We start from the raw sequence: 72,089 nt of genomic DNA on the forward strand, positions 1-72,089 counted from the left end.
GATATGTTCAAGCATGTTTTGAAACTGCAAGTCACAGAATGCAATGCTCTTAACACATCCTTTCATTGACAATTTTGTCTTGCACATGAACCAGAAATAGCCCATTTTTACCACTGAATACCAAAAAAGTTAGGTTTTTTTGTTGTTGTTGTCATAGACTAACAAAAAAAGCCCCATATTATTAAGTTGCAGACAACATAAAACACAACACAGCTTCACATGTCATGGAATGATGATCATAAGTTGTGTGGGAAAACTGTCAAAGCAATTTACTGAAATTACTGAAAATTTTAGTACAGTTTATACTAAATTTCAAACTTCAAGCAATTTATTTAGATATTTAAAAGATACATTAATATGGAAATAATTCATTAGATCAAATCAAAGACAAAATTATAGAGTTTTCACTGAATAATGACTTTGGGTGGTTTTCTCTAACTTGTAGATTTTTTTTTATCTTTCTTAAAAATATATTGAAATAAAAATTAAAATCCCCTCAAATATCTCTGAAATCCAGTACCTAAAAATATTTATATACCTGCGCTCTTCCACACAAAAAAAGATGTTCAAATTCACTTGCTACTATAATGAAGTTACATCATGCTTCATAAAATGTTATGATTGCTTCAATAACTTTTTCATTTTATTTTAGAAGCATTGAAACAGAATCCCTATTGTACAAAAATTTGGGTTTAGCTTTCATGCAGAGGATCCAATACAAAGATTGAAATTAGAAAATTAGCATATTAACAAATTAGCTACTTTGCAGAGTGATTCCACAAAGCACTAGAGGATCAAGTTCCATTCAAAAATTCATTTCCAGTTTGGTGACAAATAATGATATACAACTATATATCACATTTTAATTTCAATCTACCTGCATGCACAGAGAAATAGTTTTGCTAGAAATATGTAGGATCAAGGTTTAGATGTGCATATTGGTACAAGAATAATTTGATACATATCTTTATTAGAGGAAAAAATGCATATGTTTGCAGTAGTGATGGCAAACAATGTGCTTTTGTGGAAAATTCTTGCTATATGCAAGGGTGCTAAATGAACTCTCTGTCAGGCTATTGTTTTGTTGTAGCCAGAACACTTATTTTCTATCTTTGGCATTTATTATTCTTTGCAAATTGCTTTGCTCAGCCACTCTAACAATAGAATTTAAGACTACTTAAATATATTCTCACCTGTGATTGGAAAACATGACAAAAAAAAAAATTAATCATCACAAATGCCCCAATGTCATTAGATTCAAATTTAGTATTCTATATCAGGGTTCAGTTGCCTGCTAGAAATACAGCAAGAAAAATTTAGCACAAACAACTTTAAATGTTTATATTTTGCTTAATAATCATCTTCAGGACAGATGACACACTGTTAATGTGGTAAGTGGGCCATTGTATTGATTACAAAATAAAGCACAGAAAATTATATACACTTACATAGATTTGACCTGTGTTTACATTCACTGTTAAAAGTTTTCCATAGAAAAGAAGACACTCTTAGGGGAAAAGAATCCTATTAAGGAAAAATTAATACATTAAATAAAAACCAAGCTATGCTAGGTGGCACACAAAGATTTTCACATAGGCACAGTTCAGATCTGATTGTGAGCTTTGACCCAGCACAGCTTGGTAGAACACCAGGCCAAATTTGGTATCTCAAGCCAGAAAAAAAACAGGTATACTTTTATTCTTTATTTTCTGTACAGAGTGCACAAACTATGCTGTTTTACAATTTTCCCTCATGGATAATCATGCTTATTTAGCTCTTTGTGGAATGACACAACTTCAACAGCAGCACCTTACCCAAGCACTTAATTTTAAAGCACGCCATTAATCTAATTGGAACCAAATGAATATCAGCACAATTCAGCTTAAATGTTTTAATAAATCCTTTTTCACTAAGCAGAGAGGTTCTGCAATTAAGTGGACTACCAGGAAAGGAACAAAATAAATTTACATCCATTTACCTGTAGATTTGGTCCAACATAAGTTGCAAGAGCTGCATTTCATTTTTCACCCCTCCTGTTACGTTTTCAGCTCAATTATGCAAGGAGTTCTGACGTCTTAAATCTTAGTGTAATAAATGAGATTTGCAGTTTGATTACAGTAAATGGCTTCAAATATAATAAATTACTTCACAATTAACAGAGTTAATGAAACTTGGTGTGTATTTCACCTAAATTTATCCATCCATGCATAGGCATTCTCATCTCAGGGATTCACAATAACATTATACTCATGATATAACTAGTTCACATATAGTTCTTTGTTTTATTAAGTTAGATTAAAAACATATGTACCATTTACAGTTGCAGCTTCTGTACATTTAGGATTTAGAAAAAATTACTTCAATAACAAGTAATCATTTTCTAATCCTGTTTCCTACTCTAAAATGAAAAAGCTGCAAAATACAACCAATAAAACCCAAAGATACAGTACTACTGAATGTTTCCAGGTGAAGAGAAGCATATGCAATATCAGCAGTAAAAATATCTATAATTCTATGTCATACTATTATATGCATAACAGTATATAAATACATGATGGCCTACTTATCACTTTAAAATAAGACAAAAATGTTGGATGTTCTAAAAAAATACTTCCACACCGCCAAAATTTATAAAGTTTTATAATTAAAAATTAGGTTTTATGAAATTATTTCATGTAGATTTTAATTATATTCTGAAATGGTATAGCACTTACTTTGAGAAGAAGTATAATCTGCAATAGAGCTATAGTAATTTTATATCTGTCACTAGATACAAGATGAACTATTGAAATCCGTGTGGGAAAAAAAATCCTTTTTGGCAAAGTTCTCACTGCTCTATTCCTACTCATGCTGTGAAATATATGAGGAAGTAGAATAAGGCAAGAAATTAAAAAATAAACCACACAACATTTTATTTTGAAGTTCTTGGTCACAGTTGTATCTGTACAATTAGTACCTTGAATTTATCAAAAGTCTACACTCAAAATACTTTCAACAAAGATTAAGTCAAATAAATGATCACCTACTTCCCTGAAATAAATTATGGAATACTTTGGGGGGGGGCGGGGAAAGATTATAAATTCTTAAAATTTTCTTGATTTAAACTACTCACAAGCATGAGCTTGAAGAGCTTAAAAATGGGTCTATAAACAGCCTGTAAATTTTTAACATAAAATATCTTTGGGGTTACAGAGCTTTCCTCTAAAAGATTAACATGCCCAAATCTTATTACTATTAGAAATATATTTCTCATATCAGTAAATATTAACTCTATTGAATGTTTTCTGCCCCATGATAATAAACTCTGAGTAACCAATACTGCTTGGGATACTCAATTTTTCTCCTTTCTTTAAAGCACGTAAAGCAGTTTTCAGTCTTCTGTGTTTCCAAGTTGAGTATTGAACATTCAGCCTGGCCATATAAAAAATGGAGCATATTTTAATCCATGAGAAAATCACTCTGGCTGTTCTAAAAGGAAAGGAAAATTGTATTTTCAGCAAGGACTGAGAAAGAGGGCAGCCTGCACATATGCAGAAGAATGGAGGACACGTTTTCAAGTCACTGTCGTGAATTACCAGTCCAGAAATTCAAATCTGTTTGAAGCATCCCAAGATAAACACACATCATCATCTTACAGTTACCTGATTTTCTATAAACCTCATCTATTTTGGACCAGGAATTTGATGTCATGAATTTGCATGAGAGAATGAACATTTTCTGTTAAAGCTGTAGAGTAAATCCATTGCAGGACAATTTCACTAACTCTTAAAACTGAAACCAGATTTTAAGTTAATTTAGCTTGAAAATCAGGTATGAGCTTAGCAACCAAGGAGCCAGATTTTGCCTAGATTCCCAGTAAATCAGCACCAATGCAAGGTTCCAACTTTTCTATGTTAATTCAAGGCAGTTACATGTCTATTCTAATATTTTGTGAGTTAGCAGAAGTGACCAGTGCAATAGGGATGTGCTAGAGATTCACACATTTGAGTTGCAGAAACAAAAAACCTTTCTCTTTTAAAGCAAAGACTGTCAAATTTTCATGTCCTGTTAGAAACAAACTTTTCGGCTGTAAAAATCAGTGACAAAAGTTTTATTTAAATTAGGCAACTGAAGAATTGGGAGTTACTTCCCTATCTTTCACTGTGCCTGATACCACAGGCTCCAGATACCTGATGACAATTTGTCTGTATAGTTTTGTTTTCATTCAGTTGTTTAAACTTCAGTGACAATGGGATTTATTTCCTCAGGGATTATAATAACTTCTTCATGACAGAGGTATGAAAAAAATCTAGTCACTCTTTCCAGTTAGGATTTTCTTACATCTGTTAAGAGTGAATTACATTACCTGTCCAGCTGCCTATTCATCTAACCTTGTTATTACTTCAGAATGTTTTCAGGCTTCATTATACTTGACTCCTCTCAACAATTTAGTGTCAACTCTAAATTTTTTCTTATCTGAAGTCCTTTCTTTGATTTTCACATGTCATATAATTATCTAGAAAAAATTTGACATGGGAAAAATCCTAATAACTGTTAGCCTTTAGATAAACTAAGATGTGATTTACACTCACATTTTCTGGTGTCTGCTTTCCATTTCTCATTTTTAACCATTATCATTAATTTACTTTCACTATTTGACAGCCTTCCCCAAATTAACCCATAGAAAGATTTAGCTCTGAAACTGTTAAATTTTTCATTTTTTTAAAGACAATTACATGGTCATTCTGAAAGAGTTTTAAAGAGTATATCTGTATCTAAACACAAATACAAGGCATATTTGTTATGTTTTAAAAATGATAGCTTTATCTCTCCTTCTTTGGAAGCTGCTCACCATTCATGTACGAGTATCCACTGGAACACACATACAAAAATTCAGCTTTGCATACTTTAATCAAGGTCACACAATGCTTCCAAGATGAAGCATGCAAGTATCATCCTCCGCAAATTTTTTAAGATGAACCAAAATCATGCTGCCCAGTGGGAACCCCTGACCACCTCCAATTTAATGTAATATTTTACTTACTTATATCAATATGGACTCAAATGTGCCTGACCAACAATAAACAAGGCAGATTTAATTATTATGGCCATATAGTGGACTGAAACATGAATTATTAATTATCATTGAATGCTTTGGTATGTACTGAACTTCTGAAGGTAGTTATTTAATCACCTTGTGAGACAAGGTTTTTTTACTTTTTATCTATCCAGTCTCAATTTTCTTGATTTTTCCCTTCATCCAGTGTACCATAGCATGCTAAAATTTTGTTATTTCTGAATATTTCCTACTTACGTTTTCCTGTAACAGAAATACAATTCCTTCACAACCCTTTGCTAGATATTATTTATACAATACTTCTGAAGGAAATTATCTTTTGAAATTTGTCATTTAACCATTTATTCTTTCTCAAGATTTAATCAAATCTGTATACTTTTGCTGATGATAGACTTAACCTTGCCAAATCTGAGGATTTCTAGTTTTATAGCTCACTTTGAAGCTTATTTATTAAGGGCTAGACTTAACCTATTATTTACTCATTTTTTAATTCTTGACCATCCAATATTTTATTTCTATGTTGTTTTTATAAGTGCACAGTTTAATCACCAGTAAGATAAACTTAATTCTCTTGTGGCTATCTCAACTGTTACAAGCAAGTGTTGTTTGAACTTTCATGAGCATCTCTTTATAATGTTATAAAAATTAAGGAGTTTTCTTATATAACTTGATAAGAAAATAATTATCAATTTCATTTTATCTGAGCCTTTTAGGAATGATCATCAAGTGACATTTGAGGCATTTTTAATGTTTTTTTCCAAGATCCCTATTGATATTAACCTGTATTTTCTTGAGTAAAGCTCAAGATAGACAAGACCCTCTGTACTTTGGAAGCTACTCAATATGCAATACACAGATGGAAATACTAAAAAATTTGACATGCAATGCTCTGGACTGAAGGATTTAAGCTGTGCACTCTTCAGATTGCAGTGGAAAAAGCAAAACCTGGAACACCTAATTTGGTTTATACTGCTGTTACAATGGCCAAAGCAATGAAGTCCTTTCTTTGTTTACAATCACTTTAAGCCTAGAAAAAATTGGTGATTTTATAAATTTTATAACCTTGTTAAATGAAATTTGTTATTAGTATGTGAAGAGCCTTGTAGGCCATCCTACACTCAGATCTTGAGAAGTATAAGTAGTTCCACACATACTAAACTCTGATGGAAGTCTAAGCTCACCCAATGTAATATACTCACAATTACCCCCACATTTACAGTGCAGGATATGTTACACAAATATCTATAGGTGCCACATATCCTGTTCTCATTACAAGAAGTTCTTTGGATTATTTTACTACGGCTGCACTAAGGGAGCACTCCAGAGAAAATTTGAAAATAGCAGAGGTCACAGTACATTAACAAAGATAAGCCCCATGAGGTTATTATCTTTTTTTGAACTGCAGCCTAACAGGACATACACGAAGCTTAGATCCCATTTCATAATGAAATAACAAGGTTGTGTTATAGCTGCTCAGAGGGAACACTTGAAATGTGACCAAACTGCTAATTCTGCTATAACTGTCCAAAGTGCCGAAAGGGCCATTTATTAAAAATAAAAAATAAATTGCTTCTGCCACTGAATAAATCCCCAAATGTACAAGGTCTGAGGGCAGCATTTTGAAGGAGAAATATTTAAATGTTAGAAGCAAAATTTGCTTAATAAGAGACATTGGATTTTCATTTGTTTATAACTGAGCTACACGTGCCCAACTCAAATTATGATATTATGCAGTTTAAGTCAAAAATTAGTATCATAAAATATAAAGTCCACAGTACATCAAAACACAGTACATAGACACACTCCATTTGGAAATCACTTTATTTATTACAGCTAGTGATAATCCAGTTGCCAGAGGAGAAAAGGCGCTTTCTACTGAAAAATTTCATTCTCTCAGTTCCACACTGCAGCTAAATTTTGAGCTAATAAGAATAATTTCTTGGAAATTTAAACAATGAATTCAAGTTGGTTCACTTTTTTTAATTGAAGACTGGAAAACTACAAAACATTCTAGTCATCATTCCACTGCTGTCATGTGACATACTTTCTTACATTGTAAAAGGCTACTTAGTGCAGGACAAGTGTAGGCCAGACTCTGCTTTGTTTTCAAGTTAATGCAATTTTAAAGTACTAATTAAACTTCTGTGCTAAAAATTGCAGAAGTTTATAAATTAATCCCTGTCTTTCTCTGTAGCTGCATTAACATTTATCAAAACCAGTAGTACTAATATATTAAAGACAACCTGGTGATAAACATCTTGGAAGTGTCTATAAAGTAGTAAATAAAAACAACATTTTAAACACAGAAGAGTATCATCACAATTCTCATGAAATACACACAGATGTGTTCAGCCCTTCCTCTTATTTGCAGTGTCATAAATACTATGCAGTATTATTTTATTATGTTATATTAGCACTTCTGCTTTTGACAAAAGACATTATGTGTTGTGAATACATGTGAAAAGACAGCATCCACTCCAAAATAACCTTATATATTAAAAGCCAAGGCTGAAAACTTATTATCCACTGATTCTTAAATCCCCGACCAGTCCTCCAGCCAGCCGAAGTGTTTGCCTTTTTTTCCCCTTAGACTGTTTTAATTATAAAGTTGTTACAAATACACTCACAAAAAATAGTCACAGTTATGTTCCCTTCCAAAATAAAAGGAAATGTGATTAATATGGGAACAAAAAGAAGAGGAAAGCACAAACTAAAGCCTCTTTTCTGTAGCAGTCCTAGGGTCTGTACACTGCATGCTGAAGAGCTCTTAAATTCAAATAAAGGAAGAAATACCATTCTATTTCTCAAAGATTTCTATAAACCACATTTTGCCCTCTCTCAGTTCCTTCCCTTTTACTGCTTCTTCCTACAGAAAAACATTATGCTGGATTTGTGACACAATTTTCATGACTGCAATGCCACACATAGGATTATGACTTAACCAAAGGATCAGGCAGAAAATAAGCTGTGAGGAGAGGCTGTGAGCTTTTCTGCTGGCTTAAAGCACAAATCTCCAGCAGTAGTGCAAAGAACATCGACACTGCTAACCAAGAACATGGATTTTACTATGAACATTCTCACTCAGACCTGCTCCACTATGACAGCTCACTTGATCACCATCCAGGCAGATAAAATTGGAAATGCCACAGACAGCCTGACTACACCTATGGGGTTTTTTCCTTGCTACATCTTTTTGACCCATCTGACAAAGGATAGTTCCTGCTCTACAGGACAGAGAGACTCCTTCACCTGCCAGTGAAGAAGTCACTTTACCTTGATCTTCAGGCACCTCCCAACCTTGTACTTCACTGCAGATTAAAATCTGGAGTTCAACATTGGATAACTAATAAAGAAACCATAGCAAATGGCCTGTCTGCCTGTATCATTTGTCAAAAGGTAGCAGTCACAGAGATTTAAATATTTACCTCAGTCTTTTTTTAAGAAAAGAAAAACCTGAAGTCTTCATTTGAAAGTGAAAGCAACCTGTGCTCACAGATAAGGATGTTCTATATTATGAATACCTGTGCAAGTGGTTAGAGTAACTTTACATACCTATTATTCTCTTTCACAGGATCAAGAACAGAGGATCTGTGGGTCAACAGACAATTTCTAAGGCTGTTACAAGTAAGAATAGATGCTCTCATTGAAAACTAGTTCTTCATAAGCTACAGCATTTAGGTGTAGTATGAGTTCCAAGAACCTGCTTTGTCAGTGTGTCAAGCGGAAAGGACAGCACAGCTCCACTTCTACTGGTATAATCTTCATGGGCAAACAGCTGCTTATCACACTGTGAAAAAGTCTGCATACTGAGAATTTAAAAGGAGGTGTCCAATAACAAGCTAAGGTTTTTTTGCCATGAAGGATTACAGGTGCATTGGGATAAAAGAGGCTGAGCAGGGTGATAAAAAGGAGAATTTACACAGAAAAATGAAGATAAAATGCAATGTTAGATTTCATAATGCGTATCCTGAAGGCTTTACGGTGATCCAATTCCAAAACATTTCTGCAGTGTCAAGTCAACAACTGGAGGGCATTTGTTTGGGTTTGGGGGATTTTTTATTAGAATTAAGAGGGGAAATTTGAGGTAGACACTGGGTAAATTTTTAAGACTCCAAACCACCCAAAGAAGGTAATATCAATATGACACAAAACTGTCTGTTTTTCACTTAACAGCACTAAACTACTATGGGAAGCTTATTTTGTAAAGTCACCATCACTAGGCAGAGCAACATTACTGTAAACTAACAACTTTATTGTTAAATTCATGTTTGGAAGAAATTCCAAAGGTGAGGTAATAGAGTCACTTGGAAGCCATCAAAAACTGTGAATTGCTGTAAAGGAGAAGAGTTTTTTTTCTACCCCTTACCCAGTACCAAGGCCTCCCCAAAGAGATATTCATAGATTAATGCTGTGAAATTAGTCTTATTTGCAAGGAGGTAAACTACTGTTAGTGCTCCTAGGGCTATTCTAAAAACCCCAGACAAAAAACTCACAGTCAGTTTTAAAAGAACCACCAGTAGAAATACCAAACTCATTTTAAACATCATGCAGTGCATGGGTAAGTAGGAAGGAAAAATTGAGAAAGAGTAAATTATTACCCCTTGAAAATTATAGTGAACAAGAGGCACAAGGTGACCTCCTCTAAAAAGACACATGCTCTATATAAGTTCTCAGTTTTAGTTTAAAGGATTTGACTTACTCCCAAATGAAGAGTCCACAGCAGCTTTCATCCAGAAAGAATTTCCAAGTTATCCTTGTAAACATTTAACCACAAGGGGTTCCAAAAGTCCAGCTACAGTAGCTCAAAACAGCAGCTAATTTGCTCTAACCATGACCTTTTCCATCTTATTGTACACAGATATAACATAAATGCACAGCCTAAAGTCTTTTACTGCATCTTCCCCTTCCCAAAGGTTTTAGCTGTCCCAGCTCAGGACTGAATGAGAAAAAGCATAACAGAAAGGAGCTGAACATTGGCAAACTCCACATCCCTTCCCTGGGGCCTGCTTTTAAACTGAGGCTCTCAAGATTGGCTTCAGCTGTAGATAAATACACTACATCTGTGTTGCAGACTTACCACACTCCACCCACCCACCCACCCACCCATCCACCCATCCATCCATCCATCCATCCATCCATCCATCCATCCATCCATCCATCCATCCATCCATCCACTCTGCCCCTGACACACAGAGTGGCTTGTGTTTGGATCTGTCTTGTCACTCTAACCTGTCCCTCACCCTGGAAATGTGTCTGACCATTCCCTCCCTGATGCTGTCCCAGCCCAGGGGCTGCTCTTGGGGCTGAGCTCAGGGCCATCAGCAGCCCAGTCCAGCCCATCCCAGATCCCCTCCCTTCACTGCCTGCTGTTTGGGGAGGGTGGGCACTGCGCTGTCCCCAGGCTTGGCACAGCAGCCCATGATGTGGACCCTGGCACAATGGGTCAAAATCTGAGCACTGTTCATCCTCAAATCATCTTCTGTCATGGTCATAAAGTGCACCCACATAACAAAATAAAAATTGAAAATAAGAATCTGGCAAAGATTTCTGATTAATTCCTTGCAATGAGGAAAGGTCTAATGTCCCAAAACTATTGCTCCTGAAATCCCTGTGGATACATATCTGCCTCATTCAGCAGCATCTGGACTGACAGGAAACCATTTTTCCACTTTCTTCGGCACAGAAAGAGTGTTGCTGTAATAGAACTGATAAACCAGGAATTCTTTTATTTTATACTGAACCAGTATTGCAGCCCTAATAAAAGACACACAGATGTACTTGACAGGATGATAGTGAGTTAGAGCACCATTCTCCTACCTCCAGAAACTTGAGGGAATGCCACAAGCTTAAACTGCAAGTTAAATGAGGACAGTGAATTCATCCTTGCCTACTCCAACTCACATGATGCATTTCTCCTTGTACAGCTATTTAAACTCATGTACCTCCATTGACTTCAGCAGATTTCCTCCAGAACCACAGTGGAGAAAGGCATATCTGGGCTGTAGGATTAAATAGAAATGTCAACAAATGCAGTCACTGTAGCCAGAAAGAGTTCCAAGGACAGTGTTCAAAATGGGCTGCAATGGTTCATTTCATTGTAGTGTAAACTAGAGGGCATTCAGCTTGCATTAAGGTTGAATTTGTCTGTCAGATTTAGAAAATTATTCAAAGAAAGATGACATGCAATTGCTGAAAGACATTGCTTGTAACTCCCGAGAAACTGAGTGATGCTGATCACACAACAATCTATCTGAAAGAAGAATTTGATCTGTAACTTCCACAGATAATAAGAAAAGCATTACCAGCACCTATTATATTGTAGCATTTGTTCCCATTAATTTGATGAAACAATTTATTATAGCACATCAAATAAAAAATATATCCAAAAGCTCATATATTAAAGCTTAAATACTTTTAAATAGACTTACAATTTAATTCATGGGAAGAAATTGTAGGCAGATTTGATGTGCTAGTTAAAGGCAAATCCATACAAACAGCCTTTTGGTGCTAATATGCCATTTAAAACACATGGTCTCTAAGCTTCAGTAAGACTGAGTTCTGGGCTCTGGGTTTTGAAACAGAGCACAGGCATTTTGTTTTTCTTCCAATTAACCTTTTATATAGGTATTTGGTTGCAAAGCTCAATATGTTAGTAGAGTTTTGTGTCTAGAACAGGATAAAATAAAATGGCAGCAATGTATATTTATATATTTAGAGATCATTTTGGGCGAATTCTACATCAAATCAGTTGAGGAAAGTATTGTATTGCTTTTGGGGGTAATAAGATCGATTCCAGGCAATTGTGTCTTATGTTTCATTGTAGAATGAGTTGTTTTGCCATGCTGAGTCTTTGCTCAAAGTGTGTTAGATGCTGACACAATCAATAGTCTGATCCCTACAAAAAATAGTTCAAAGGCTCTATGTGAATAAAATTATCCTATTTTCTCAAAATCCTTCCTAACATCAAGTAGTATGGCTGCAGAAAGGGATTCCAGCTGCTTTTTGACATTAAAAAAAAAAAAAATTTATGAGGGCTCAGCAGACCAGAAGGTAGCAGAGAAATTACACATTCTTTCCTGAAAATAAATTGATTAAAGTCAATAATCTCAGATAATTTAGTGTAACTAAGCCTTAACTTCTTAGCAATAATTCTTGAAGAGGTCTTCACTCCTAAAAGACCAAGTAACATCTGTCATCACCGATAAAATGAGAAGTTTCTTTTTGTTAGTTTTATTGTAGATTTACTGGGTATTGTTTGTTTGTTTTCTGATGACAAAATAAGCCATAAAAAAATCATAAATGTATGGTCATTTTTTTTTAATGTATGCACCTTTTTTGTCAATACTTTATAACTTTTTATTTTGCTGTAGGTTTTTTTTTTAATTACTGTTTTGCTATATTTTTTAATTAGACATGTTTTAGAACAACTTTTGATTCTGAAGTAAATAAGTGCTTCCTTTATTCCCCTGTGTGTATCTGGACTTAAATGCTTTGTGAATGTATATGGACTGATATTCCGAGTTAAATAGGCCAATATTTAGTCTAAGTCTAAAACTATATGCTCCTTTTAATGAAAATGTTTGCCATATTCATTACCAAATCATGACACTATTTGTCTAATGAAATTTTTTATTGATTTAATTTAAAAAAGATGGTAAATAATAATCTAAAGAAAGTTTCAAAGCTATTTATAATATAATACAGTTATTTAGAAACATAAGGAAAGAAGGATATTTCTACCCATGGAAGATTTTGTTTTGAAATGTTTTATTTGCCTCCAAAATGAATTTGTCACATTTTCAGTTCAACAGAAACATAAAATTAGATATAAAAGTTAATTTATAGACATAGAAATTATACAACTTTTCACTGTACATAGTGATGATTGTCAGTAACAAATGGTGATTATGTCTACAGCTGAAACTATTTTAATGACCATGGGATGGATACTGTATTTGGGAGTTTAATTTTGTGCATAGGTATGGCTTCTCCTTCTATATTCTTTATTTTTTCTAAATAAATAGCAAGACAACCTGGACAGAGCTGCTCAGGGGCAGAATATTGCAGAGACCAAATGGTTGAGCAGGCTCACATTAGGATGCTTGCACTAACAGGGCCATGAGTGGGACATAAAGAGCTTCTTAGGAATAAAAGGGAATTGGGAATTCTTTGTTGAAGCTTGAAAATCATTGTTTTCCTGAAAGTAAGGATTCATTGGGCAGGGGAAAATTGTACATAAACCATTATTACTCCAGTTTGCTCTTCCCTAATACATGAACATTCTGTCATTGAAAGGCTAAATAGGCAACTTCATTTTCTAGTAAAAATTTATAATGTATTTAGCAAGCCTTTGATCACCAGTAATTAATTTTCCAGGGGACTGGAGACAGAACTAGACATACCCTTCTCAAAGATTTGACCAACTTAAGTATTGCAGGAGTTGCAAAATCACATTAGAGAAAAAATCATTAACATTTTAGTAGCTCTTTTCAAATTAATTCCAAGGCCCCAAACAAATTCCAAGGTCCCAGGATAGTGTCAAACCTAAAGTAAGCTTTCTCAATACGTGATATCACGGTTTAGCACCAACCAGCTGCTCCTTCACTCCTCCCTGGTGGAAAGAATCAGAAGAGTTAAAATGAGAAAACTTGTGTGTTTAGATAAAGATAGCTCAATTGGGAGAGCAAAACCCATGCATGCAAGTAAAGGAAAGCAGGGAATTCATTCACCACTTCCCATGGGCAGGCAGGTGTTCAGCCATTCCCATCACTGGGAAGACAGATGTCATCACTCTGAGCCTCTCACCTGCTTTCCTCTTGTTTTCCCAGCTGTATGCCCTAAGCACAAGGCCATTATGGTCTGGGACATCCAGCTGGGGTCATCTGTCCCTTCTGTGTCCCCTCCCACCTCCTTGTGCCCCCACAGCCCACTCCCTGGTATGGTAGAGTAAGAGGCAGAGAGGGTCTTGGCTCTGTGTAAGTGCTCCTCAGCAGAAACAAAAATATCCCTGAATTATCCGTGCTGTTTCCATTAAAAATCCAAAGCACAACCCCATACTAGCCACTGTGAAGAAAATGAATTCTATCCCAGCAAAACCAGATGCTAAGTACTAGAACCAACATGCAGTTAAAAAAAAAAAAAAAAATCCACCGAAACTCAAACAAACAAAAAAAAGACCAAACAGAGCTAACACTACTTTTCATATCCAAGCTACAAAAGCTGTGTCACTTCACTTTCAAAAACAAAATTACACAAGACAGCTTGAGCCAATCTAACACCTTGTCACTGCTCCCTACTGCATGCTGTCTCTGTTTACCTTGCTTTAGCTGCAACATATATCAGGCCTCGCCATGAGGCAATTTCAGATGGTTTTCTGCTGGGATAGTGCAATCAGTCTTTTGAGCAATGATCTTGGGTAGAGCCTAAAAAGGAGCAGAATGACACCATGTGAGGGAGGGAGGAAGAGCTGCTCCTGCAGCCACAGAAGAGGAAACCTCCCCATCTGGCAGTGGCAAGTTGTGGGACTGACACGGGGTCTCACATGATTCCAGCTGGAGAGGAATCAGGTTTTAATGGTTTTGGCAACTCTAGTGCTTGGGATTTACAAGCCTGAGAGAGACCTAAATAGATATAATGATGTTGATATAAATAGTGATGTAATGATATAGATATAATGGATATATTGTTCATTCTGATGACTAAATTATGTAGGATTTATCATTTTACTTGTTGAACCTAGCACACAGAAAGACCATCAGATACCAGGTTTCATTTCCAAAATTTCAGGAACTCCTGAAGACTGCTGTTGGTTTGGAGTAATATGGCACTGATAATCTCAGAAGTGTAAAAAGTGAATTATTATAAGACCACAGAAATTGTACTGCCTCTTCCATCAGCAGCTTTCAAAGACCAGGAGCCTCCTCTGTTTTGCAAACAGACTGTCTCAGGTGCACAAACACTAGGTTGAATTGCACTCTTGCAATGCCACAATATGCAACCTCTGCTATATTCCTACAGTTTCTATACAGAGATTCAGCAGTGGAGAAATCATGGAAGGAATTAAATTAAAAATTGTCCTAGCAGAAAGAAAAAAAATATTGAAGAAAGGAGTATCCAGCTGTATATATTTATGTCTAGATATGTCTTTAATTGCTAAATTACCAACATTATTTTTTAAGATTATCTATTTTTTTTTTGTAAATGAAAACAAAAATAATTTATAAGATATTATGCAAATGCTGTATTTATTATTGGTGAAATCACAGTTTTATTAAAGTTCTATTGGTACAGGGAAGGTGAACTCACTAAATTCATATGACGTTATTTAAAAGCTCTTAAAAGCTACATGATGGATTTCAGAGGAGTTTAGCTTCAGAATTTTAAACTGTTCTTATAGAAAAGCTGCAAGAAGCAAAGATAGAAGATTATACTGAAATGGATTTCACTGAAGAGGTTAAATCACAGGTTCCCATATTAATTTATTTACCTCATATCAGCACAGCTGAGAGTCTACCTCTTTAGATTATGTCAGATCATGCATATCTCAAGAGCAAAGCCTCTCTCATAGACCAGAGATAGGATCTTTTCAAAAATGCAAAATAAAGTAATGTGAATATGTCTGGGCATACAGTAGGATAAAGAAGGCCAGTAACTTATGATAGAAAAAGTAATTGTAATGATGCATTTTTTCACTTTCTCAATGACTCCCTATTAAGATATTTGCATACTGAATAGAAAGTAATGGAAATCAAGACACTGAAATACAGCCAGATCCTTTAATACGTCCTCCTTTTCTGAATCTCATTTTTATCAGGATACATACACAACATTCTAAAAAGAAAAAACAACAGCCCAAATATTTGATTTATAGAAAAAAAATCTAATTTTCACCATGCGTAATGGTCTTGGTCCCATATAAATCCAAATAATGTCCCCTGGAGTATAGTGCAGAAATATTTCAGAGGGAAGTTCACCTTTCATATGCGACTCTTGGAGGTATACATAAGAAAAGACACAAAGAAATCTCAAAATCCACTGCTTAATCAACCCTTTTCCTTCACAGGAACAATCATATCTGAAAATCACCGTGTTTATTCCAGTCACCAGGTGAATGTGGCAGTAAGCAGAGGCAGAGCCAGCCCTCTGTCCCTCCATGGAACTCCATAACGTGCAGCACAGTTTCCTGGTATAAAACTCCAGAACACTGTGACACAGACCTGTGAGAACCCCGGCCTTGCTTTGGGGCCTCATGTGGTGGTGAAATTCCTCCTCCAACCCGTGCTTCCAAAGAAAAACTCCGCAGGCTTAGCTGTTCGGTCTCAAGGCAGTTTATTGCTAGTTATCTAACAGATTATGTTCTTGGACTGCAGCTGTTTGATCAGCGGCCTGGGTAGAGGCACACACACACCCTGACATCCTCTCTATCTGCTGTCTTCTTCGTCTCTCTCCCCGCCCAGGGCTGCTGCTATCTTTTATAAGATATATTACGTATAACATGTTTACAATTATTCCCCAGTACCTACTACCTACGTTGCCAAGTGTTTTTCTACTCTAAACCAATCTGTGAGTGCCAACATCACCAAGAACATGGAGTTAAGGAAGAAGAAGGAAGAAGGATGGGTTCAGCCCACTTTCCTCCATCTTAGAACTTCTGACCCCCATGTACAAAGTGAAAACCCCCCTGTACATGTGCTAAAACCCCCCTGTACAATACTAAAAAAATTTCCCCTCTACTTTGTAACTACTTTTACTATACTATCTAACCTTTTGTGATTGCTTGTTCCACCTCCAAAGTTGGCAATTCATTCCATGGCTCAAACTCAAAATCACAGCTGTTTTTCAGTTGTCTGCCAGGGTCTAGAATGCTTCTGATCAAGGCCTGGAACCTCTAAAAATGTCTGAGAGACATTTTGAGTTCCCACACAGACCTATTTGTAAAAATGAAGTAAACCCCACTTCCCAGCTGGGAAAAAACAATTTCCACGTTTTCAGAATTCTACAAAGGCTTTTTTTCTCATTTAAAGCTGTAAATAACTAAGTACACATCCATCTTGGCAAGTGGAGGCTTTTGTGGTTTTTTAACCACACCTGCAAAATGAAAGAGAACAATGACAAACTAAAGTATGTGTGGGTTGATCACATGTTAGAGGAATGGTTTTACATCCACTGTATGATTTTTAAGAAATGAATTCATTTTGATTTAAAGTGATAAAAATTTCTTTCAAAGAAAACTTTGACAGAAATATTGTTTAGATTACCATGTTCTCAAGTTATTTTACTCTGAACCACTCCTCTGCAAAGTTATTGAAAACAGCAGTTTACAGTAACCTAAGCTAAAATATTTCTTATATGCAACTGATAGTTTGTGACCTATTTCTATATAGGTCTTCACTTTGTTCACCTATCACCTTAAAGTATATCAAGAATTTTTTCCTTTTATCTTTCACTGAACATGTCCTAAACCAAAAGGCACTTATATAAATTAGAATGATCAAGAAATGTGTTTGAACATTTTTGGCATCTCTGACATAGTTTGTCCATATTAATATTAAAATGAAACAATCTCAGTGAACTACTATTCAATTAATGGAATAATTTAACTCTATAAATATTTTAGCAAACACGTTATTAGGTCCCATATGTAGCTTATGTACTTGTGTGATCAAAATAATTCTAATGCTCTGGAAAAATGTTTCCTCCTGAATTGAATGATTGGTCCTGCTTAATGATATACTGTATGTTATGGAATTATAATCGTGTTATTTTCTCCCTTAAAAACAAGGTAAGAATTCACTGCCAATTTGCAATTGCTTTGCTATGTCAGTAACCTAAATCTGAAATATAAATTGTTCCAGATGTTTATCCCACAAAGCTGCTCTAAATCTAGAGCATGGAGTATTAAATATTCAGATGGAAAATTTCTGATGTACTAGACTGGGAGTCGAGAGATTCAGATTCTGCCTGTTTCAATGTCACTTCAGATGCTTCCCTGATTTTTTTTATATTGCTTGCCTGACATGTCCTCTAAACATATATGGTGAGTCATGCTAGCTCATCAGAAGGAACCCTAATGTGATTTATTATTGTTTATTCCAGAATGGGCTCCATACCTGAGTGTTATACAAGCATCTCAGATATGAAAAAAAAACCAAAAAAAAAACCAAAACCAAACACCCAAACATTCCAAAAAACGATCCTGCAAATCTAAATCAAAATGTGATATCTGTTCAGATATCACATTCTATTTTACATTGTCATATTTACCTTTCTTCCATAACCCAGCATGCAATCAATAATTAAAGAGATATATAAAACAGTGTTTTCTTGTAAGTGAAGCATTAGCCCATTACCCTTTCTTTAACTTAATTTTATTTACCACCACTTGGCAGACCTGTTTCTTTCTTTCACTAACTTCAGGCTCCTGAAAGTGATGTTTCTTTCATTTGCTGATATATGAACAAATAGATACTGTGATAATTGCCAGGATGCTCCAAGCAAAGAGCATGAATTCCAGAACAAAACAGCAGTGTAAGAACTCCTAAGTGTCTGTCCTGCTTAATGTCTTTGGCAATAAAAGAAAGAACAAGCCAGAAAATGTTGATATGGGATTTGCTGGGTTTTTTGCAATGCTTTTGGTTTTACTTGCATTCTACATCCTTTCCTAAAGCTATCCTCAACTATTGAACACTTAGAAGTGCCACAGTCTAGTTCCATACAGCCTGTAGAGTCATAGGAACATATAATGGTTTGGGTTGGGAAGAACATTAGAGATCATTCACTCCCAACCCCACTGCCATGGGCAGGGACACCTTCCACTAGACCAGGTTGCTCAGAGCCCCTCCAACCTGTCTGTGAGCACTTCCAGGGATGGAACAGCCACAGCTTCCCTGGAGAACCTGCTCAGTGCCTCACTGCCCTCACTGCAACTACCTTTTTCCTAATATCTAATCTACACCAACCCTCTTTCTGTTTAAAACCATTCCCCCCTTCCCCTACCACTGCAGGACCCCATAAAAAGTCCATGTCTAGCCCCTTTTAAGCCCACTTCAGATAATGGAATTCTGCCATAAGCTCTCCTCTGAGCTTTCTCTTCTCAGGATGAACAGCCCTAAGTGTCTGAACCTTTCCTCACAGGAGAGGTTCTTGAGCTGTCTGATCATCTCTGTGGCTTCCTCTGGACTCACTCCAACAGGCCCACATCCTTCCCATGCCAAGGATCTCAGAGTTGGATGCAGTATTTTAGCTGGGCTACTCATGAGAGCAGAGTAGAGGGACAAAGAACTGTTGGTCACACTTCTTTCAGTGCCATAAAAAAGTCTGGAAAACCTTCAACAGTGACAACCATCAGAAATAACTCGTCTTCAGATGAAACCTCAAGGGCAGAAGGGAGGGACTGTTGAAGTTCTACCATTCCTTCAATAATTGTGGAAGATTCTTCTCACCTAATTTATAGTCATTCCAAATCTCCCTTGACTTATTATCTCTGTGGGGTTTTTCTCAGGGGCTGCCTAAGAAAGGTCAGTTCCTGCATCTGACAACCAGCTGTCCAGCAACAGAGAACAAATGAGATAGGCTTAGTTGGCTGTTGAATGAGTTATCCTGGAAGTAAACTAGAAGGGAAGAAAAACGGCTGTAATTGGTGTGCATGAGCCACTTTTACCCATCCATCCTGAGAGGTGGAAAAAGAGGGAGGAAAACTCTGTCCCTCGTGCAAGGTTCAATTGTCCCCCCACCTCCTTTGCCCAGCTGAGGAGCATCTCAGTTCTGCCAGTGCTGCACTGCAGATGGCAAAGGGAATAATAAAGCTGCCCACTTCTCCTCCACACATTGGATAGTGAGCTTAAGCCTAGACAACCTCAATGTACCTCAGCAAGGCTGTGTGTTACACCCATTGCTGTAGCATCCCTCAGTATGGATTTTAGTAAAAAATGCTGTAGTCCCTGCTGCACTGTCACCGTGGAAGATGCACCCTGGATCTGTGGTACTGGGAGGCTTCCCATAAGCTCTAACAATAGTTTTCTTTATGTACAGCAGCTGATGGCTCACCTAATCAATTCCCTGTCAAACACAGCTCTATGAATGGGTTCTTACTTCTAGAGTCACCAGGAAAAATGTCTCTCACTTGCTTTACAGTTTCTCTGACGGTGAAGGCTTTTCTCTGCATAGTATCTGCAGCACTTGTTACACAAACAGAAAGTCATTGATTGATAAGACCTGACTTATTAATTGTGCAAAGGGACCAATTATAATAGATTATTAGGATGAACCTTCTTCCCTGAAGATGTTGAGACTAGAATCACAGGAAGTCAAATATTATTACAACTATCCTTTTGGGTTTGGATAGGAGCTTGGAAGTTATTGAAATGAAATATCAATGGTTAGACATTCATATAATATAATAAGGTGTATTAAAATAATGCAGAAGTTCCCAAAATATGACTCACACTTCTGAGCTATCAACAAAGGAAAAGAACTGCTGCTGCTGGATGGAGCAGTTGGCAAAAAGAGTTGGTATACTAAAGCAACCCAAATAAACAGATAATCTTCTCAAATAAGAAAGCATGCAGCTGGATTCTTCTATTACTTTATGACTAAGCAGCATAATAGGGATGAGGAATGCTATACAGAATTCTTTGGTTTATAATTCAAAATCTTAGGAAGGATTTCAAATACTGAAGTGATGTTGCTGAGATGAAAGAAGCCCATGTTTGTCATAATGCAACAAATAAAAAAGTTATAAGTTATTACATGTCATAATTAAAGTCAAAACCAATCCCACAGCTCACCTGGCACCTTGTAATTAGATAAAATATCACTAATATAAACTGATTTCTCTACATGTAAATCTTAAGTGCATAGAATCACAAACCAGTGTGGTTCCAGAAGGCATTTTCAGTCTGTAATACCATGACCACCTAATGTCAAGCAATATACAAAACACTGCTCACAGTACAGTGCTGTTTTGATGCAGAGTGTGCATTCATGTATTTTTTAAATTAATGAAATAATTTTAGTACATAGGCTTTGCCAATGCCTGTGTTTCAATAGCTCAATATGAATATTTCTTCCTTTGTGGCTGCATTGCTTCTATTTAGATGACACTTCATGGGTACACAAGTCGAGAAAGTAAAGGTTTTTATGCACAACTCTGTGATGGGCAACCAAAAATATATTATTTCTAAGGTAAAATAGAAAATGAAAGCTAGAAAGATGGAAATATAGTCACAATGTGGCATAAATGTATTGTACCTTGACATGTAATTCCTGTCAACAATTTGAACATACATTATAATGGCATAAATGGTCCAGTAGCAGCATCTGCTTTTAACTGTTTTACTCAATAGGCACGTAAATGCATTTCTGAATAGAAAACTAGGAATTTTTTCTAATTATTGTTTCTCATATGCAAATAGCTTGGAGAAACAGGTTGTGTTCTGAAAATAAAATTTATTTAGTACATGGTAAAAATTCTCTATAAAATGCAAAGGAAGAGTCTGATTAATCTTAAGCGGATTTATGAATATTTTCTTAATTTTTTTTCTTTCTAATTGCTAACTGTAAGCTTTAGTGACCATCAACCATTCATCTAAAGGAAAAGCCTTAAGGTTGCATATCCCCAGTTTTACTCTGACTTACAATTTTATCAAACTTGAATTTGAAGATTTCTGAAGAAACTGCATGGACAAATATAGCACAATCTTTTATTAGAAAATGATAATGGATAGAGCATAACCTTATCTCATTCATCTTGACGTTCTTGTACCTTTTTTTCTGTTCCCATGTATGCAACACTTACCTTTGGTTATTGCTTTGCTGTGAGTAAGACAATAGAGGTCACTGCTGATGGTGCAAGTTGAGAGTTGGGCTGAGGTTCCCTTCTTGAAGAGACACTATCATCTGTCCTTTTCAGAAAAAAGGAAATGCTGACATTTTGTAAACAAAATCAACTGGCTAAGCTGACAGCCCCTACGGTGCTCTGTATTCAAAGATGCTTAAAAGCTATTATCTGATGAACATTTGTGAAAAAATAAATATTACGATATGTAGCATTGTCTTACCGCTTTAGTGAGGCTATTTGCATATGGCAGAGACGGGGAGGTTTGTACACAATGTGAAGCTGACATGTTGGCATCACTGAAAAGATAGGGACTAGTCACTTTTGAAAGGTCATTCTTCAAAGGAAATTATTTTTCTCTGTTATCTCGCACAAAATTGTTTAGTTTTCAAACTTTCCAAAGGCATTCAGATTTCAGTACAATCACAATAGTGCATTCCATTAACTATGAAAAAGATTAAGAATGACCTTTCATCAGGCAAAAGACACAGCAAAACTGGCAGCTTTATGTATTTATTTTCAATTAGATAGAAAAATGCAGCCGTGTTCCAATTTTCAGCTACATTCTTGCACAAAGGCAGGAATTTCAGACTATGCAGGTACTAAGAAAGTGTGAACACTGAATGAAAAATAAATTTATATGAAAAAGTGAAGAATATTTAAAGACATGAAAATTGGTTGTGCCAGCAGTGGGAAGATACAGTGTATTTAAACAAACAAACTAAGCAAGAAAATAAACACCTGTTTATGGCCTACAGAACTTGCCCTTTTTCATCATGTTTCCTTGTTTATGCTTTTTTTAGGTACACGTAGCATTCAAATAAGAAAAGCCAAGCCTGACCAACAAATACCCTTTATTTGTGCTCCATCAGAGCACAGTTTTGATTAGTTATGGTATCTTCACAAAGTTTATCAGCTGGTCATAAAATTCAGATTTGGTGAGGTGTGGGCTGGGGGTTCCCATCTTGGCACCTTGATCTGGGTGACCTCTTCTTGTCCCCCGGGGCTTCTTTGCAGCTGACATCTCTCTGGAAGAGGGTAGGAGCAGAGTGGGGAAATGGAGGAAATGGTGCACACCCAACTCTTGTCACAGGTGGTCTGTCACAGATTGCTATTTCAGGTTGTATCTGCAGGGCAATAGCTGTTCCCAGCATTCTCCAAAACCTGTCAGAAAGCACTGGGTACTCAGACAATTAGCTGTGGTGGCATGACAATCTTCTTTGGCAATATTCAAAACTTCACTGATCTTTGCTCTATGATCAGTTATCACTGCAGCAAAGATATAATAAAGGGCTTGGTTGTGAAATCCTTCTGGATCGCATCAAATTAATCTCATCCAGTATGCAGTCTTCTCAGCTTTCTCTTCCTTATTCAAGAGTTCAGCCATGGGCAGGGTAGGGAGATTCCTTGATGAAAATATTTTGGGTTAGTTTGAAGCTCCAAGCTTTTCTGGAAGATATTCTACAGCCATGCAAAGAAGAGAGTAATTATTATTAAATAAACCTCAATGAAGCAGCGGTCAAATTGAATCTTGGGGCACAAAAGGGTCACGTACCATGATCTGCATGGCAGCAATGACCCTAAACCTACTGAACTTGAACCCCTGAAGAGCATCAATGGCCTCTGCAAGGGGCTCTGCTCATTTTCTTCGGCTTCATGTAAAAAGTGACGAGCACATAATGTGACAGAGGAGCCAATGCCAGCTGGGGAGGACTTGTTCATTGTTTCCTGGGTAAATCTGAGATTTTCCTGGTGATAGAATCATTCATCTGAAGTCATCATTCTTTATCAAAGTCTAAAAAATCAACTGTGATATATATTGTGAGTATTTTGCATTAATACTATCATAATACCAGTTTCGGCAGAAATATAGGGTTATAACTGATTCAAAAAGAAGGAAAAAAATCATCTCATCTTGAGGGATTTGTTTTATAATAACTTCCTTTCTTTTCTCACAGATATCCAACCAAGAGGAATTCAAGATCTTTTTTAAAGGCTTTCTGGCAAAATTAAACTGATAAAATCAATACTGAATTAGTCCATTTCTTGGATGACCTAACTTTATTTTTTATTTTGTCAACTCTGCCAATTTGTAGAGCACTGAAAAGCTGTTCTGACACTGTGGTGCTGTTAGTATTGTTAGACACATGCAAAAATATGTAATTTTCTTTGTAAGAACATCCTAACTCCAAGGAATGGAATTCAAGCTGTTTATACAACAAATATATATATAATACAAATTCTGAAAATATGTTGGTCAATGGAGTATTATACCCAATGTCAATATCCTCATTAGGTTATCATCCAGCATTAATGCAAATTAATTGTGATTTATCAGAAAAAAACACAGATATCCAACTCCTACATCAGACTTCAGAAAATTTGTGTTTTGCATATAACCATAGTGGACAATTTCAGTAATAAAGATTACTATTCTTTATTTATGTAGGAACTCTTAGAATACCTTGTATTCTAAGAATTCCTATATAAATAAAGAACAGTAGAAAAGAATGGTTCAAAAAGAACACAAACATCAAACAAAAATTCCCAGTGTCACTATCCCAGCAGTAGCCAGACACCTTCCATATAAAAGCAGCAGCTGAAACACATTCTGGCTTTTCACAATTTAAATATAAGTGTTTTACTCCAAGCAAGCTTTTGTTAGAGACTTTTTATTTTTTTTAATTTATTTAACTTATTTGGTGGAGAAAGACGGGGGAAATTGCTTGAAATTTACAGATTGAAATAAGTGACAGTGCTAGCAGTAGCAAGGCCTTATAGAAGGTTTTGTATTTGCTCCCAAAACAAGTCAGAGTGGATTCATGTAGGGTCCTGGCAGAGTGTGTTCCCTGGCAACTTCTCTTTGACTACAAAATAAATAAATAAAAGAAAGTGCAGTGAAAGCCTTTATACTTTTAAATCCCTAATCAGTTTTAAATTAAATTTCTATTATGTTAGTCTGCTTTCTACCTCTGCATATGTCAGCTTTAGGTATAGTACTTAGTCAGGATAAACAAAATAGTGTACTCAGGTATTTTAGAAGCTTTGTAGAAAATTTTTTTGGTTAAAACTACAGGTAATAATGAATGGACTCTGATGTCCCCTAGAGACAAATTCCTTGCCTTGTGCCAGGCCTTTTGCTATAGCAGTTTGATATTTCCTTCAGTGGCACAAATCTGGCAGGGCTGGATGGCTCCCTGCCCTGGACTGTGCATTTTGGGGCACAGTAACCAGGACAGCACAAAGCTCTGCTCTGCCAAGGCAGCCTTGGTGGGGTGTGAAACATATCCACTGGGGGTCTCAGAGGTCTGAGAGTGTCAATAATAGTAACAATATTAATAATAATAATGATAACAGCTAAATTCTACATGAAAATGCAGTGGAAATGAAGGTGGGACAGCCAGCTTCTTGCATGCTCACCAGCTCTTCTCAGAGAAGAAATTATCTCATGACACAGTTTGCAGTGTTCAAACATTTTTATGCTTATTTGTAAAAGTGTAGCACAAAGTGCCCTTGCAGCACTGTCTAATCTTGTGTGTATTTGTTAAGGTACAGAGACTTCTGCCCAGACATTCTTCAGTTCTCTCTTCTTCCTGTCTTCCTTTCTTTCTTTGTCAAGTTGAACTGGAATTTGATAATTCTTTAAAAATCCAACTCCCCAGTCAGGATTTTGGAAATGGGACTTATTCCTATCATAACACCAAAATTGTTATCTTTGTGTTCTTGAAATACACTTTTTCAGTATTACTAATAGTAGGACTCCTAGTTAATTCCATATTGTGCTCCATCAAAACAGTTCTGGCAATATTACAATTTCTATCAATGTAATATTTTTATTTATATTTATGCAATATTACCATTTATATTTATATACAATTTCCAAACATTCTGAAATCTTTTCTCATCATGGCTTCTTTTTTATTAAAACAGGATTGAAGTGCCAAATTTCCCTCAAAATGCCTATTCTATTAGTCTTTTATTCAGAGATCAAATAGTTATGTTCTACACATACACACACACAAGGGATTTAGTCACTTGCACCTAGTTCACATATTTGTGCAAAATAAGTGATACATATGAATGAGTAAAATTGGCATATACTTATTCTCACACAAATAGATGCACACACACACACAAATACACACATAAAGAAAAAGGAGGATCAAAAAGACAATACTTACAAAAAATCAAAAAATTCAGGAAAACATTATTAAGGACACAGCCACCTTATCTAGACTGATATGAAGGGACTCATCAGAATTAACCAACAAACACATTTATAACAGTAATCCCAGTCTAGACAAGGTCTTATAATTTAAAAGGAGATTTTCAGAACAATCTAAGAGCTATTAGTCCTCTATCAAGATGGGGATCCCAGATGCAGCAGTTTCAGGTAAGAGCAAAACGACAAAACTGTTTAAAGAGGTCAGTTACAGAACAGATAAAGTTGATAAAATACTTTTACCTTCATGTGCTAAACTCAAAACCACAAAAAATACACCCAAGCCCAAGCCAAAACCTGAAAGATTTAAGTATTTTTAGGAAACTGGATTTTTAGAAAATCCTTGATATGTGTAAAAACTTGTACCTGTATTGCAGACATTTGAAAACAAAAATCCTCAAAATTCTCATAGGGAATTTATTTTCCTAAAATAGATTAAAGTCCACCTGTATAAATCAAGTAAAGACTAAAGAAATTATGAAAGACAATTTTTTTTCCCTATAAGTAAGTTGCCAGTGCCCAACAGTTTTCCTATTGATTTTTATTTTAGAAACTGCTTAGTTCCCTTCTAGCAGTCACAGGTAGAGGGATGTTATTCTTAGGATGTTTTCTAGATGTGTTTTTCTTCTGCACTATTTTTTAAAAAGGCAACTATATCAAGAAAAGCAATTCCTATAGGCTGACATCCACAGTTAAAAGAAAATCTGCATTCTTGCTAAGTAAATGACACCATCAGAGACTTCTGTTTCTGGCGAGACCAGGGGAGATAAAAATTACTTTATTTAAAAAGAGACTACTCACATTAGATGGACACAGAAGATGACTCAATCTCCCCTCTACAAATGCATCCCCAGACATACTTGATTTAAATCTTACAGAGGATGAAAGAGTTATTGAAAGTTACATTAACCATGAGATTTTCTTCAACGCCTGAGCTAAAATACTTCAGTACAAAGCACTGATCAGTTTCAGAAAATCTGGTAATTTTAATACTAACTGAGACTAACAAGTACTATGGTTAAGGATGGGTAAATACAATGTGCAGAAGGAAGGAACCAAGACAGAGTGTGGTCACAGTTTGTATCTCAGCTTTTTGCTGCTCTCATGAAAAATGAGCATACAAGACCATTTTTTTCTGTCAGAAGTTTCTTGCTGCCACCTTGCTTTATAAAAGTACATTTATTTAGTCAGGCAGCTGACCTCAGAAGAAGGAGAAAAGACTTGTATAAATCCAAATGTGAGGCAAATACTCCTTCTCTTATATTTCATAAAATGCTTTCAATGACTTATTTAGTGGATGAACTTACTGTCAAATTATATTTTGGATAACACACTAATTTCATTGTGGTGCCCTTCACATTCCATCAGTTTATGCTATGTTGAATAGTAAAACATTAGGCACAGGTCATTTATTTCAACAATAATCATCTGTGTAACAGTTGAAGAGAATGTTACTTCTCTAACAATAGCAACAGGATAACACATCCCATTTTCCTTTCATTTGGCTACTGAATTTTTGCTCTGTACTAAAAGGATTAAGCATTGCATAATAATTTCAATATCAAGATAAATGTGGCCAAGGCAAAGCACATTAGGGCTGTTTCAAGGCACACTTTCTCGTTTAACCTTTGTACAAACTCAGAAACTCAGCTTTTTTAACACAGACAAAACTGGGACAGTTTTTGTTGCACTTAATAAAAAATATAAATGTAAAATTTGGATATTACAGGTTAATTCTGGACATGCAAGAAACCTAAAAGTTATTTTTGAGAAAAAAAAAAAAGAAGCATTAGTAAAAATTATTTTATTTATTTGGGGACCACGTACCTGATAAGATAGAACTGGAGTATTTATTGCAAATTTTTGGTCAGTGATCAGTCCCTAGAGATAAGCAGTAGCAAAGTCAGAGGCTTAGATATTCCACAACTTTTGGATCTTGGGTAGCATGTTTCACAAAACACTTTCCAGTAGCTATTTTTTCTCAAAATAGCAGGCCTTTGAATTTTAATTAAGTTCTTATTTGAGCAAAACTACTTCTGCATCTGAGATTTTTAGTAGGGTCAATATAAGAGTTATATCATTGTCGTGTTATTGCATTTCCTTTCCAACACTTTTTTAACTAAAAAATCCAAATTTTCTCATGTTGGCCCAAGAGCTGCATGATGCATTGTTGAAAAAAAAAGGATGGTGGTGTTTTTTTGACAGAAAACCCCACTTTTTTCTTGCAGTCACATCATGCAAATGGAAAACCAAAAGTGAGGAACCTGTTGAATCAGAATTTTTACAATTGGATAGAAGAGGTTTTATTCAAACTTTCTTTCCTTAAAATTACTGTAATCTTAGCCTACTTAATTGAGTATATGCTTTGAAGAAAAGTATAAACCACAAATATAATTAAAATTGTCAAATGAATGATATATTAATGAGAGAATACTAGCAAGATGACGACCTTGTAAAAATCACAATATGTGTGATTCTGAATTATTTATTCAAAATTCTAGATTAAAACTTTTTAAATCTACCACATAGGAATACAACATATAGGAGTGCTGGTCTTTTTTTACCTGTTAACTATTTAATTCTATAGACTATTTAATTTTTTTTTTCTTGTGAAGAGGGAGAATTCTTCAGGAGTTGGGGAATTTCATTGATATAAAATTACAAATTTGTTGTGACTGTGGAACTATGATAAAATCCAATAGAGACCAACACTTTTGTTAGCTAGGAACTTCAAATGTTTTATATCATTTCAATGTCTTTGAAAAATATATTTCTCTAAGATCAAAAATCCCTCTTCCAGTAAATTTTTAAGGCAACAGCTCTAAATATTTTCACTTAAAAGGTTTGCCAATTGCTTCAAACATAGCCACGAACCTTTTGTTTTCAGTACTTCTGCAATACCAAAACCTTACAATGCTGCATAACTGATTTCCATGTGTGGGAGTTCTGATGAAAAAAAATGTTGATAGCAATTCCTAAGTCACCTATAGGAATTTTAGGAGGTTTGGAGGAGGTTGTGGTGCAGAGAACTCAAGAGTCATAGGACAAAGACAGCACCTGATGACAAGACCATGGTGAGGAGCCCAGTACCAGCAGCAGTACTCGGGAAGGAGTGAGTACTGCTACACCTTCAAGAGGACTCATGGACACTGGGGAGTTGGCTACAATGCAGAAAACAGAATAGTGAAGGACTAAATGAGGTCCAGAACCCACAAGAAGACTCAGTGGGTAGAAGTAGAGGAGTGTATGAGCCCATTTGACTTTGATCTGGTCAATTTTACTTGTGAAATCCTTATTTTTATAGGAACAGCTGACTTACTGATTTTAAAAGCTCTTTTGTCTTCCTTGGGGATCCAGGACATCTAATTCTGTTCATCTCAAAACAGGGACAAATTTCCCATCTCAACAGGTTGCATGTTTGACAATTTTTTGACTTTTATTTCTATAATATTTTAGCCATACTTTCTACTTTGTCAAGGAGAATATCTCCTTCATAACATAAATACAGGAAGCAAAATGCTCTTAAGATGTTTGCCAAGACTTTCAGAAAACTGTTCTAATGGTGCAAGATGGCACAGAGATACTCTTCTGTTAATTAATAACTGTATATTCTTTGGGGAGGTGGGAAGGAAGATACTAATATTAAACTGTATTATCCATGCATGAAATTTAAATGCTGAATCTGGGCTAGCCCTTTATTTGATGTGGTCAGCATAATTCTTCTGACTTCCCTCCAATCCATCCAGCATGTACAAGTTGATTAGTTTGTTCATTAGTTCTCTCTTCCATGATTACATCTGCCAAAGACAGACTCCAGCCACAGCCCCCATGCACTCCATGCTGGGTAATTCCCAGTTCTCCAAGACTGGCCATGTAAAACTCTAAGCTTATATATCCATCAGTTTTGATGAGAAGTCACACAGACACAAGGGTCCTTGTGCCCAAATTTCTTTCTGCAGCTGGAAGAGATTGTATGTTTATTCTTTTCAAAGTCGATACTTACCAAACTCTACAGATTGGGACTATTTTGTTTTTCAGAGCAGCCCTTGTCACATTCGTCAAAGTAACTGACTACTTCTTCACTCTTTCATTCATCTTTTTCTGTTTTCCAGACTTTTCATTCCATTGTAGCAGTTGCAGTGGATCAGAGCCATATGGCTCAGACTTTTAACTGCTGCAGCAAGCTGCTCTACCACCTGGCAAAGGAGTGATACAGACTCTGCTCCTTATTTCCAGAAATTCCATGTCTCCTTTCACAAAGCTTTACACAAAGCAGTGAAAGAAAAGAATCAGTCTGAACCCACTTAACAGACAACATACAAATTTTTATATTGATATTTATTGAAAATATGTATCTTTGAAGACTGCATGCAAACAGGAATTAATTTCTTTTTAATGCCTTAACAGTACAAAAGTCAAGGATAAACGTAATGATGACCAGAATGTGCTTTGTAGATTTTTCAAGTAATCTTGCATCCAAAAGCAGATGTGGCATTTGATCTTCAAATACCACATATTTCAAAAGATCAATAGCAATGTCTTGGAAAAAAAAAAAAAAAAAAAAAAGAAGAAGCAAAAGAAAGCCCTCTTCAATTTTTTTATTTCTAAGACAGTATAATAGAACCAATGTTTATCCCTTCACCTTAGCTACCTTTCCATATAACATGCAAAGGTTAGGCCTTGTGGTCTATCTCAAAATATGCAGTTATTCAGCAATGTTTACACATTTTTCTCTTTAATATTTCTAAGTGAAATCCATATGTCATTAACATTTGTACTGTAACTGAGGAGCAGCTGGAAGATCCATGTGAAAAAAGAAACCCACCAAAAAACACCACAAGAGCTCTTGAAAAAAAAAAAAAAGGAATTAAATATAGGCTCAGTGTCCTTACTTAAGGGTGCACTTTGCTGCAGTAGTAAGCTTCAAAAACAGCTTAAAATATATAAAGTTTCTCTATATGTGTTGTGTTGCCAAAGCTTCACATTTATCAACACCAGCATTTTGTGGAATTGCATTTTCACCCTTGGAAAGTCTGTCTGATCCTTGATTTTATATTATGCAGATTCTTTGGGGCTTATTTTGTTTGCAATTCATTGGTCATAACCTAAAGCAACTGAGTAACAATCTTACTAATTGAAATGCATGCCACATGAAGAAAAAGTATTTGTTTGTTCTCAAAGATTCAACAAAACTGTCATTTCTTTAAAGTAAGAGAATACTTGGTGAGGACACCTTCAAGGAGTCAAAGGTGAGGTGGAAGAGTTCAGTAAGATAATTCCTCACATTAGACCATAAATCACTGACTGCATATGTTTTATAACAAGCCATTTGGGGAAAGGAAAAAAAAAAAAAAAGAAAGATGAAACATGGAAAGACAGAAAAAGCACTATGGAACAGAAGGAGTGTGAGGATAAATAAGGAAGGCAGGAAGGAAAGAACTACAGTTTCAAGAAATGGAGAGTATTGACTTGCCTGTCAGAAATGGAATTGATCATGTTCTAGAGTCTTGGTGACCCAAAAAATGACAATACAGTGACTTCTAACATCTCCAAGAAACTGATGGTCCCTAAAAGAAAACATCATAAGATTAGAGGGGGGGGGGGGGGGTACAGAGCAAGTTAAACTTCTAAGAATTATGAGTCCAAATGATTCTGATTAATAACCCATCTTTCATTACTACTTTGTCATGTGCTACTAAAGGCCCTCTGAAATTTCAGCTCACTGAAATTTAGCTAAAATTCAGCTCACAGCTGTCAAGTTATAGCATGTTTTAAAGGGAACTTTGAATTGAGTGAAGCCAAACAAACTGAGAAATATAGAACTCTCTTTAAGGTACAGGGGAGTTGCATTACATGCTGCTGCCCACTGAATTTCATCAGCTCCTCATGATATGCTGTTAAAGGACACAAAAAGAACTCAAGACCCTTTCATCCTCTGGAATCCAAGCTGAAATCCAGTATCTTTGTGACACCAAACAGAAATAATTCAGTAGCACTTAGGAAGCAGATACTTTTATCTATTGTTCTGACACCTTCTGGTCGTAAGTAGCCTTGACTTTCAGTCCTTGTTGATTTGAAGGGGCTAGATACTGTCCATTTCTACTGTGACAGAGCACAAGTTTTTAGAACTTTGTTTTAGTCTTCAGCACTGCAAAATGCCTGTTTTAATGATGTCCCAATGGAATGGAGTAGGCAATTAAAAGTTTTTGCCGGAAATCCTGCTATTAAATTATTAATATGTGGAATTCACATGGAGCAGTGTTATAAATTACCCTGTCCAGCACCTGTCATTGACTTCATATGCACAACAAGTTGTTGTATCATTCTTGATTCTGATGCTTTCATTTTTAAGGAAGATGACTCACAAAACAAAGATTTCCCTCTTTTGCGCCACTTCCAATTTCTTCCTTTGTCCCATCCTACTCCCCTTTCCAGAAGTATCAGATTGATTCAGTGTGCAAATGATGAAGAGAGCTCAGGAGCAAAGACTGAATACCTGACTCATTTACACTTGCTCATTAGCTATTTAATTGGCAGTTTAATAACTGTGTAGCTAATTTCAGTATTTGTGATTTCTGTTGTGAACCAAATCATTGTCATGGTTACCATGCATTTGATACATTGCACACACCCCCCTCGATTTTTCACAAATTTTTACCACATCTGGGAAAGAATATTAGCAATAATAGATTGTTCCAATCCAAAATACAGAAAATCTCCCCAATACAAAAATGTTTCTCAGGTGGATTATCTTCTAGAATCTGGTAACCAACCCACTTGCCATATTCAGTAAACAAATTATGCATAACATGATAATAAGATGCTTTTTCAAAGCATTAAATAGGTTCCTTCAAATGTATAAGCCAGAGAGATGTTTGAAAATAATGGGGGGAAATGCAGTATGCCAAAATAACAGAAGAGGTTATTTTTAAATTAAAAGGCAAGAATAAAGTACTTATGTGAGGCAAATGAAAGTTCTGTCATAACTGGACAAAATTGGGCAATGATAAAATAATGTTTTTTGTAAAGGCTCAATACTATTATCAAAAGGAGGAAAAAGATGCAGTAACATAGATTAAGAATGCACGATGGTCACTGAACTCTAATTAGGTTTGCTTTTTTTTCTTCCTTTTTCCCCTATTTTAGGCAGAGAGAAATGCACATTGCAAAGTGAGAAGCATATACATTTAGAAGACAGAAGTTACAAAATGTAGGTCTAAATTTGCTGATGCAGGTAAAATATTAGGTGCTCATGCACATCTCTGTTAGCATAAGTTTGGTTTGGATTTTAAGAACAGATTAGTGTGAGTATTTTAAAGGAGATATACATTATTGAATCTATTCAGCTACAGCTTTAAATTGTAGAACATGAAAGCCAAATGATTTTTTAACATCTCCATGTCACTATAGCACTGACTTATGGTAGCAAACTGACAGATGAAAAATATACACACTTGCCTGAGTCAGTGAAATAAGGATATGATAAATATTAAAAACTATGGCAACCTCACATAGGCATGGGTTTATGGGTCCTTGATCAGAAAGGAGGAGAGGAAGTAAAATCACCCATTTGATTATTAATATGATGTTTCTATAACAATACACATTTTGAAATATAAAAGGAATAAAACCTTCACATTCAGAGATAGCTTCAAAGTGAACCTCATTCTTGTGCAGCCAATAAAAAGCAGATGAAAAATAATTTAAAACATAAGCTTGTGGTCTTGCATTACTATCATAATCAGCTGCCTTAAGAGACTGTGAAGGGTTTTAATCATCCAACATGAAACAAATTGGCTTCTTTATTTTCTTGCTGATCAGTGCTTTTCCTTCCACTGTCAGTACCTCATATGTTTCTTCTTCCTATTGCTCAGATTAGTTCACAAAACAAAAAGATAAACTCTTCCTTTCTGAGAGTCTTTCTGCTGGTTTATGAGTTCCAGGTTCATACTTTGGTGTAAGGAAAAGCTTGACTGTCAGTTTCTGGAGGTATCCCGCTCTTTTTTCCTGATATCATTGTTGAGCTGCAAATGCAGTTAAAGAAAATTTTTTTACCCTCCTTCCTCAGACAGCAAGAATTTACTTCAGTACAGCTGGTGTCTTTTTTTTTTTTTTTTCTGAATATTTCAGCATTTCTTCCTACTACATTGTTTCTAAGCTATGGTTTAGTTTTGTGGCCTGTGTTCTTATAGCAGTGGAGCTCTGAACTCTGGGAAGGTTCATAGATGGAAGATATTCCTGTTTTCTCAGATAACTTGTATATCCTTTATTCATGTCCACAAAGATCCCAACACTATTTTATTGGATGGTCTTATCCTCAATCTTCATTTTTCTTCCCTTAAATTTTCTCTGTGTTTTCAACTCTTCATTCCAGGGTCCTTGTTAAGTTACCTCTCAAAAATCCTGAGTCAGACTTCTACAAAAGAATCCATTTGGCAGCTTCGTCAACAATGTGCTTCTTTTTCCAGACAATCTTTCTTTGAATCTCCTGATTATTCAGGAATTAAAAGTCCCAAAACATCTTCATTTTTGAGAAACAACTACTAGCTTGTCACACTCAACATGAGACAGGCCTTGAAAATAATACTTAGCTTCTCTCACATAACTCTGTTTTGAAAAGAGTAGAAGATGGACTTGAGGACCAGGTGGAGATAGATCTCATCTTTATTTTAAGGGTGCATAAAGAAAAATTAGTCTGTCTTATGGTCTGGAATATAGTTTTCGGAATACCATGGAATTCTGCACTAAAGTTTCCACATGGAGATGCAAGAAATCCTATCAACAATTTTTTTTAAAAATATTTTTAAACTAAGATCATGTTAAAAATTATCATAGAAAATGTGTATGTTAAATACATGTCATTTATCAATAAAAATACCTTCTGAACTTAGGATGGGGCAAAGTTTTTTGAGAAAATGGTTTTGTATGTGCATGTTTAGTATTTCAGCACAACTGCATTTTCTCTTACCACCAGTTAGTGTATGACAGTTTGAAGAATGTCAAACACATTTAGAGAAGAGGGAATTTGCCAACTTTACAAAAGTGTAAGCTTGTTTTGGCAAAGGTCCACACAAATGGGCATACATTTACCAGCTTCATCAAAAAAACACCTAATGAATCAGATGTGAGCAGATCAATGGTTCTTCTCTTTTTGATACAAGTCCAAGCTGCCACCTGTGCCAGGCTGGCTCCCACCTAAGCAATCTGCCACCTAGGGCTAGGAAGGGGATGTTTAGTGAGAGGGTAAGGAAGATCCCACTTTGGAGTCATAAAATTATGTTTTCCTCATAACCAAAACACTTATAAAAAAGAAAAATACACAGTACAACAACTACAGTGTGCATTGAAAGAGTTGATGGACAGCATACAATTCCTGCAGTAACCTATTGCAGATTATATGTGAATATAACCAACTCTTTCTCAGATTGCTCATCCTTCATTAAAACAGATGTTCAATAATGTGATATGTGTAACAATTTGAATATTACCCCTATCAATCTTACTTATCTCTCTGATAGCTAACTGCTCTGATCTGCACAGTGCAGAGGCTGAACTATTGTTTGAACAAGAACAGGTCTGGTTTTGAACAAGTCCTACTTTGGCACCTATCCATGCTTTTCAACTTTATTGCAAGGGTACTTACATAAATAATGGAATCATGTGATCAACTCATGGACCATATCAAGGATACATTTTAAATACAATCAGCTAAAATCTTTCTCTGTCCTGTCTGTCAAGGCTTTTCCTTCCAGAATGTAAGTAGTCACATGTGTTGGAACACCTGCTTATCTCTTAATTTGATGGGAATTTTCCAAATAATATTTATTATCCACATAAAAAGTCATGTTTCTTCTCCCCCCACTTCTCACCCTAAGTATGAACACTATGACAGATAGGTCAGGATTTAGTCTATATCTAGAATAAAATACAGCACCTACAAACTACTGTTTGTTAAAAGCATGTTGAATATACTAAGCCTCCTCAATGCTGAAAGTAATAAGGAGACATCTCTTCCAGTCTTGGGGGTTATCTTTGCCAGCTGATCTATCTGTGAAACCTCATGAACCATGCTCAACTTCCAAAACAGATACCTAAGATACTGACAACACACACAAATCCTAATCCAAATTTGCCTCTTAACTATAATCATGTTAAAGAGCTCTTTCTGTAAATAACCCAGTCAGACGCACAGCTACTCCAGTCAATACTACCTGACAGAACAGTCCTTTTAAGACACATGGGCAAGTAATCATTTGAGCCAAACAAATTAAAGGGAATTAGACATCTTAGAAATCGGTAGGAATTAGTGTTCGTACCATTACAGTTTCAGGTTTTTTTTCTTTCAAGTGTTCTACACTCAGTAGAAAAGAAGGGGATTTATTTGTCAGCCTGTAGCATCAAGGTTCCCCAGTCTGTGAATATCTAACAGAAGATTGATTGCAGCTGGATGTACAGACTCATTACAAAGGGATGTTTAAAGAGAGTCGTGATGAAAAAAGTCACTCAGAACAAACAGTAAAGCCAAGGAAAAAAGGATGTTAACAAGATAACCCACAGAATGTAATTATATGGGCACAAAAATTAAAGGATCACAAATACAGAAATTACTTTCATGTGTTTAAAAGAGTGCTTTTAATCACCAATCAAATTAATCCCTAATTTCCAACTAACTGGAGTTTGTTGACACCAGCTGACTCTGTGTAAGCACAGGTGCTTTTGCCGGGTCAAACAGAGATTAATATCCTGATGCTGAAACTCTTACATGCACACGAAGGCTTTTAAAATCATATTAAAGAAATTATGAAGAAAACCCAACTAAAAAAAAGGGTAGAAATAAAAAGTAACCAGCATTTTCAATACATCAAGTACACTAAATTTCAGTAGATAGTGACCAGAGAAGCTAAAGGGGATTTTAACACGTCACTCAAGATTTGAATGCCTTTTGTGTTCTGCATCTTTACCACTGTTTAAAGACAGAAAAGTACCAAGGGCATCATACAGTTATTTTCCCTGCTTAACAGAGTTAATTATTTATGTCTGATAACCCTTTATCTTAGCATTATATTCTCAAAGTAACACTTTGAATTCATAAGACCTTTCTGGTACAAGGTCTCTCTCAGTAGGACTATGTCAAAAGCCAGCCCCTACTTAATCAACATTGAATTACTAAAGTTTTATTCTGTATTGAAAACTACATTTCTGCATTTAGGAGAATAGACAATGAAGGAAGGGACACTGTGTGTCTCCGAAAAAACTAGCATTTGTCATGAGCAATTTTTCAAAACAGATAATAAATGCAAGCTTTGGCAAGACTGGATATCATTAAGCTTGCATAAACCAAGGATTTATAAACTAGATGAGCCAGTGTAAAAGTCTGTAGTTATGCAGAAAAAACCTGGATCACAGCTAAACAAATCTTACAGTGTAGGAATATTTGTTAATTTGTGATGTTTGGTCTTTCTTGTGAATACAAGAATTTCATAATGTTTTTATAAGTAAGGTGACTGAAATAATTTGCATATAATTTGTTGCCTGTATTACCCAGGAACTTGACCTTGAAAATACAAAATATTCCCTTCTAACTTAAAATACTTGGTAAAATACTGTAGAATTCATGCCTTTACTGTGTCTATTATGATTGTTTAAAACAACAACAATATAATTGTAACCATTTGGAGAGCTGCAAGAGACCAAGTTTTACTCACTATCCTTTATTTACACATTCTGAGAAGCTAATTATAGTCAAACTTCATATTGAAAATACCTCATATTGCCCACTTAAGGGTAGAAGGGTTCAGAACACACATGTAGGCGTGTCAACAATTATAAACGTATGGAAAAGAGTTTCTTCTCAAAGGTGAATCACGTAATAGCTCTTAGAAAAATGCATGTTTTCATTCTCTAGATATTAAACAGTTGTGAAGCCATTGTCTGGTACAGCAATGCCTTTCATGTGGTCAGCTGTGTACTATTAAGGATTGCTGGGAGCTCACACTGAGGCAATTACCCAAGATTACCCACATACCCATCAGTGAACTATTAGGGCTCCCAAAACAGACTCTCCCATCCTCTTAGATTAGCTGTGCCAGGTGCATTTGGCTAAATTATGGATGTTTCCTTATATTTGTTCTTCTATCTAAGTGTCTCAGATTTCCCTGGCTTTATACTAAGTCATATCCAGTGGTTCTTTATTATCTCTGACCATCACCAGCAGGACTGAGTAGCATCATCTGGATCACTGACAAAAATATCTCACAGCAAGCAGGCTCTGATGTCTGTGAACCCTATCTGGTGGGATTCTGTACATCCGCCTCAACAGCTACATCATGATGTCTGTCAAGTATTTAATCCATCTAATCAATTCCCTATGTATATATATGTAAACTTATGGACTTTCACATCACATAGTATCAAGCTAAATGTTGGAAAAATCAAGTACTGGATTAAAACATTTTCTTTTATGGATCAGACCTCATCTTGGTGGAAAACTTCAAACCATTCTGCCTAACATTAATTATAATTTGGACACTCATTATTTTGCTTACAGACGTCAAAATTATTTGTTCATGATTTTATGTGCAGGATAATCTTTCTTGGTCGTCTACATTCTCTTTAAGTACTATTGCAAGAGTTAATAATTTTCCAATTTTTAAAAAGTAGTTTGATATACTATTGGTTCAGATTATTTCACAGGTGATTCTTTAAGTGGAACTTATGTAAGCCAATTTATTTGGAAGTTTTATTTTTTGTCTTGAAATTTAAACAGCTATAAGGAAAACATTTTAATAGACTTTAGAAACAAACAAAAGAGAAAATAAAAATGAAGCTTTATACTACCCTCTCTACTCCTCATAAACCACATCTGAGCTACAGGTACTTAATTTCAAGATTAAAGGAGAAGCTAGTCTCCAATTTAGGTCCATAATTCAATTGTTGTAATATAAGTTTATAAGAATTTTGTATAAAAATTATGCACTTACACCTTTTCCTAGCATTACCTGGGAGGAGGAAGTGGTAGCATTGCCAGCTCCTTTCATAGTGCCAATATTTAGAATACATTCAAGATATGAAAGACACTGTAAAATAACAGAATATATTGAAGTCCAGATCTTCATCCCTCATCACCATAAAAGAGCTTTATAACTTTTTATTCCGCGTCTTTTGATCTAATAAATCTTTCCTGTTCTTCTGCTAACCGAAATTACTTAGCAGGTGATAATAGAAAGTGTCCATTTCCTCTATCCCGTGCAGACATAAAACAAAATATAACCTGGTGATTAGATCACTCTCTAGAAAGAAAAAATTTGAGATTTTTTTCTACGTCTTCTAAAGAGACTAAATTTTTCACATATGTGGTGCCTATTCTGACTAGATGAGACCTCTTGCAGGATTCAGAGGGGCAAACATCTCTTTTTAGGAGCAGATTTAACCACTACCTAGCTGAGCACTAAAAGGACTGAATGAGATTTAAGTCCGAAATGACATTCTGCCTAAATCCAATTTTATGTAAAAAAGTTGATTATGTATTTGTCTTATCTCCCCATTTTTAATCTGTGCCTTCACATTAGGCTGTAGCTTCTCTTGCTTTGAAATCAGTACTAAAATCATTAGATTGTACTATTAACCTGCTAAAATTCACTAAGCCAATAGAAGACATAGCTATTAACACCTGTTTTTCTGATCCTACAATATCTAGAATTCCTACTTTACTAAAAATGTTCTTTTCATTAAGTATAAAGTGGTTTTAGACACATATTTTGCCTTGTAATCTGAAATCAGAAGAAAGGATTTGTTTATGAAGCCTCAAGAATAAGAATCTCATTTATCTCAGATATAAATTCATTCATTTATATTTGGCTTCATATGTTCTGTCTCAACAGTTTTTTAAAGAACCTCTCCACTGTCTTCCATGTTCCCAAAGAAAAGCATCATTTTGTGAGCAGGGGGTAGATTGCTTCCACACAGAAAAACTAGTGAAGCCTCTCAAAATTGCTGATTCACAAATTGTAGTGATTGAAAGTTAATCTCAATTATAGTACTGAGGTGTATTGTCGCACAGTGTGATAATGGTATTTGCTGCCTTAAGTGGATTTTGATTCAAACACCAGCTTCAAATACAGAAGAGAGAAAAAAAAAGAACCAGTTATTTACCATATGCTCATTGTAAACCTAGTAGATAGGAGTTTTTTTATATTTACAGAAGGTACAAGGACACCTGTAGAGAGACCAGAAACTTTTTTAATTTTTCAGGGTATATTCTTAAACAGCAGCTTTCAATATTTTTAACAAGAACATGTTGCCATGCTAACTTGAAACTAGTTCATAGTAATATAAAAGCTATGTCTCAGTTAATTATTTGAAGAAACAGAAAATAATATACTGATAGCTTGACAGTTGTTTACAGGGGTCAAATAGAGGAAATAAAAATGAAAACAAGACTATGCCCTAAGCCAAATATAATTTCTACCTCCAATAGAAAAGGTTTTAAAAACCTTTAAATCCCAGGAGCAGTTCAGTAGTCTTTCCTTGCAAAAGAAGTGTTAAAATAAACAAGTGGTGCAAAGGCACAAATAATGCTGGAAATAATGCTGTGCTATAAAATTTACAATAGGAAATCTAGGAAATATTGCTGCACTCCAGATACAGTGCCTAATTCACTAAATTCACTAAAGCCCCAGAGTAAATGGTCAAAAAGAACAAGCATCCACCTATTTTTGGCCTTTTTCTCTGAGATTTTCTTTTGCAATCACTGTCAGAGAAATAACATGGTTCTTGACACATCTTTGGTTAAAATAATTATTTTACTGGAATATTTTAAGCTGAGCATGAATCAAGTGTAACTTTGCTTTTTGACATTCATTAGAGCACATTATATTATTCATCTTAAGCACTGCCAGCAGAGCCTCCTCCTGTCTTCCAAAGCATCCCTGTCTTTTCACCTTCTGACTGAATTTTTCCTCCTCATACACAGATATTTGGTACTTTTGAACTCAGTCCCAGACAGTGACAAGATAACTTGCTTAGACCCACAGGATCTCTCTGCAGCACTACTGCCACCATCAATGCTCTCATACATTAGCAGGCTTTAAAAGAGGATCACATTGTAAGTGAATTAGTAGAAATTTCAAAAGATGGATTTGTCTTCAGATGAGCAGCCAGTGTACTTAACACACTCTGAATTTCTCTGCAAATATGAGTCAAGCAAGAGAATGGAAAAAGAACATTTTCAACCAGATTAATTCTGCTGGATACTGAAGTAGCTCCCAGCAATCCATCAAATGAGGCTTCATTTCACCACATGAGGATCCATCCCCACGAATACAAATTTAAGGTACTTTAAATGTTACAACAAGGAGAATAAATTTGCAAAGGACAGAAGGGCAAATCATGGTCCGGAGAGAGAAGTGAGCCAGGTGTTTGAATTCCTGCAAAGGAGGCCTAATTATCCAGAGCAAGGAGCTTGCCTTAAATGTCAGTGTTCATAAACCTGGAAAGTCTGTGACTGAGGCACTCTTCAGAAGCTCTGCAGCTGAAATATATCCAGAAAAATGTGTCTAGAGAACTATATAGTTGAGGGGGGACAGAAATGCTGTTTATAGGAAATTAAATGTTAGAAAGTCTAATGTATTTTCTGGTAATTTTCAATTGTTCATTTTAATACCATTATTCTATTTTTAAGGAATAGCAAACAAAATAATTAGTCACTAAACTCCATTGTTCTTAACAGAGAAGGATAAAAAATTTATATTCCTCCTTGAATTGAACATATTGTAGCTGATTATCACTGCCAGGCTGAAATTTGCATTATTGTTATAAGTAGATACATGTTACCTTACCACCTTCACAGAATTTGCAGATAAAGAAATCCTATTTCATAAATTATTTAAATAAAGAAGAATAAAAGTCTAATATAGATGGTGTAACAAATATCAGAATTAAGTACAGTGATGCAGCCTTCACTTGCCCTGCTTTGCAAATCCATGGCAATGTTGGGAAGTGAGTCACATTCACAGTTAGAGTCAATGCAGGCAAGGTCAGAGATCCAAAATTTTTATGCAGAGAGGAATTGCTTGCAGAAGTCCTGACATATCAGAATCCTGCTCCTTTTTCTGCCTTTTTCATGGATAACTTCATCACATTCTAACTTCATCAGTGAAATAGAGCAGCAATAGGCTGGATCTCCCCAGTTCCTTAATTGTAATTATAAGAGTAGCACAAAGCCATTTTCTTAACCAAGAGGATGTTTGGACACCAGCTAGGGGGACAGAATGCCCTGTCTGAATATTTAGTTGTGCACAGACTGCATAGGAAACCTAGTGCAGTTTGGCAGCATTTTCACTGAATCTGTCCTGTACCAAAACGTTGGCACTGCAGCAGCTTTAGTGAGGATACAATGCTCAAAAAGATCTTATCAACCCCTGATGATGCTCTACTCAGCACATATTAATTCTGCTTTTCAGAGGTTTATGCCCCAGCTGAATCAAAACGAATCTTCTTAGAGATAGAAAAAGTCTCTTTGACCCAATGAATATACTCCTGCCAAATTTTGGGTACCTACTGCAAAGCCAAAGAACCACATCTCAAATACAAAATTCTCAAATTTACAAAAATCTGATACTGGCAGAAGGGTCTACTTGGCTTAAGCTATTGGGCAAAGTACAATTGTAAACTATAATGACACAAAGTGGGCATACATTTTTACATCAGTTAAAGATTCACTGAAAATGAAAAGTTTTATGGTGTGAAACCATCTGCAATTTTATGCTCACCTTCTCCAAAAAAAAAAAAAAAAAAGTGGGGGGAAAAATTAAACTCCAGTAATCTTTTAGTATTTCCTTTTCCCTTTTGATTGATATTTTCCATTTTCTTCCTGAGAATGTTTAAATTATGGTCTATATTTAACATCAAACTTTACAAGGAGGTGGGAGAACATTAAGTAATACCAATATGAAATTAAATAGTTGATTATCAGTTGTATTAGAAATCAATTAATAAAAAACCCTACCTTTTTATTATTATTATTTCTACAAAGAAAAAAAGCTTCAAATCATCTTTTGCTATTTCTTTATTTATTCAGGTTATCAAGGAAGCTCACAATCTACTTTGTTGACACCAGTACTAGTGCCTTGGTGCATCATTTCACCAGGCCCTGCAAAATACCCTCTCTCAAAACTCCAAAAAGGTGAGATCCTTTCCCTGTTCCTAAAGACATTGTTTTTGTTATGCTGGCTTTGGTCTTAGCTGCACTACTCCACTCACTTCATTAAAATGGATAATGCAAACACATTGGGGGTGGAGAGGGGTGGTGAAAAAAAGTGGTTTCCTAATCATTTAGTATATAAAAGAAATCATCACTACTGCTGAGCCTGTAAGTTTAGTTTTTTACATTTTTTTTCTGAACCAATTAACTTATAAGTTAAGTTATATACATTCACTTGTAGATAAGTAAATTTACAGAACAAAAAAAAACAAACAAAACAAAACAAAAAAAAAAAAAAAAAAAAAAAAACAAACAAAAAAAAAACATTCCAGGCAAAAACAGGGTTATGTTTTCCAAAAAATGTTTCCCAGAAAAACATGAAGCAAGTACTTATTTCTGCACTTTGCTTTCATATCTACTTAAAACTTGCAAGTTGCACATTGTGCTAAATTATAGCTCCCAAGAACTTTCTATACTTCTTACATTCTCATTACAAATTTTCCCAAACTGTAGTGTGGCGAGCCTTTTTACTTCGCTGTCTTAATTTCAGACACTTTATTTGCAGTGATGAGTCTGAAGGATTTGAATTTGACATGAATATCTGGCAATGGATGCAAACAATCTTATGTTCATTAGCCTGGACCAGTAGTGGCAGGAACTGTGTTGTGAATTTACCAGTTTCTGCAGTCTCAAATGAAAGATCTCTGTGCGGAAGATGGGATTATAGACTGTAAGAACCACTAGGGAAGACGAATGCTCAAGTGAGCACTTTCTGTTGGCCTTGGACTGTGAAGCTGCAAGAAACACTGATATGAACAAAGCTAATGCAATTTCTGCTACTTTAGGAGCATTCAGCTGTCTGCTGATGTGAGCAGAGAGTTGATGGACACAACAATCTCTGGCTACTTGCTCCCAAGGGGCAAATAAACTTTACTTGCAGTTCTTTATTGTACTAAATTTTTAATCTGAGAATAGTGGTACAGTCCAAGAATCCCCTGGAGGATAATGATTGAAAGTGAAAAAAGTACAGCAAATTTATTAATTGCTCAGCTGAGCTGGGATAGTTTTTGTTGTAACTGTTTTCTTACATCTAGAGTTTCCAATGATTAGAAACATGACAGATGTTTACAGGAGCTCAACAATACCTCTTGCAATAGTTTAAAATTAAAGAATGGATCATCAAGTTGTTCCCACCTGAAGTACAACAGCATTCTCTGTGTCTTTACTTATGGCTCATAATCCTGGCAGCTGGAGGTTCAAGGTTCAGGGGATTAGTCCCTTGTCAAAGTCTTAAAGGAGTTTGCTCCTTTCAGCAGCATTAGAGAATCTGAGAAAGTCCAAAGCCTAATTGCATTTAGGACCACAGCATGGTTATCTTCTTTCTGAGGAAGCAATAGCTGTCTCAGGCTCCCACAGGTGTCCCACAGCACACAAACAAGAGTCCCACAGACAGCAGCCCCCAGGCTGCAGCACAAGATCCGTGCTGCAAAAGGCACGGAAACCATTCAGGCTCTCCCTCCCAGAAGGGAGCTGTGAGGACCCAAGATTTCCTAGTTCTAGCACCAGCAGTGTGGGAATCCAGGGCTTCCCTCTGGCTGCACTGGAAGGTCTGGGACCCTGGCAGGGGTCAGGAACCCCCCTGGACAGAGCCCCCAGAGACACTGGCTGTGATCTCTGCCCATGGAAAAGAGTTTTCAATCTTGCAGGATGAATTACAAGCTCTGACTGTTTGATATAAGTAATAATTAAGTGTGGCACGGGTCCAAAAGTAAAATTTTAGGATTCTAGATTAGGGGTCCAAAGGGGACAAGATGGAGGAAATTGGGTGTGTCTTGTCCTTTTTCTCCTTCTTCATGCCCTCCATGTTTCACTGTAGTGTTGGCATTTTTCTGTTGGTTTAGGCTGGGGACACACTGTCCAACGTAGGTGACAGATATTGGCACGTTATTGTAAATCCAGCCCAGGGAGTTTCTGGTATTTAATGTTTGTCACATCCCACTGAGGGCAGAGCCCCACACGCTGCCCTGCAGGACAGAGCTGGGCAGGGCAGCAGAACATGTGAGAGATAAACAGAATAAACAACCCTGAAACCAGCACAGACCAATTATGGCTTCTGCTTTGGCAATGAGGCTGAAAGACAGAGACTTTCTACAATGTTGGAATCATCAATACCACAGAGTCCGACAGAGCAGAGCCTGGCTTTTCCCTTTTACAGTCTCCCAGCAGTCTTCATTTTTTCTAGGAATGGTTCACAAGAGTAATTTGAATTCAGAAATATATTAACCTCCATGTGGACTGAAAACTGTACATACATCATTAGAAACATTTTTGAAAATGTCAATGCTTTCTCAGTAACTCTTTTGTAGGTGCATGAGTGTGTTTCTGGTGTCTATCAGATGTTAGTGAGCAACTGATAAATTATTTGGTTTTACTATTTTTCCCTATAGGAAGTCTGTCTTGGACTGTGTTAAGTTTTAGCTATTGAACAAACTTCTTGGGGTTATTTTTTCACATGGTTTAATTGTTGTTCACAAATTATAGGTATGAGCCATGGACCAATATAGTTAAAAGATGACAATGCCTTTTTCATGAAAGAGGAGATAAATTAGTGCTTGATGACTGTTCATGTAGCTACATCAAAGTCCAGTTATTTTTAGGATTTCAGAGAAGGATTTTTTGTCCATTGGTTTGGAGATTTTTATTCAGCCAACACTGAACACTGAGCTCTTGTGTGCATCTTGCTACTTTTACTATTTTTCATTTGTTTGTTTATTTTCCGCCTAGTTCTTTCTTTCTAAATTATATGGGTGATGTTGAAGCAGGAAGGACAGAAGACAAACATAAAGACACAATAAATTGCAGAGTGGAGACCAAAACAGAGCGGAGAAAGACCATCTGCAAGCAAGGAAAAATTTGGCCTTAGTAAATGTAAAACATACTGAGAGGAAATAAATAGCAGAGATACTGAATAAAGGATATGAACAAGCTGCAGGAACAAGTGGATTTTTTTTTACTTTCTTTGCTTAATTGTGTTTTAGTAATGATTTTTCATGTCACCAAGCACTACAAATCACAGGTAAAAATGGTTGGTGTCCATAAAAAGTTTTGTTCTTTATTTTCTGTGAGAACAAAATACAGAAATAACAGAAGAGTTCACAGATTCTAGTACTGGTTGAGATCTAGAAATTAATTCTTAATCCTGCAATATTATTTGTAGAAAAACAAAGTGCACAGTTAGGCCACTTTTATCAATGTGTTATTTAGATATAAATAGCTTTCGAAAATATACTGCATTTGTACAAGTATTCAGAAGTTACACATAAAAGGAGGTTAGGCATTTTCAACATTATTTCATCTGTACATCCCAGGTCAGCAGGAAGAGTGTTCAGCCACCAAGTTCATCAATTTTGTGCCTATTATACATCCTTGACAAATTTGCTGCAATTTCTGTGTTGCTGTGATAAAATGAATATACTTCCAGTATGCAATATATTTATCTCAAATTTATTTACAGCATAGAGACTGGCCAACAACTTTCTGATGATAGCAACATTTTATTCAATATAGCCTTGTGAAAAAGGTTAACAGCTTCCAGATAACTCAGTGGCATTACTCCAGCAGATCTTGCATCCCAGGGTTTATGAATGAGTTTAGTAGATTTAAACTAGTACTTTTTCCTGGCCTTTCCAATATGTACCTTATCACACAGATGCCTTTCTTAGATGTCCTCACTTACATGCCCTTAGTCATTTAGGCTCTGCATTGTAGTTCCTGGAAGTAAAGACCTTAAGTAGCCTGATAGTGATTTCTCCTAATGCCATTTACACCCTTCTAATAGCAACAGAGCCATAAAAATGATGTAAATATAAATTACTCCTGTTTTAATGCCTCTTTGTATTACCAGAGCGAAGTGAAGTGCCCTTCTCACAAATGAGAATGAGGCCTCGGGAGCCTGAGCTGATGTAACTCACGCACTGATGGCTGAGATGGGAGCAAAGCAAGCAGATTGAAATCTCTCCATCGTGCTCAGGGCTGCGTTCATGGGCACCTTCTTGTACTTTCCTTTGGCTCCGTGAGCAGTGACTCAGATGCCCTCATGCTCAGGCAGCTTCCAAAGAGAATGGATGAGGAGCGTGATGGGATGAGGAGCGTGATGGGATGAGGAGCTTGATGGGATGAGGAGCGTGATGGGATCTTCACCTCTTAAACACAGCTGTGATTCCAGGCCAGGCACGTCCTCCCCTGCCACAGGTCCCAAGGGCAAAGCTGGCACTGAGGAAGTGCAAATATTTTGGTGCAGAAGCCAGGGTTTGCTTTCCCAGGGGCGGTGGGATGGGGAGGAAGTGCAGGGCCTCTGTGCTCTCCTGATGGTGAACTGTGATTTTCACTGTTACCTTCCTCAGAATCTATTCTGTTATTACTTAATTGAGAGAAATTGATTTCTTTGCACTACTAAGAGTAACACTGAGTATGTGTGTTACAATTCTCATTTTGCCAGCATTCACCCTTTGTGTTTGCTTCTTGTGTGAACATTTCAAAGACAGACAATATCTTTTGTCAAAAATGCACTATAACAATATCAAAGGATGGCTGAGTGACTATCAAGCTGTAAATAGAAAAATGCAGGTATTTTAACTAAGTAATTAAAGATTTTATTTCATGCAAAGCTTTCCATGCCAAATAAAAGTTGCTATTAAATGTTTATTAAAGCCAACCACAAGCTCATAGGAAAACAGAAAATTTTGACACTTCTGCAACTAGTGAAACTATTTTTTTTCAAATCTCACCAATTTCAAAAGCATAATGCCTGTAAGTGTTGGTGAAATATCAACATGTACTTTGATTATCAAATCTACTTGTGCAGTATAAATATGCATAATTTATTATATATTAGTATTAGCCATCATTATAGTCACTTAAGAGATAAAAGTCCAGATAAATCAAGTCTGGCAAAGTAACGAACAGATACCATCACTTTTTCTGTTCAAACAGAATAAAGAATGCTATCACGCCAGTCTAATGCTAGAGAAATGTTGTTTCCTCTGAAATTGCCTGTCATAATCATTCTTTGAAACTCTTTTTTTTCTGTAGCAGTGCCCTGTGGTGTCACCACAATCTGCCTGGCATGCAGAGAACAGCTCAGGAGTCAGGGAACTTCTGTGCTTTTACCACATTCCACAGCTTTTACACAACAACTTCAATAGTGCAAATTAAACATGGCCTGCTTAAGCATTGTAACTGAAAAATTTGGTTTCATACTAATTTATAACTAATTAATAACTAATTAATTCATAACTGTTATCTTACCACTCTTCTAAGCAGTCACAAATCAAGAGACAACTATTCCAGCACATTATTTGGGAAAAGAAGAGCTTATATCCAAAAACTGTTGGTCTCAGTTCAATAATTTTGAAACATTGTTTCCATAAATCAAAAGTTCTCTTTTATTTAAAAAAATGTAGAGCTTTTATCAGGCAGTACTGAAAGTCATTTTTTTTAAAGCATTTTCCAGGGGGCTGCAATTGTGTCACTCTATCATGCAAAATATGCTGGAGCTAAATGGAGTCAGTGTTCCTAAGGTTAGGTGACTGTTTAATTAAATCAAGACACGAGGTACAATGTTACAGTTTGCAAGGCTGTGCCTCACAGACATGCTAGGAATGCAGTATTCATCTTATTTGACTATTTAGGCAAAATTCAAATGTATCTACATTTACCCATATTAACAATGGGTAAATGTAACTAACAATATCAGATTCATAGTCGGGGAGCAGCAGTATTTCCTGTGCTCAATAAAAAATTAGAGCAGACTTGGGTCAACCTCTTTTTTCCATATTATGTTCAATGTCTGAAAAACTTGCAAAATATGCTTGCCTTTGTATCTTTGCAAGGACCACAGAAGAAAGGCCACATTTCTATTTTGTGACTGTTGGCTCTTCACTCTGATTCAGAGAATAATGTGATGGACCTTCGGACCGCTGTAAGAGGTATTTTAATAATAAAAAGTAAAATTTAATATAAACCAAACGTATTCTGGGATTCTAAATTGTCTGTGTCTCTAAAATGCCTTGAGCATGAAATATTTCACCTTCAGTTTTGGAAATAGTATGTAAAATATTCAGGATGTAAAATGAAGACTAATTTTGGTTAATAACTGCAGTACTTAAACAATTTACTGTCTGATGTCAGTTTTTAATTGGTCTCTAGACATGCCAGCCTGTATAAAGATATGGTAAAAACAGGAAAGTGTCAAACATGGAGAGCTCATCTGGAGACGTTTCGGGTTTAAGGCCTTGACAATGCAAACTTGTGCATTAGTTATTTATGAATCTTTGAAATTGTTCTTTGGCATCAAGGCCAGCTGGAATGGAGCAGACACTGCAGCACATTTTAAAGACTCTCAGCCCCCATAGCACCCTGGAAGCTTCCAAAGTGTCATTTGAGAACATTTCCTGGTCCAGGATAATGCCTGGGCTGTGCCTGGGGATTACTAAGGAGGGTGCTACGTGGACAAGGCCAAAATCTCATTTGAGATAGGCTAAAAATAGCATTGGCAGCTGAGATTCCCATGGTCAAGAAAGGTTTCCTGGCATTTTTTCAATTGCTCATATAATCATATAAACTTATGCCAGCAGCTTTACATAAAACCTCAAAGAGAACAAAGGTACATTTTATATGACCATGTCTGAATCAATTGTTTAATAAAATTGCCATTTAACTTCTCTTTCATAAAATATGCAAAATATATTCCTTGGTTATTTCTTTTTAAGATATCTTTTCCACTTCTATAATCATTGTCATAGCTTCTTTTTGAAATTTTCTCAGGCTAACGACTTTTTTTTTTTAAACTGGAATCAATGAGAAACAAAAATTTATTTCTGAAGAATTACTTCAGTGCCAAAGACAAACAAACAAACAAAATCCCAAACAAACAAACAAGCAAACAGAAAAAAGCAAAGGAAGCCAAGATGGCTTTCATACAACTTGATATCTCTTTCAGACTTTTTCTGAATAATGACATTGCAATTGGAGCTTGAGTTGAGTTCAACTAATTATTTATCAAAAATGCAAATTTTTTGCAGCATTTCCATCCTCCAGATACTGTTACATTTTTTATTCTTAAACAGTTTTATACTTTGAAATACAAAAAAATGTATTATTACTTTGCAGCCATTTTATTAACAATGACACATTTGTCATTTTTACTGCATGCTAGTCCTCTGACCCTTGTCCCATCCAGAGATGTTATCAAGAATAATATTTTCTTTTCAGTACTTGTTCAAATTTTAAATTGTGTAAAGAAATAAACACACCCTTTTGGGTCTTCAGTAGAAATAGGCCTGGAAAAATTTTTAAAAATATTAAAAAAAACAGGGATATAATTTAACTTTTCTGGATACAACATGACCTTGGATACCATCGTTTATTTCTTTGTGACAGAAACTATTTGTTGAAGATAGAAAAGTTATATGTATTAAAATATATGTAAAAAATGTTTATGTATAAAACCTATATGTAAAGCCTCTTTATTTTCAGTTTCTATATCTTGAAGCAATAGCATTGATATCAGCTAGAAAGCTCACAAGAAAATTGTGTGTTATATTTTTCACAGTTAGTAAAGGAGAAAGTTCAATCTTGTATTCAAGCTAATTTCCATATGCAGAATAAATTGAGGACATTCTCCAGATTACTTTCAAACAGGAAAAAAACATAAAATCTATACTGAAATCTGATATTTATTTTAATAGTGTGTTGCTCAGAAAATTACCTGCTGGCATTATTTTTATGAGATATTATGGAAAATAAATTCTAGTTAGGTTGGTTTGTTTTGGTTTTTTTTTTCTTTTTGTGCAAATTGCAAAGCAAAACCAAGAAAGCCACAGGTTTTGAATGTGTAAATAAGGGCTATAATTTCACCACATGTGCCACACCAGCTGCTCCGTAGGGGAAGGGCAGCCAGGGGACAATCAGGACAGGAGTGAGAGTGCCCACGGCCAGCCAGGAGCTCAGTGTGGGGCAGACAACGGGGATGAGGAAGAGCAGAGGGCAAGGCAGGGGCATGGGGAAGGGAGGGCAAATCTTTTTCACACAGCACTGAGCCAAGGCTGAGGAGCCACGCACCAGCATTGACCTTGAGCAGGCAGCAGTGCAGCAGACGTGACCTTGACTCGGGCAGCAGAGCCTTTGGGGGTATCCCTGGTCTCTGTAGGCAGTGTAGACAACACAACCCTATTTTAGAGGGGAAAAAGGCTCTGTGTCACATCACTTGCCCTCTGGTGCAGCAGTTGGTCACATGGTGCTTACTGGCACAGACAGAGCCTCCAGTAGTTGTTTGCTGAAAGACTTGTACAGCAGAGCTCATGCTTAGCCTGTATCACAAAATGTGTGGTCTGCCAATTAAAACAAGGTCTGTCCAGGTACTTGCTGCAATTTCAGTATGCAGAGCACCTATCTGATCCATTGAGCAGATTTAATTCTAGCACACAGTCAGGAGAAAAACCTGCAAAAAGATGAGGTAATCCTTCCATGGATTTCTTGCAGTTTGTTATTTGTGGGATATTTTTTCAATAAATGCCTTCCAAACTGTTTGCCTTGCTATCCAGATGGACACGACTGCACTGCTCGTTTCACATGCACTTGGCAGCTTACCTAAGGTGAAAATAGATACCTCAAGATATCTCACACACCTCAATAGATAGATGTGTTGACAAAGAGAAGATGCTGAAAGGTACAATACCTTTTCATACCTCCACAATCTGTGATTTGTCTGGTTTTGTCTCTGGTTTTGATCTTCATTGTCATGTACCATATTGAGCAAGAAGATCAGCAGACAGCAAGTGGTGCGTGGCTTTCATCAGCACATATCTGCAATTTGTCAGTGTTAGTATTTCAGGACTCATCTCTCCTCCAGGTTAATCTGATTACTCTGTGTGTCAAAGCTTCCTGTAAGTCAGCTTGCTGCTAATAGAGTCCAGCCAAGGAAGAGTTCATTCCTGCAGAATGTTCTGCTTCTCTTTCAGCTGGAGTTCCAGTGTGTCATCGTTGACATCAAATCAGTTTTCTTCTCCTCCGGGTAGAAGTCAATAATGTGTATAAATAATCACATAAAACTTGCCAGTTTCTGAATCAGAGTTTCAGTTTTTGACAAAGCTTGGAATGGTTTTGAGCACACAGTTCTTTGAACATTTCCATGCTTTGTTTTTTTTCTGTTATACAGCTGTTGTGATTGGTTTTGGGCAGATCGAGTGACCTGTGTAGCAGTCAGCTGAATCACAGCAGAGATTTAAAAGTCACTCCCATGGGCGATAAGCAGGCACAGCCCAGACCTTCCTAATCCCCTTTTGTCTTGGCTGGCTGCTGGAACATGGTGCTGGGTCACAGCTCATATGGGAGATGAGGAGGCAGATAATGCTGCCATCAGCACAATCTGCTCCTTATCTGCTCAGGAGGCAGAAGGCCCTGTTCCCCATATGCCTACTGAAGCCTACCAGAATAAGAAACCCCTCAGATATGAAGACATCCAGCTCTTGCTGTACAGACTTTCTCTTTTCTCTTCCAGGACTGACATACTGCATAAATTGCACGCAAATTTAAGAGGCACCCTGCAAAAAATAAAGATCATATTCATTCAATGATGATTTATACCTCAACATATTTTTTTATGGTGAAGTTTTGCTTCCATTAATTAATTTCATTCCATTTCAGAAAGCCAGACACAGGAAGATTATGTTCTTTAGAAATTATTACCTCCACAACAATTGCATGCTTATTCAACAAGTTAATTTTCCATCAGTATAGTAAAGTTTATTGCACTTGAAGCTTGCTGCTTGCCAGGGAGGTACAGATGCTCAGCTGGCTTTGGACTAACCAATACTCCTTAGGCATTCTAAGTCATGCCAGTTACTTCCTTTGGTCACCTTTGCAGCATCTTATATTTGGTTAAATCACATCTTTATGTACATAGTACACTATCCTCTTATTCCAAGTACAGTGTAATATATTTTTCTTTTTTTAATTAAGCTTAAAATTCCTTTTAACTCTTAATGTTATACATTAAATCCTTGAAGTACTTAAAGGAGCAATAACATTTTGTAAAATTATTTCATTTCAGGAAAAAAAGAAGAATGATACTGTGTGATAGATATAGGAAAATGATGAAAACACTTTGAAATGTAAGATAGAACAGAATTCTAGAAACTATTGTTAATTTTTGGTGATTAATTGCTAAATTTATACCATATTATAAAGCAAGAAGTAATTACTTTTCTACATTAACTATTCTATATATGTGTGTGTCATTTTTCCCAGTATGGGGCTGATCTCATTCTCATCCAGATCAATAGTAATTTTTCAACTTAGTTCAATGGGTGTTAGATAAGCTTTTCTGGGAAAAGTACTTTCCGCAGACCTATTGAAAACAAAGACATTTTCCATGTAAAAAGATATCTACATGATTATCCATTAAAGTAACAATGCAATTCTTATATTACAGGTCACAGTTCTAAGGACTTGCACCCTAAGTAGCTGCATTCTCTTAAGATATATCCCTTGCTTTTTGCAATGCCGCTTTTTAACATTTCTTTGACCTAAATGTACAAAAAATTTAGCACAAGAGTCACAGTTCTAGAAGCATAGTGAACATGTTATAGGGTTTTAATGGTAAAGTACCATTTTGCTTCTCAGTGGAGAAGCCACTTCAGTATATTCCAATATTAATTTAAAAATTAATTCAGATCAAGACATCTTGTCTGAAGGACTCTTAGTTGAAGCCATAAATTGAGGGTTTGTTACATCTGTTAAAAAATATCACTTCACTTTCATCAATTGCATCTTTCATAAAGAATGTTTTTAGACTTTAAGAAAAAGAAAGGGAACTTATCTCTTAGCATGCTTAGTACATGTATTTCTAAAGCAGCATTTATCATAGGTTTGAGTTAGAAGGGACCTTAAAAATTACCCAGTTCCAAGCCCTCTGCCCTGGGCAGGGTCACCTTCCACCAGACCAGGTTATTCAGAGCCCCATCCAACCTGGACTTCAAAATTTCCAGAGATGGAGTATCCAGAACTTCTCTGGGCAACCCCAACTCTTTCGACTCATCAAGTTCTTCCATCTACCTTTTTGTCATGCTAATAACCAACCACAGACCCACATTATCTGCTGACTATGACTAACTTGATAGTGGACTTGAATACAAGACTTTAGTAAAGCCACTACCTTAAAATGAAGATGTAAGAGTCAAGAGGCTGACAGATCCTTTGTGATGTTCATATAAAAAAACATTTGCAGTTGAATTTAACCATAATATAATCCCAGTCTCTGATGCTTAAGCCTCAGGACTTTTTTTTATCCAATACCAGGTTGGTGATCTGGTTTTGTTTCTTATGATTTAAAAATTAAAGCACTCCAGTATCTCTCCCCGGATGAAGAGGGAGGGTGATAAAATTCCATTGGCAGGCACCTGGTGTACAGGTAAGGTCAACTCACCACATTCCTTTAAAACTGGAAGGCTGATTGGGACAGTCTGTCCAAACACATTCTTGAGCCCATCCTACTGTGAACCACAAATTTGAGCAAAGTTATTCTTGGATTACTGTGCCACTTATTATCCAAAAAGAGGGAAAAATAGAGCTTTCTTTAAGTGTCTGAAATCATATTTTCAACTCAATTCAGTACACTGAAGCTTCAATGCAATTTTCTCATTAGCACCTTGACTCAGAGGGGTAGGTTCAGTTGTTAGATCAGGAAACTGTGAAACCAAGGACTATTCCTTTGTTTATGGATTAAGTACTCCTGTACTTAGTGTACCTACTCCTCTACTTCATGTACTTAGTGACATGAAAAAGGCCTTTGTGAAGTTAATGATTCATCCAGTGATTTCTGAATCACAGAATACCACTGATAAGCACCTAAGAAACGACAGTTCCAGAGGATGAGGGAGTATTCATTGTGCAATAAAAAGCAGAGTAAAGTGCAGTTTGGGTGGTTGTGTAGTGATATTTCTGTTGATACTGCCTCTTCAGTGCCAAAACCCAGCTCCATAATCTATAGCTCCTTAAAGAAGCATTTTTTTATTTGGCATTTCTGTTTTGCATTCAATTAACAGGCTGTTTTACCCTGAAAGCCAGACAAAGCCGAGGCATTGTCTCTGGAACCTGCAGGTTTTGATGTGATATATTTGATCCGACCTCCATTCCCCGAGCAGCATTATCCTTCTGAAAACAAAACAATCCAAAATCACGTACATGACAGAGAGACATTTTCCTCTTATAATAAAGTGCACATCTTAAAGCTTGCTGAGATGCTATTTGGCATTGTGAAAAAAACCCCAACACTGCAGCACAGTAGGCATCTCAAAGAGAAAAGGGACACTGAAGGGAAGAGAAAACTGTCTACAAAATCAATGACACTAAAAGATAAACATTCCAGCAATGCACTGAATGTTCAGCGTGTCTTATACAATTCTTTTAATATAAAAACAGAAACTGACATTTGATTTAACTGAGGAATTAGATAATTCTGACTTCAAAGGAGGAGAAGAAGATTGAACTGACAGATGAAATCAGCTACAAAAGGGTGTTCTTTACCCATCATCACTAGAAAAGGAACTGAGGATTGAAATCCCTTCCCAGAAATCACCGATGACCAGAAAAACCCAGTTTATTAGGAACATTCTCATTTTAAAGTGCCCTAGTGTAATGCTTAATCTCATTTAAAATATTATTTTATTCTTTTTTTTCCTTTTTCCTAAATTAGGACTGACACTCCCACAGCTGTATGTTCTTGTCTAGTTCTAATGCAATCTCCCTGTTCATTTCTCTAATTTTCCAAAAAGCATTCACCACCTAGCAGGTATCTACCACAAGCTTTCTTTACCTGTCTCTGAAAAATGAAGAGTCTTGAAATTCATGAAAATAACTCAGTGAGATATTACATTATCAGAATAATTATAAGCAAGCATAAGAATCAAATTTCTTCTGTGCATGGCAGAAGTAAGAAAAACTTAAATTCCCTGAGACATTTGATTTGCTGAACCTGTAATGATTCTTAGCTAGGCAAAAAAAAAAAAAAAAAGGACAGGATTTTTTGTTTGGCAGCTACTTAGAAAACAATAATGCTGCTTCAATTTACTTTTTTTTTTAAATATTATTGAATTTCCAAGTCCTATATGAGCAGAAACAGGCAGGGGGAAAGACAGATAAAAACTTTTTTTCTTTATTCTGACCTGTGGATTTATTGATTTTACTTTTATCTAAACACATGTATTTTGTTTGAAGCTAAAAATCTTCCACATAATTTTGGGAACTGATGCAGTGATCCAAAAAGAGCTGTTTTTAACACATGCAAGAAATAATTAGACCTTAATTTTTCAGGAATGATGATTAATTGGCTCATATTTTCTATTTTCATAGCAAGCACAAAACATATTTTTCTCCACAGTTTCACTGACTTCTGCTTTGTGGGCATCACATCCATGCATCTTTTTGATGTGCTATCTTTCTCCTCCCTGTCAGAGGTGAATAAAGGGCCTGACCATAAACTTAACCTTAATATTAAATATTTGTGCCAAGAATCCCTGCTCTGATTTCTGAGCACTGGAGTGACTAGTCCAAATCCAGGTCTTTTGAAAAGCAGTGCTGATTCTTCTCAGGCTGCAGAGTGTCAGGGCTGTTTGCCTGCCTGACATTAAACAGCAGTTAAGTTTTCTTCTACTTCTATTAAAAATTAATGAGATCAGAAGGACGTAAAAAGCTTTGTTGTTCTAAATTGCTTCTAAAGTATTTCCAGAACACGCTATGTGAGAAAGCCTTTTAGCAGCAGAAATATTGCCATTTGAGAATCTAGAACCCACTTTCCAGAGGTGGTAATGACATTTCCCAGAAGAAAGAGAGAAAATGTTTGAGGAAATTTTCCTAATTAGATGATAGATAATACACCCAAACTGTTGGAAGATAATATATGCAGGAAAGGGAATGAGAGAGGAGAAAAAAATCCAGAGTAGGTGCAGAATAATACAGATAAAGCATTTCCTCCAAATGCTCTCAGAAGTTAGAATTCAAGATCTTGTATAATCTATGGGATGCAAGAGGCTGCCTACAGCTCTTTCTCAATGGAAAATAGTTGGGGAGGATTTGATATCTCTATCGTATCTTATAAAGAAAGAATTACTTCCTGGGCTGAATATTGGACACTAGAGAAGAAGAATGCAGTGCTTAATTTTACTGATTAGAAACAGATGTATTAGTTACACTTAGAATTATTTTCAACTGCTTTTACAAAAAATATCTAAGAAGTTAGATGTTAGACTGGAGATGCATATGTTCTGTAATAAAAATCTACATATGATAATAATTCAGGTTTCTTTAACCTTTAATTTCAAACTAAACAGATCAGAGTATTTCCTTATTTGGCACTGAGTAGTTTTACCAACAGCAGCAATACAAACAGTTCAAAACTTCCTTTGTCTTAACCTACTGTCAAACCAAAACAACTCTGGTCCATCCCCAGATCTAATTCAGCCAGTAAAATTAATATAAAATATTTACTCACAGCAGTTCTGAATTTTCTATATTAATTTTAATTAGAAAATCAAAAGCGAAGACAGATTCTTCATGATGTAAAGTAAACTGACCACAGTAATTAAGAAAACTGACATCTTACACCCCATGTAAAAGTCAAAGAGGATCACAGAGAGAAATCTTCCTTAAAATAAAACTGACAGAAGATGCTGTAAGAGAATGTAATAAAAATCTAGGAAACAATGAAAGAGCACTGTGCATCCTTCCCAACAGGAAGAAGCTGGTTCCTGCAGATCTTCAATTATATCTCAAAACAGAGTTCTTCAAGAAGAAGCACACTTTGAAAGATCCACAGAGGATGTTTCTGGGAGAAAAGATGTCTAAGATCAAAGTTTTGTCTTCATAAGTGAGTGAAAGGACACAGATAAGAATCTACAGGCAGAACACACGCTTAGAAACAAACCTTGAGGTAAAGCAAGCCACTACATTGTGTTACAGGTGTTAATTTAGCCATTCATGACAAAGGAACTAAGATGCTTTCCAAACATTTACAGAAGAAAACCAAATGTCATGTTTTGCTGCACTATTTCTGGTCATCCTGAAAGTCTGATGGGGTTGGAAAAATCTAAACCATCTGGATCCATGTTGAAGAAGAAAAAAACCTCCTGGATTAAAAAAAAAAAAAAAAAAAAAAAAAGACAGACAGACAGACAGACAGACAGACAGAAAGATAGATAGATAGATAGATAGATAGATAGATAGATAGATAGATAGATAGATAGATAGATGGATAGCTCTTTGAATTAGCAATGGTTGGATGTTTATTTTGATGATAATGAAAGACCAGTTTACATACAAAGGATATTACTCTCATATGTAGTTTCAACATTTTACTACCAGAACAGGCAGCATTAGCTTATACAAAAGCAGTGTTTGGCTTCAACAATCCTGACTGTAAACCATGTTCTAAATAACAACATCGTTTCTGCTCATAGGATGAAAAGTGCAACTTTGTTTTGCCTGACTGATATCTTCTGTTTGCTCTCCACACAAACTTGAGCATTTCCATGATGTGTTACTTTTTCTCTGTAAGGCATGCACTTAGAATTCAGAAGAAAATAAATAAGAATTTTAAAGAGAACTCAATTACAGAATATTTTGGGTTGGAAGGGACCTGTGGAGATCATCCAGCCCAACACCCCCTGCCAAGGAAGGGTCACCTCAAGCAGGTGACACAGGAATGTGTCCATGTGCAGTTTGAATATTTCCAGAGAGGGAGAATCCAGGACCTCCCTGGGCAGATGTTCCAGTGCTCTGCCACCATCATGGAAAATTCTTCCTCTTGCTGAGATGATACTTCTTGTGTTTCATTTTATGGTCTTTGCTGCTCCTTCTGTCACTGAGAACTACCAAAAAGAGTCTGGCATCAATTTCTTGGCACCCACCTTGGAGATATTTATGTGCATCGATGAGATCCCCTCTCAGGCTTCTCCAGAAGCCCAGCTTCCACAGTCTCTCCTCATTAAAAGAGATACTCCAGACAAGGATGAGTTCATTAATTTCTGTTAATTAACTGCAAAGCTTATGATATTAGGGAAGCTGCTGTAATTTTTTCAAAGTTGAATTCTCACAGAAGAGCCTATTTTTATCAAAACTCAAACTTTACTTGGAGAAAGCAATTTTAGACCTCTTTTTTTTTTCCTGTGTTCCAAAATGACAGTTCAAAACTGTTTCCATCTTGATACATCAAAATGAGATGAAAAATATAATCATATTTTAAAGTGTATGGTTTTGTTTCTTGTAGGGGGAAAGAAATCATATTTTGATATTTTAAATTTGCATTGTGAAGGGAACAGTGAAAAGGCAGCTACATGGAAGGAATTCATTGGACAAAGATTTCTAGGGGAATTTGAAGGAGCTGTGCAGTGGCTCCAAATGAAGTTAGGATTCAGAAGCCCTGGAGCTGGCAACTTCTAGAGAGGTTGGGTCTATGAGAGATTCAGGAAACTTGAAGTTTCTTTCTTAGACTGCATTAATCCAAATACAGGAGCAAATACTTCAAACTAATTTCACAGAGCTCTGTGAAGGCAAGCTATTTTCAGACAGATTAATTCGGGCAAATAATAGCACCAGAAACACTGTTGGTAAATCAATGACAATGGCAATTACGCTGCCTTGACTCTTGTCACAGTTCACTACATTTTGTACAACTGCAATATGTCAGTCTCCTCACTAAAACAACTTTCACTGTTCCGTGCCTTACTGACCAGAATTATACTAATTATGGGATGAAAACAATGTCCATGTGGAAGTAAACAAGTGACTGTGGAAAAACTCCTAATTGTGTTGTTACTAAACAATGACATTACCATAGGGAGTAAGAGCATAACAGTGGCTTTTGTTTCTCAGGATTAAGCTGTGTTCAAGTTTGTCACTATGCTGATATTATGTATCTACAGGTTTTAAAACAAAGGCAGCCTTGCAGGATGGCCAGTGAAATCACTTGTTCCATGCTCTCACTGCAGGATGCAAAACATTATCTACTTCAGTTACATAAATGTATCTTACATACCCAACCAGATCCCAACATGAGTACAAAATGATCTTCCTTATTTTGTTTATAAGTTTCTTTGTTTCATTTTCAGTATTAGAGTCGGATTTGAAGTATACATACTGTTCTTAATACCAGCAAATGTCTGCAGCAGCAGGCACACTTACAGAAATGTATTAAGAGTGTTTCAGAGCCAAATTCACTGCTTCTTAAAAATGTCTGGTTTCTGGATCAAGGTTTTATTGAACATATCTCTCCTCGGTATTGAATTTGGGACAGTGTAACCTATGAAAATAATGATAAAATATAGTTTGCCCAATAATGGCATAAAGATTAACTATTATAGGAAGGAATAAATTTCTTTCTGGTTGCTAATTTATTCCAAAGTAGGATCTGGCACTCCCAGGACAGCTGAAGCCATGGCATGTTCTGTGCTGTTCCACAGACCTGATGCATGTAAATATGCATCATGTCAGATGTACCATGCTTGCACAAGGAGTGGTGCAACCTTCTGCATCACACTCAGCTGCCCACATTCTCCTAAAACCAGGAATATTTGGTCTCAAGCATCTGTAAATGGCATATGTCTACACAACAGGTTATGGCAGAGTGAAAAGGTACCCAAAGATACAAATGGGCTGTTCCAAAACCATCAGCAGCCCAGCTGCAGTGTTCAGTAGTTCACTGAAACTGAAGTTATCCTTTTTGTTTCCAGACATTTCCTCTGAAAGCTCATAGAAAATCAAAGTGTCTCAGAGACATTTGCTTCAAAACAAACTGTCTCCTCACACAAAGATCAATATAACATAAAGGAAGGAATGAAATCTTGTTTATAGGTACCAAAGACTGAATACGTATTTCTGTCTTTGCTGTATTTAAGGCACTCTTGCCAAGTTCTGAAAATCAGTTTTCTTCATTACTGGTTTGGGATTGAGGACTAATCATTGCAGGCTTTGTGCTTCTATCTGGCAGAATCCTCTCTAGGTATCATGGGTCTAGAGATTTTATTGTTCTAGTTCATACCTATTTCACCAAAATGTGAAAGCCTTTGAACATAATTCAAAAAATTATTGTGTGATAGTTGGAGTACTGTTTTATTTGTATTTATTTTTGTTGCAGTTTGAAAGGCCAAATAACATTTGAGGTTTTCCATATTAACTAATTCAACACATTTGGCCTGGATAACAAGGAACACAGAATAAGGCAACACTGATTATGGTCTGGCAGATGAAAATGCCTTGAGCTGCCTTCAGCTAGAATAGTAAATGGTTGAATAGCCCAAGGCTGCGTTAAACAAATAACCAGCAAAACCTGTCAGCAGAAGTAGGTGACTTTTATTTTCAAATAATTAAGTATAGCAAAATAAAAATCAGTGGACAGGTATGCAACATTTCATTCTTGATATCTTCAAAAGACTCAGTAAAAAAGGATTGAAGAGAAGGAAGAAGAAACAATGTATACTCTTCAGAAACATTCAGTAGCAAAACAAAAATTTTGGGAAAAGAATGAAAGCGAGAGTGAAAAGTGATTTTTGTCCAATGTCAGTCATGTGTTAAGAGAAAATATAATAACAACTGTGCAAACTTCAGTTTATTTTTAACTTCAAGTCTGTGAAGGGGGCAGAAGATCACACTGTGAGATAGAACCGTTTGCTAGGAAAAAAGTTAACAATCAATCTGCAATAATAGTTTTCATGGGTTACAACTGAGAAACTGCTATCCCATTTGCAGCATGTTTTCAAAAAAAAATCTCATTATGTCCTTCAGACAGAAGTATTGAACTTAAAACCCAAGACTGAACTCCTGGAGCATATCAAAAAAGTGCAGAAAGGGGAGTAGCATAAAAATGGATGGTTGGATGAACAGGTACACATCTTTCCTTTTGGTCCTTCATGTGTATCCTTCTATGTCAAGTACATACTTTCAGACCAAATGGGATTTCAGTCTGCAGCCTTTCTATCCAGTACATAGCTCACCAGCTGCTGGTTTTTAAGGAAGAGCAAACAAATGAGCAGACACAGAGCAGAATTATGAATTTTTTATTCACTGAGGATAGTGGTCAGCTTAAGATAAGTAATTTTGCATGAGAAAGATCTTGTGTTGGTCTGTGCATCTTAATGCTCCAAAACTGTGAAACACAAGAAAGGATATGCAACCTTGCTTCTTTCATGTTGAAATACCTGTCTGGATGGGGAAAAGCCATTTATTATAGACATTGGTTCTTTGTGTGGAACCCATGAAGTGTTTTTAAAAGAACTAATTAATACTTACTGGAGGCAACATATAATTTGTATCATAATAGTAATAATAGAGAAATAGAAGAAAGAAACTAGAAATTAAAAAAAATAATAAAATAATTATTTTGAGTCAGCATTCTATTGAAAGCCTGTGATGATATTTCTAGACTGTATGCTCATGTGTAATTAAAGAAAGTGTTTAAAACAGTTAATAAAAAATATGTTAAACTTTCTTTATTACCCCCCAGCTTTTGTACTGACTTTTTTTCTTGCCACCTACTTTTCACTGTTTATGCCTCTCAGGAATGATGCCTCAAGGTCAAAGTAGTGCAAATTCATACTCACTTTACCACCAGTTTTGCTCTTCCAAGCAGTTCAGAGTAAGCTTCAATTCTGTTTCCAATTTGTTTCTTCTGGGAAGGATGTTGAGTGTCATTTTTTTTCTCAGTACTGTGATGTGAAATAGATATGTGCTGTCATGCTTCTGAGAGATTGGAGGAAACAAAGCAACTGATTTTTAAACCAGACTTCTGCATTTATTACCCATCAACATGAAAGTCACAGGGAAAAAAATGGGAAATTAGAAGATATTGCTGTCCTTCAAAATTGCTGAAAATTCAACACACTCATCACAAGAATTTTGTGGTCTCCACCCACTTAATTGGTGTTTTATGAATTCCTTCCTTTTTATTTAATAGCTATTTGGGACAGATACTGTTTTGCTTATTTTTTGCTAAGTCAGTTGTTTGGTTTGAGCTTTTAAAGAACTTTTTCTCAGGGCACTGTTCATTTATTAGGTGTTAAAATGTTGAAACTTTCAGCAGCTATATGCATAAGGGTGATGGGTGCTTTGCTTCTTTGCTTTTAACTCCCCTTCTTTCTCCAGTACATGTTCTTTTAGGCATTTTGTTCTTAAATGACTTCTGCCTGTCTTTCTCTAGGAGACAGCACAAACAGGATTTCCTAATAAATGGAAAATTATGTGAATATGGCCCAACAATTCATTCAGTCCAACAGGTAGGAAAATCATCATTCTCCAGGGTAATAAAAATCTGTCTTTTGTCTTCTGTGTCACATAATGAAATGACTCCAAAAAATCAGTGTCAGGAAGGAATCTCATGGGATGCTCATGAATACCGATCTCAATGTTCTTATTTTTTTAACTGATTCCTTTTAACAGCACAGCCTTATGCTCCTTTAAATGTTTTGGACAGAATTTACTCTAAATCATGGCACCTAAAAAGCTAAAAAAGGATAGAAAAAGGGACTTCAGGGAATTGGTAGGCAGCAAGCTCAGCATGAGCCAGCAGCATGCCCTGGCAGCCAAAAAGGCCTCCAGCACCCTAAGCAGCATTAACAGGAGCACAGCCAGCACAGCCCTGCCTGAAAAAAACCCCAAGCATTTATTACTATATTGAGGAAAGAGGAGGGTTGGCAATAGCCAAGACAGCACATTCCACCAGCAATTTGCTTTCTCAAAAAGCCTCCTGGATGTAAATCTCTGTTGTCATGTAAGACACATCCCATGGATCATGTCCTTCCTGGTGCTCTGCTTTGCTGTTTCACCTGGTGCAACCTCTGTAGCTGTTGATGGCATTTTAGTTCAAGAGTTAAATAACAAGTCACGTTTACATGGCCATGCTCACACATGTTCTTTACCAACCGAGCAACAAGAGCCATTATGATACAAAAGGAAGTCATTTCTGCTGTTAGCATACTCAGGCAACAAAGAAGTTCAGAATATTGGATCTTACTGATTTTTTATTTAGCTAGATCAGCTTGGATACAATGGGAACAGAAATTTGAATAGGTAGAATGTATAGCAATTGCAATTTCCATGTCTGTTTTTCAAAAATATTATAAGCATTTCTTATAAATTGAGTACATAAAAATAGTATGAACTGATAAAAGACAGAAAATCTTTATCCTCATATAAGAGATTCAGAAAGAAATATCATCTTCCTCTGGTTTCCAGCACTGGCTTTTCTAGATAGGATGCATGACTAAGACCCAAAAGGAGCACAGAAATATTTACACAGGCCAATGATGAGCTCAAAAGCAATAGCCTAATCTCTCTAAAGAGATGTTAAGATACACCAGTAAGAGTTCCTACCTAACACGATATTTTATAGCTTATATTTATATAGCTTATAGTTTAAATTAAACTGAAAATCTCCAAGGACCGAAGTGGAACAACTCTTCAACCCCTACTGGGAGCCATTTCTGGTCATCTGGCTAATTATGATGATAGTACAGAAAGCCCCTGCCTTTTTAATCAAGTGTAAAACTCACAGTACTTTGCAGACATAATTTTCTGGAAAGAAAAGGAAGCACAGTCAGCAGTGATTGCCATTCAAATTAAAGGTAAAATGTGACAGGAAATATTCTGGCCATTACAAGACATCATGACAGCAAAGATATCTGAAAACTGTCGTGAATCCAGGCATGCCATTAAACATATATTTGTGATAAACACAGTGAAACAATTACAATTTTCCATTTTAGAAATGACAGTATAATTTCTTTTTTTCTTTTCTGCATTGTCAGATTACAAAGTTCATCTTCTCAAACTATTACTTTGCAGTCTGGTTTTGGAGTTAAATCAGAATCTAGTCACAGTGACAATCTCACCACAAAATTTTTTAAAGACCATTTTAGCAAAGGATCTTAAGGAAATGTTTAGCTTGAAAAAATATTGGAAATCATCATTCTTTCAAAGAAGATGGAATATATTGTATACATATATATTGAAAACGTATATTGTAAATGGTTGGAATGGAATATATTGAACATATTGAATATATATATTGTAAAATGGTTTTAAGGAATATATTCTTGCAGACTGACTTCTGCCTCCTAAAGACATGCACATATGGAATGATGTCTTATATAAATACCAGATTTGTGTGCACAGATGCAGCCATGTGCGTGTCTACAAGCTCAGATCAATCTTCAGTTTTCAAAAATTCAGCAGTGGAATTTGAGGACCTAATTGAACCTTTCCTTTTTCTACCATGCAGGGTTTCATTTCAGAGGTGTTTTTTCCTAGGCCATTGTTCCCCAAACAGGTGTAGTGTTGACATAAGTGCCTCTTTGCTCAGGTACATTTCTTTTTTAGGAATAATTCCATGGATGCAATGTCTAATTTGCCCACTACAGTTACTGGTGCTGTGAAGCAACACTTTGTTCTGAGAATGTGTGGAATGGAATATTGTTTCTGGAACAGCTGTCAGCCACCCAGAGCCCAGAGGATTTGAAAAACTCTGAAAAGACTACCCACAAGCTATAATTTTATCCCAGTATACAAAAACCACTTCCAGTTCACATCATTATGTATCCCAGTGCTTCTTCACCTCTTCCTTGTCAGCTCAGCTGTTCAGATTGATGTGATTCTATTGATAGAGAGCTGGCTGGTCCATTCCCTCATAGATGGAAGAAAGAATGATTCCATTACTTACATCTGCATGATAGGGCTGGTGATAAGGTAGTGCCTGCACAGTCAGGTAAAGAAGTTTCTTATTCTCCTGTCTCCTACATCCCTTTGTGCAGATAATCAAGACAAATCCATTTTATTTAGCTTTCTAGAAAATAAGTTCATTATAAATCTTGGCCAGAAATGCCATACTTTTGTCTATTGTTTTCCATATTTTCCCCATTTTCCTTTATCCTCACACTTCTGCTACTTTTCAGTTTCCTAAATCCTAAACACCTCACCATAAAAGGAGCTACAAATGTTCATACACACATGATCAGCATGTGTGTATGTATTACATGTATTTCTAAGCTAAAAACAGGTGATGCCATTAAATAAGAATATAAAGTTGTACAGTAACAGTTTCAGGCCAGTAAAGACATGGGACATTAAGGAAATTCAGTGGACAGAGATTGAACCTTGCAGCTGGATGAACAGGATAAATGATAGCAAGCTTTAATGGAAACAAGACTAAACAACAGCCTTCACCAAGGAAAAAATATTCTGAACGGTGTATGTCAACAATGCACAAAGTCACAGAACAGATTATCCAGGAGTTTAACAACAATGAAATTAACTTTATAATCTCTAGAGCTTTACAAACAACATTATAATAAGAACAAAAAAACCCACACAGATAAGGTATTTCTGCCTGCATATAAATGAGCAATGTTATACTACTCCTTTCTTAATGTAGAAGCTATGATTTATTTGTAAAATAAAGATAGAATCCATATTCATGGAAGTGGAAATACTGCTATGCATATTATGAGAGAGAATTTGTTTATTTAAATGGTGAAAAAAAAAAAAAACAACAATCAAAACTTATGCATGTAAGACATAAATGTACATTGATAACTTCTCAATATACTACATGCACCCAAAACATCTGAACCAAACAGAATAGTCTTTGCTGGTCAACACATCCATCTTTGTGGGAAGATATTTTTTAGTACCAGATCATGTTGATTCTCATTCCAATGACATGCCAGGTAAACTAACTCAAAATGAAACAACAACATCTTTTAATGGTGGATGGTTTTTAATGCCTCTTTTGTGGCCCATGTTAAGTCTTTGTTGATATAAAAATATATATAAATGGCAGAACTTGTAACCAATTTCCATGTCCACTGATGAAGCCAAAGACTGTCAGTTTATCATTATTCACACAGTACTTTGCCTTCAAAAGCAAAGTGCAGGTTGGTTAAAACCATACAAAACCCCCCTTAATTCTTGAGATATAGGTAATTACTCCAGAGCAGACCTGAGACTCACCAGTAGAACAGTGTACAAAAAAAACCCCAAAAAACCCAAAATGTCATTACTTGAGTTCAGTGTACTAATTAAATAGAGAATTATGCTTTCCACATCTGTCAGTCCAGTGCCTTTCAATAGACCATTCAGCTCAGGTCTTGTAGAAAGAAATAGCTACCTTCACAAAATATGGTACTTAATTTCAGAAAAAAAAGTTATTCAAATACGTAGAAAAAATTAACTGTCTATTTGTATGATTATTACCACAGCCCTTAAATTACAATAAACTAAGATTATTGGCAGAAGCTTGACTCTAGCTTTGAATTATTTTTTTAATAGTAATCAGATAAAATTTCCAATTTTCCCATCCTTTAATTTGAAATCTGATTTCTTAGCTGTGAGATGGCATTTAAAGTTCTGCCTTTCACCTAGCTCACGAATGTTAGTAGGCTTAAAGTGTTTCAAAATAAAAGAATGATTGTCACTGGAAAATGAGGGTTTTTTGCATAGTCATTGTCCTTCTTATTTGCTAGACAATCTCATTGTGATATGATCACATCTTCTCTTCAGACTTTTCAGGGACACGAGATCATGTTTGTAAATGCTTTCCATTTCAGTGTTGTAAAGCCAAGTCAAAGATTCAGGGATAAAGAGTATGTGGAAGCATAATAACACTCTCAAGGCACTATACGACAGCAGGATAAGAGATCTTACAATATTAACTATTTTTCTTCATCCCAGCAGGAGTATTTTTTAAAGGAACCCATGTTCTAAAAACATACATCTTGAGAGCTTTTCTGGCTGAATTTCTAGTCTTTTCTTTTTTCTCACAAAGGCTCATACAAAAAGAATATTTTCTAGGACACAAAAGAGAATTGAGGACTAAAAACAGTAATTTTTTGACCCTGCAGAAATCTTGCATTATATTTCCAGAAAACCTGCTTTGTAGGAGGTTTTTACTTACCTCATTACATACAAGGAAAGAGGCATCCTTGTTCTGAATTTCATTAGTATCTGAAAACATCACTCAGAAGTTTCTAGCAAAATACACTCTCCCCATCAAATCAGAGTCATAATTGACATTACTTATGGTTCCCCAGTTTTTTACCTAAAATAAATATTTGGAAATTATTATAAGAAGGTTCTAGCTGAAGATATGTTCACAGAAGCCTAAAAAAAAGGAAAAAGCAGAAAGTGCAAAAAATCAAAATTAAGTAGAGTAAGCAGGTTGCAGTCACAGTGGGTATTTCAGTTCTAGACTGAAAAATAAGTATTGATACTAACATGGATTTTGTTGGAGACTTACAGGCAATTTCATTTTTTCTTTGCATAAAAATGGAGATTAGAATAAATCAAATAAAGGGAAGGGAAAATACTCACAAAAAGTAGGTTTACAGTTACTACTGGTTTCCTCTCATAGGTTAAAGAAATCATTAGCTTTGAAAATATTAGAAAAGAACTCAGTTCAAGTGTAATGGAAAAGAAAATTAATCTTCCAAGAACAAGTTCTGAAAAGTAGTGTTTGCTAAATGCTTCACCACTAGTTTTCATTCCCAATACTACAAAATTGCATCTAGAATATATCTTATATCTTTATAAGTTGAAGTCATATAATGCTATTAACAAACTTCCTGTACTTTCTTTTATATATTTTAAAAAGCAACAGAAGGAAACAGCTTGCTAATGGAGAAAATAAATTCATCACATTTTTAAGATTTTTCTTCACACAAACACACACAAACCTCTTATTCCTTTAAATATACTTGGTTTGAGAAAGAAAAAAAAATCACTAATTTGCATCTGACAGGCACAGATTTCAGGACTTAAAATGTAACCCAGTCTGGGGGTGTATAGAGATTACCACCTCCCTTCTGAGGTGGTCCATGTCACAAAGCCTGGATAGAGTCCCAGAAAGCCCTTGAGGAGCATTCATCCTATTTAGGAAAGGTTATGTGCAGCATGGGATGTTCTCCAAGAAAGAGAGTCCATTTGAGATAAAAATGAAGTCTTTTCTATAACACAAGAGGGAGTAGGATGCACCACTTTGAGCAGTCAATAGATGCTGCTAATTTTGATTTTTCACCTGTAAGAGCCAAGAGATGATTATGTCTTCTGTTATTTCAGATCAACTTGATTTTTCCAGACTATTTACCACTTGCCCAGAAGATAAATTGTTGCTGCAGTTCCTTGTTTATGCACCTCTTGGTGGTACCTCTGGGTGCCTCTGGCATCCAGATTCCCACAGTTGTCATTCACACAGTTTCCAGATGTTCTTTTCAAAGAAGTTTCTGATTCACAGAGCTACTTCCAGGCCTCAGGTTCCAAGCTGAGAGGCCTCCCTGTGTCACTATTTTTCAGGAGATCCTTTCCCCAATATTTTTACCTATTTAACCAGGCCATCTTATTCCTGCTCACATCAACGTGTTCTAGAGGGCTTAAGGGTTATCTTTGAAGCATTTTCTGATGTCATCACTACTTATGAAGCCCTTGCAAAATCTGATCACCTAAAACAATCTGGAAAGACTAAGAGAACAGGAGGGAAAACGGAAAATATTTTAAATTCAAGGTGCACAGATTAAGTAAAAGAAGGTCCTTCTCACATTGGTTAAGCCATTATCAGAGACTTACAATTTTTTCTTTTCCTTTCAGTAAAGACTTGGACCCTCAGCATTTGATACTGAATTTTCATAAATTTGGAAATCCCATTGAACCAGAGAATGGCGTATCAGAAAAAAATTTGTGTCAGCAAGTTTGAAGAATGAAACTTTTTTTTTCTATAATCATCTCAGAGTTAACAGATGCATGTTGACAATTTGCAGACAGAATAAAAGACTAAGGAAATCGAGAAGCAATTGGTCTAACCATGCAGTCATTTACCCAAGCAAGCTATTTCCATTTAAATCAAAAAACATTGCTTACCTGAGCAAGTATTTCCCACCCACATAACAACTTGCAAAAATGGCATCTAAGTCAGCCCAGTAAAGTATTACTTCTGAGCAAAGGGAAAACAGATGAATAATCTTTCAATGAGATAAGCAAAATTTTAACCAAATTTTATATTTGAGAGTATATTAAATGTATCACAGAGCAATGCTCCTGAGGAATCAACATTTGAAATAATCTCTAGGCAACAGAGCACTTTCTCCCTGCTGTAGTTATTGTAATGTCTGGTTTTTGAGTTGCCATTTGTTTGGACAATTTAATTAAAGAGCTGAGTTAGAAACAAACTTTTCTCCATTGTGAATTCTGTCTAGGATACGATTCTATCCAGTTTTCTTGCCTTGAAAAATCTACTTAGAAACATAGCTGGAATAAACATTTATATACCTTTTCAAGTTTATCTAAGCATATAGATGTTCACCTACTGAAGTCTCTAATGTTACATGAAAACCATTTGTATTCAAACAATGAAGTAAGGAGAAATGTAATTGTGAATTTTGGCAAGAATGGTGTTTCTTTTTTAATAGAATTCCCACAATAGTCACCTAATTAAGAGCTAGCTTGAGACAAAAGGTACTAATATTGAAAATATGGAACCTTAGGAGTTTCAGGCATAGGAACATTATGATAGACTAGCATTGAGGGATGAAAGCATATTCTTTTCACTGTCTTATTTTCAGGAGGTTCAGAAAACCTGAGGGCTGCTTCTGGCAATTCACCTGGATGCCCTTTTTCCCTTTTATCAGTTTCATTGTGTTTTACAGAATGTACAATGGCCTGTGGTGGCATAAGATCACCCACAGAGCCTAAATCCGAGTCTAGCAGTGCACAGAATACACATATGCAAGGCATCAATCTCAGGAGGGACAGACAATAACTTCTTCAGAATTATAAGTAGAAAGGCAGATTGTGACATTGGCCTACACTGGAGGGGGTATGAAATGGTATTTTCTTGTGGGAAAACACTCTGAGTCTTCCTGACTTCCACAGGAATTCCCAGTTCTTTTTAGATGGTGTGCTTATACCATCACGCCCTGGTATTTTCGTCAGCTCTTCCCTATATATCAAACCAACCATAACATCAAAGGCAAGCGAGAACAAAGAACAGCCTGAAGTGGTGTCACACATACAGGTGGCAACAGATCCCTTTTTGCCTTCTCCATTCCTGTGGGTATTCATCAGGGCCAAGAACAATCTGTTGTTTCTCAGGTTCAGCTACACAGGTTTCTTTATAAAAAAACCCAAACCCTACCTACTTAGAAATAAACCACATCAAACTAAGTCACCATTAACTTTTTACATCTGTTCAATACATAATAATGAAGTGCAGGCTCATGGAATTCCCTTATTTTGCCAAGTCATTAGTTACATTGGCAAAGATGATTTCAGGGAAAGGCAGTGGTGTTGGACTGAAAATGATGTTCACTCTGTTGTTCTGTTACAGTGTTTTATTATTACCAAAGTAAGTTCCTAAGCCTCAGGTTTCTAGTGTCAGAAAATATACATGGACAAGTGGGATGGAGAAGTGGCTGTTGTTCCTTGGGAAAAGAAGGGTCTTGCTTCCACTGCAGAATGAAAGTGTTGAGAGGGAAACTAGGCAAATAGCTAACACCATGGAACTTCATGTTAGCAAATTCAGGAGGTCTAAAAGTAAGCTGACAAAATGTAAGTACCTTAAACAGTTGTGCCTTGCTTGTGAAAGTTCTTGACTTCATTAATGGTGCTCCCCAGAAAATCAGTTGCTTGTCATTTTGTGGTAAAAAAACTTGTGCATTTTCACTCAGAACACACACACACACAAATTATA

General features: G+C 36.0%; 2 long non-coding RNA genes across 3 annotated transcripts in view; one reads left to right on the forward strand and one right to left on the reverse strand.

The window, feature by feature from the left end:
* The window catches only part of LOC146768597 (uncharacterized), a 24,482-nt gene extending 7,315 nt beyond the window's left edge, over positions 1 to 17,167 (reverse strand). The window contains exons 1-4 of one of the 2 annotated variants that reach the window (XR_014949707.1): positions 9,756 to 17,167; positions 1,979 to 2,081; positions 1,449 to 1,524; positions 1 to 24 (exon numbers count right to left, since the gene is read on the reverse strand). The exon at positions 1 to 24 is cut by the window's left edge and continues 68 nt beyond it. This is a non-coding gene — a long non-coding RNA (uncharacterized LOC146768597). The remainder of the gene's footprint in view (positions 25 to 1,448; positions 1,525 to 1,978; positions 2,082 to 9,755) is intronic. The other variant, XR_014949712.1, reaches the window with a different exon arrangement.
* Positions 17,168 to 31,731: 14,564 nt separating this feature from the next.
* LOC146768598 (uncharacterized) lies at positions 31,732 to 46,303 on the forward strand. The gene is made up of 3 exons (XR_014949720.1): positions 31,732 to 41,443; positions 43,190 to 43,294; positions 46,097 to 46,303. It is a non-coding gene; the product is annotated as an uncharacterized LOC146768598 (long non-coding RNA).
* The last annotated feature ends 25,786 nt before the right edge of the window (positions 46,304 to 72,089 follow it).

Source organism: Lonchura striata, chromosome 1 (assembly GCF_050655825.1).
Source record: "Lonchura striata isolate lonStrDom1 chromosome 1, ASM5065582v1, whole genome shotgun sequence".
In the NCBI taxonomy this organism is placed as follows: domain Eukaryota; kingdom Metazoa; phylum Chordata; class Aves; order Passeriformes; family Estrildidae; genus Lonchura; species Lonchura striata.